This window comes from Orussus abietinus, unplaced genomic scaffold (genome assembly GCF_000612105.2).
Source record: "Orussus abietinus isolate OABI.00-Male unplaced genomic scaffold, Oabi_2.0 scaffold216, whole genome shotgun sequence".
Classification (NCBI taxonomy): Eukaryota; Metazoa; Arthropoda; class Insecta; order Hymenoptera; family Orussidae; genus Orussus; species Orussus abietinus.
Window position 1 is genome coordinate 1 of NW_019394378.1, and position 71,929 is coordinate 71,929.

A 71,929-nucleotide genomic window follows, 5' to 3' on the forward strand; every position below is an offset into this window, starting at 1 on the left:
ACGGTGAAAGCTAACGTACGAAATCAGAGGGCAGCACACGGTGCGATCGCGCGACTCTGCCCGTGAGCAATCTCCCAACTCATCTCTGATATTCCCTGCTTGCGTTGAACTGGTGTATACTATAATGGACGTAACAGTTACCGGTAACATAGCGATTCAGCGTGCCGACTTTGCGAACCTGCCTCAAATATGAACTTGGAGGAAAAATCTTTTGAGGAAACAGGAGAGAAGGAGGAGCGAAGAAGTAGCAAGCGTCAGTCCTAGATACCGAAAAATGGTATCATTGATTGCTTCTTTACTGACCGAACAGATTGCTTTGCTTGGTAGTTCAAGCTGATCAGTGACGCCATCTCCACGAAGTTTGAGCAACCACACCGAGGCAGTTCTCCAGAAAACTGAAAGATAGCGCCACCGATCTCTTCTAAAACCACTTAACCCTTTGCGGTCGCATTTTCACAAGATCAAGAGAATTTTGGTGGCTGAGAGTAGACATACGACCGCAAAGGGTTAATCCTATCTTTCCCTAATCGATGAACTACTAAGAAAACTTGCCCGAACGGCGAAGCCGACCAGAATTTAGCGAAACTTCAAAACCAATTCAACAGAATAGTACAATATATCTAACAATATTCTGTATTCGTGTCCTTAGGTCGGTCAGAAATATTCCAAATCTATCTGAGAGTAGAAAAAGCATAATTTCTCCTTAAAAGATGAATTCCCTCATCAGGAATTCTCCAATTCCTTCTTCTTCTGGACCATTTTCTTGTGTTTCGCGCCTCCCAGGTGTGCGTTCCACTGTAATTCGCCAATGAACGTCCTCTCGCAGATCTGCAGAAGGATAAGCAGAAAGTCTACCGCACCCATCGAGATGATTAATTAACATTTAATGGATATCACCATTACCTCGCAGGTGTGCTTCTCCTCGTTGCTGCTGTCGTTCGCTTTAACGTTCTTCACGTTTTCATTAACGGGTGACTGGCTGGGAGTCTCGTTACGAAGTCTTGCAGAAACGATCGCTATGGCAGGCTCGAGCACTTTGCCGTTCCACTGATCCACATCTGTACAGTCCAACGTGTACACCGGAGGTACCTGAGAACGTGAAAACAATTTACGTTTACCTCCTATATCGTCTACCATTTAACTCTGTACATCTGCAGGTAGAGGAAATGGAAGTACACCTACGAATTATGAGTACCCTCACCTGTCTATCTTGCCGACGAATAAGCCGGTTGGTCACCCACTTTTTCTGTTTCCTGGCGTACCTCCTCGTCACAATTTTCAGATCCTCGATTCCTTGCTGGAGCAGACGTTTACCCTGAAATTAAGACAAACTTTAGGAACCATGCCCCAACGGAAGGAGCACCAAACGACCAGACATACAACGGATGGAGTGATTGCGTAACGCAACAAGCCACATAGACCGACCTTACGACAAACATAAAAGCGTTTTTCCTACATCCTCCCGACTTTGCTTACGGACACCCATTAAGGTGAAGTGAAACTTAATCGACGTCAATAAAGAAGATTTTTTTAAATGCCTACGTTGCCGACGTTCGTTTTTATATTGACAGCTGGGTCGAATTACATTGAATATTGTACCAAATGGCATACTCCACCTGTCGTTTTCGAACAATAAATATCAAGAAATCGAAGTAAAACTCCAGAAATCCTCTGGATTCGTGCTTTCTGGGCCCTAATTGTCTGCAGAGGGCCCCCCTGCGCCATCTGTGATTTCCATGTCAACTAAATTTTCACTCCAAGACTTCGTGTTACCATCGTTTTAGCATAAAAGTGCATAAGACACTTTTTTTGCATTTATTCCGTTAAAATGCGAGTTTATCGATTACTAGAAGGTTCTAAATTGTCGTACAATTGTCCTCGCAATTTCATTTCTCATATTAGAGCCTTAAATAATTGTATATTCACCGAAATATCAGAGCTCGACGCCATTTTGGTTCTGGCCTAGACTTACTTGAAGAATGTTTTGGAAAAATCCAAATTTTGAATGGGTCAGGACAATTTTTGGGTGTTCACGAGTCATGTGTTAAAGTTTCGAACAGTTTGATCCAATACCCTTAAAAAAACAGTGTCTTATTCGAGTCGACTGATTTGAGGGGGGTTTCACTTCACCTTAAAGGTACTGGAATAGCTGGGAGAAAAATTCCCCAAGGCATCGCAAAAAAGAAACCACGGCCGAGAATACCTTTTCGCCGTTCCTCTCGTCTTCGGGGAGCACCAGGTAATCGTGGAACTCCTTGAAGCCGATGCTTTGAAAGATACCCTTCGTGTAGTCCGGAGCTCTGGAAAAGAAAAAAAAAAGCCATAGCTCGTCACGGGGTTCAAAATGAAACCGTGTTAATGTTAAAACGAACCAGGGCATCTCGTTTTCGTAAAATACCGCAGACGTCCTCCAGGGCGATCGATAAAATGGCCGTTTCATTTATTTATTGCCCCTTTTCTTTATCAAAGATTGAAGATAAACGATCCTTTAAGGTGAAGTGAAACACGTCGAGAAACGTGATCGACGTCAATAAAATAGGTTTTTCTAAATGCCTACGCTGCCGACGTTCATTTTTATAGTGACAGCTGTGTCGAATTATATTTAGTATTGTACTAAATGGCATACTCCACCCGTTGTTTTCATACAATAGTTATAAAGAAATCAAAGTAAAACTTCAGAAATCCTCTGGATTCACGCTTTCTGAGGTCCTAATCGACTGAAGGGACTCCCTGCGCCATCTGTGATTTCCATGTCAACTAATTTTTCACTCCGAGACCTCGTATTACCGTCGTATTATCATAACTGCTCATAAGACACTTTTGTTGTCATTATTCCGTTCAAATACGAGTTTATCGATTACCAGAGTGTTCTAAATTGTCGTACAATTGTTCTGACACTTTCGTATCTCATATCGGGGCCTTCAATAATTGGACATCGACTGAAATATCAGAGCTCGACGTCGTTTTAGTTCTGGTCTGGACTAACTTGAAAACTGTTTTGGAAAAATTCAATTTTTAATGTGTCAGGACAATTCTTTGATGATCACGAGTCAATCGGACAGTTTGGTCCAATGCTCTTAAAAAAAAAGTGTTTTATTCGAATTGACTGATTTCAGGGGGGTTTCACTTCGCCTTAACGATTAAAATCTTTTCTTTAATTCTTTTAAAATCTAAATTTTGAATGTGTCAGGACAATTCTTTGATGATTACGAGTCATGTGTCGAAGTTTCGGACAGTTTGGTCCAATACACTTAAAAAAAAGTGTTTTATTCGAAATGACTGATTTGAGGGGGGTTTTACTTCGCTTTAACGATTAAAATCGTTTATCTAATTCTTTTAAAATCTAAATTTTGAATGTGTCAGGACAATTCTTTGATGATTACGAGTCACGTATCAAAGTTTCGGACAGTTTGGTCCAATACCCTTAAAAAAAATTGTTTTATTCGAATCGACTGATTTGAAGGGGGTTTCACTTCGCCTTAGCGATTAAAATCTTTTCTCTAATTCTTTTAAAATCCAAATTATGAATGTGTCAGGACAATTCTTTGATGATCCCGAGTCAATCGGACAGTTTGGTCCAATACCCTTAAAAAAAAAAGGGGTTAATTCGAATCGACTGATTTGAGGGGGGCTTCACTTCGCCTCAGCGATTAAAACATCTCGACATAGCTTCGAGGTGCGAGTCGAGCGATCGAGCCTGCTAATCGGCACCTCCGCTCGGACGGAAACTCCTTATGCGGCGAAATGTGCTTCGGATGGCCGCCACGTGTTATCAGGCCGCGATAACCGAGTCTGAGGCCGGCGAGCGGCTTACGTGGCGGGAAAGGTTGCGCGTCTCGGCCGGAACGGAATCGCCCGACACTTGTTTCAAGAAACACAATCGCCGGCTCCGGTTTCCCCGCTTCCTCTTCCGCCGCGATCGACGTCGATTTTGCGATTTATCGACGCCGATTTTGCGATTTATCGACGCCGATTTTGCGATTTATCGACGCCGATTTTGCGATTTATCGCCGCTAATTTTGCGATTTATTGACGCCGATTTTGTGATTCAACGACGCCGATTTTGCTATTCATCGACGCCGATTTTGCGATTTATCGTCGACGATAATTCGCCGCCAAGTACGGCGACCGATGGGCGCGATTTGTAACGATGATATGTAAAAGAAAAGAAAAAGGAAAACGTCAAGATATGCGATGTCAAAGTATGGCGGGTGTCAATTAACGCACCACGATATCGTTGTCATAGATTACGCACAACGGCCTACCATACGTCAGACCGACGGGAGAATAGTCGGGTAAACGGCGCCGTTATCACTGATAATCTCGGAAAAAAAAGAACATTACGCAGCGCGACGCGTCAAGTCAAACACCCGTCGACACTGCAACCTCGCATCCTACTTTTTCCCCAGGTCGCCCTTGACGAGTTGTTTCTCAGCTAAACTCCCCGCATGGAGCTTGGCGATTAAGGTGATGTGAAACACGTCGAGGAACTTGAACGACGTCGGTAAAACAGGTTTTTCTAAATACCTACGTGGCCGTCGTTTGTTTTTATACTGACAGCTGTGTCGAATTATATTGGGTATTGTACTAATTGATATACTCCATTATGTCGTTTTCGTGCAATAATTGTGGGAGTGCGTATTTTTGGGAGGAAACGATTCAACATTATTTAATGCGTACGTAACATGTCAATTAATCAACATGCCAAATTTCAGATTGATCCGTGGTATTGTTTCTCCACCTGAAAATTATAAAGAAGCGGTTAACTCGGCGAAGAGAAAAGAAAATCCCCCCTTAAGGTGAAGTGAAACCCCCTTCGAATCAGTCGATTCTAATACAACACTTTTTTTTAAGGGTATTGGACAAAACTGTCCGAAACTTTGACACATCCTGATCATCTAAGAATTGTCCTGACACGTTCAAAATTTGGATTTTTGGATAAAATTTGTAAACTCAGCCCAGACCAGAAACAAAATGGCGTCGAGCTCTCATATTTCGATCAATATACAACTATCGAAGGCTCTGATATGAGAAACGAAAGGGTCAGGACAATTTTACGACAATTTGGAACACTCTGATAATCGATAAACTCGCATTTGAACGGGATAAAGGCAAAAAAAGTGTTGTATGCGCTTCTATGCCAAAACGATGGGAATACGAGGTCTCGGAGTGAAAATTTAATTGACCTGGAAACCACAGATGGCGCAGGGTGTCCCTCTGCAGTCAATTAGGGCCCCAGAAAGCAAGAATGCCATTTGGTACAATATCCAATATAATTCGACAGGGCTGTCAATATAAAAACGAACGTCGGCAACGTAGGCATTTATAAAAATCTTCTTTATCGACGTCGATGAAGTTCCTCGACTCGTATCACTTCACTTTAACGATCGTCGTTCCCCTGGGGATTCGCGACCGGCGATCTCCACGTGTCCGAGATATCGGGGCTCGACCTCGAGGAGTCGCCTTATCACTCGCGAGTCGATATATTTTCAATATAAATCCCTAAGAAAGTTCTAAATCGATCGTAAATAGATCCCGAGGCTCGAGCGCAAAGATTCGCTAGCGTATAATTTTTAAAGGAAATTACCCGGATGGGGGGGACCAAAAGAAAAGACAAAAAGAGTTCCCTAAAAATGTATCTTGGAAAATCCCCCACGTGTAACCGCGAGCAGGATGGATATATTTAAACGCGACCGGATAAGCTCGAATATTCCGAGGTGAACGGGTGGTGATGGACATTTTTTCAGGCGGATTCTCATGGACGCCATGGGATCCGAGAGAAAAAATCCGTGGTTGGCAAAATTCCCGGCACGCGATTTCGGGGATCGGCGAGGCCGCGTTTCCGGTTTCCGGTGGCGAATCGGCGAGAGGCGTGCGGAGGAGTCAAGGTACCGGAAGTACGTGCTCTCCGTCGCGGAGGCTGAAGGAAAAGGGGTCTACCTCCACCTCTCATCGACACGTCGATTCCCTCCTCTCCGATTAACTTTTACGATCGAAAAGAATCCTCGGGAATGTTTAAGATTGATTTAGAGGACCCCTCTGATGCGTTAAAAAAATAAGAAAAAAAAAATAGAGAGAAAAAATCCCGCGTCGGCCAAGCTCGAAGGCCGGCCACCTGATTCCCGCGGAATTCGATGACTCGGTACGTCCGACTGTCCTCGCGAGAGAAGATACAAGAGGGAAAAAAAATAAAATTAAAATAAATTAAATAAAATGAAATAAAATGAAATAAAATGAAATAAATTGAAATAAAATGAAACGAAACAAAACAAAATAAAAAATAAAACAAAACAAAATAAAAAACATTATACCAAAAAACTTGGAGGAAAAAAAATATTCCAGAGCCCGCCGCCTCCAGGACGCACCCTCGAACTTACGCGTTGCTCTCCATCCTCTCGCGGTTGTACCTCTCGTGGAAGTCGAGAAGCTCCTTCAGCAGGCCGGCCTTCACCATAGAGTCCACCCTGCGGTCCAGCCTGTCGTCCAGGACCTCCTGGAAGAAGGGAAACTCGTTAATAGATTGTTAACGGACCGGTGAGGATAATTTATGCCGACCTCGCGGGTCCTTCCTCGAGGAACCAACCCGGTATCTCGGGCCGGGTCTCTCTCTCGGAATGTCGAAACCAGAAACTAGAAAGCACCACTCGGGCCCCGGAATCGGGTCAAGGCTTCCTCGACGAGGGGAGGCCCCAGAGAGCACGCGTGTGCGTTCGACTTTTCGCGAGCTCTCTCGCCGATCTCGTTTCCGGCCCTTTCGCCATCTCTTTTATCCCCTTTTGGAGTCCTTTTCCTGGAGTTCCGCCCTCGCGACGATAAGGAGTGGTCATTGGATATACTCCAGGTGAAGAGATCGGTCGTTCTCCTCGAGCACCAGGAGCACGTGGACTCGGGGATTCGCGACTCTTTTGCCGTCTCTTTTATCTCCTTTTAAAGCCCCTTTTCCGGAGATCCGCCCTCGCGACGATGAGTGGTCATTGGATATACTCCAGGAGAAGAGGTCGGTCGTTCTCCTCGAGCACCAGGAGCACGTGGACTCGGGGATTCGCGTCTCTTTCGCCGTCTCCTTTATCCCCTTTTAAATCCCCTTTTCCGGAGTTCCGCCCTCGCGACGATAAGGAGTGGTCATTGGATATACTCCAGGAGAAGAGGCCGGTCGTTCTCCTCGAGCACCAGGAGCACGTGGACTCCGGGATTCGCGTCTCTTTTATCCCCTTTTAAAGCCATTTTTCCGGAGTTCCGCCCTCGCGACGATAAGGAGTGGTCATTGGATATACTCCAGGAGAAGAGATCGGTCGTTCTCCTCGAGCGCTAGGAGCACGTGGACTCGGGGATTCGCGGGCCTCTCTTGGGATTTCCCTCGGGCCATCGTTTACGGGATGGAAATAGAAGGCTCGGGCCAACGACTCGGCCGCGACGCGGAAACTAGACGGAAGGACGCGCGGGTGTAGCCCTCGGGAACGGGGAGTCCACCGGCTCCCACGGAGGGCCTCCTCGCGGCGTCTCACGACTCGCCGGAGGAACAGGAAGTGACGACATCTCGGCGCGGCCGCTGATACGACGACAGCTGCCGGCCAAGTGGCGGCCGCCGTTGATTAGCCTCAAGGCGAGGCGATTCCCGCGCGAATGGAAGAGCGAGAGCGAGAAGACCGAGGAGAGCGAAAAGTGCGATAAAAGCCAAAGGAGCGAAAACAGCGAAAAGAGCGAGAGCGAGAAGACCGAGAAGAGCGAAAAGAGCGATAAAAGTCGGAGGAGCGAAAAAAGTGACAACAGGCAAGAGAGAAAGAGAATATGCGAAGAGAGAAAAACTCGAGAAAAGCGAAAAGAGCTAGAGTGTGAAGACCGAGGAGAGGAAGAAGTGCGATAAAAGCTGAAGGGGGGAAAAAAACGAAAAGAGGCAAGAGAGAAAGAAAATATGCGCAAGGAAGAGAAAACCCGAGAAAAGCGAAAAAAGCGAAAAGGAGCCAAAAGAGCGAGACAGGGGACCCCTTCGCGCCAAAAAACTCGGCTCGGCTCGCCAAGCCGCGGGATCGAGAGGAAACGGTCGAGATGTCCCTTTTTCTCTTCCCTCCCTTCGAAAGGAAAGGGTTCGCCCGCCGAGCCGGCGCGACGCTCTTCACGCGGTTTACGAGAGAGGGAGAGAGACGGGTTCATTCATAAAAATGTACGCGTGTACGCACCGCGCTCGGCGCGCATGCGCGAGCCCGCCATTCACTCCCCCGGCGCGGCCCTCGCGTTCCGCGAATTAGGCCGCACTCTCTCTCTCTCTTTCTCTCTCGTTCCTCCTCGTATCGACCAGCTTCGTCCAGTTTGCTCCGGTTCTCCGTCTGTCCGCCGTCTCGGCCCCTCTCCTCCCCTTTCCGGGATCGCGACGGTCCTAGGACTCGAATTCCGCTCCAATTCCGCTTCCAGGAAGCGCTCGCGGTTCCGCGCCCCCGGGAGCGGTTCCTCGGCGTCCCGAGAAGCGATCGACCCTTCCACTCGCGATGATTGCCCGAATTAAGGCCCTTTGTCGGCAATCCCGAGGGAAGATTGCCCGAGAAGAGGATCGATCGGGACTCGGGCCACGTGGGAACCGGCTCGCGCGAGATTCCGCGCGGCCGCGTGGGCGGCGCGGAACCACCGCCGGTTATTTTCGCTCCTCGTCCCGTTCTCGGCATTCCGCTCCCGGAGACTCGCGTCCTACATCCTGGTCGCCGCGTCCCGTTTCTTGCCTCTCGTTCCCGACCTCCGCCTCTCCTCCGCGGTCGATGTTCCCCCGGCGTCTCGCTCCGGCCTTTCCTCCGCGGAACGACCGCCCGCTGGAAGCGGGAAAAGCGGATCTCTCGCCGCTCTCCGGGCGAAACTCGACCGCGCCTTTAGGAAAGATCCGAATTCCGCGCGGTGCTCGCGACCAACGAGCCGTGCTCGGCGTTACCCAACGCCGCCGCGAGGGAAAGTCGCGGCCGCGCCGGTTTCGCGGCGGAATCGTCCCCCGGGACCCGGGGACCCACCTGCTCGCAGCGCAGCCAGAGGAGGATGGAGTCCCGGAAACGCAGCGGCCCTCCCAGGCCGCAGCCACCGGCCTGGCGTTGCTCCTTCAGGATCTCCGAGTGTCTCCTTCCGTGCTGCTCGAACACCTCCAGAGATCTGCAATAAAAAATCATTCAAATCCATTTTCCTCTGACTTTAACCCTTGCTCTAGAACCCCATACATATAGGTCCAACTTTTGGGCCACAATCGCTTGCACGGTATCGGGAATTTGGCCCATACGTTAAAATGGCTTGAAAAATCCATTATCCTCCGACTTTAACCCTTGCCCTACAACATCATATATATACGTCCAATGTTTGGTCCACAATCGCTTGTACGGTATCGCGAATTTCGCCCATGCGTTAAAATGGCTTGAAAAATCCATTATCCTCCGACTTTACCCCTTGCCCTACAACATCATACATATACTTCCAACTTTTGGGCTACAATCGCTTGCACGGTATCGCGAATTTCGCCCATGCGTTAAAATGGCTTGAAAAATCCATTATCCTCCGACTTTACCCCTTGCCCTACAACACCATACATATACGTCCAACGTTTGGTCCACAATCGCTTGTACGGTGTTGCGACTTCACCCGTGCGTCAAAATGGATTTGCATTGAAATGGTTAATCGATTCCCTCTACTTTTAATCGCGCTTTCACATCATACATATAGGTCCAGCGTTTGGTCCACAATCTCTTGCACGGTATCGCGAATTTCGCCCATACGCCAAAATGACTTGTTAAAATCCATTTTTCTCCAACATTAATCCTTGCCCTATAACACCATACATATACGTCCAACTTTTGGTCCACAATCGCTTGCACGGTATCGCGAATTTTGCCCATATGTCAAAATGGCTTTGCATTGAAGTGGTTGATCGATTCCCTCTACTTTTAATCGCGCTTTCACATCATACATATACGTCCAACGTTTGGTCCACAATCTCTTGCACGGTGTCACGAATTTCGCCCATACGTCAAAATGGCATGTTAAAATCCATTTTCCTCCAACATTAACCTTTACCTTACAACACCAAACATATACGTCTAACTTTTGGTCCACAATCGCTTGCACGGTATCGTGAATTTCGCCCATACGTTAAAATGGCTTTGCATTGAAATGGTTAATCGATTCCCTCTACTTTTAATCGCGCTTTCACATCATACATATAGGTCCAGCATTTGGTCCACAATCGCTTGCACGGTATCGCGAATTTCGCCCATACGTCAAAACGGCTTTGCCTTCAAATGGTTAATCGATTCTACTTTTAATAGCGCTTTCCTTCGATTCCCCGTTCGATCTCCCTAGCTCTCCCCGACGTTCCGAATTTCTCGTTCTAGACGAAGAAGAGAGAGAGAGAAAGAGCACGCGTCGCGACGCCCCCGGCCGAGGAGAGACGCTCCCTTCTATTTTCGATCGACGCGCCGGGAAACCGGGAAAAGACCCGGCCTCTCCGGGAAGGGAGCAAGGACCGAGGACCGCCGGTAATTCCGGCGCGTTTTGGCCGCCCCACCCGGTGACGCTTTTACGGGATCCTCGCCTTGGTTCGCCTCCCCCGCGATTACGCAAACCAGACACTTCTGCGCGCGCCCACTGAGCTCGAAAGTAGAGATATGTGCAAAAATTAATACAAAATATTATATGGATTACGACGTTCATTTGTCGCTTCCAGGGTGTTGGAACTGAGGCCACTATAGTGGTGGTTCATAAAAAACCATCCATCGGATCGAAGCCACCATAGCGTCGCTTCATAAAGAAGCGCCAGTCAGGTAGAAGCTACTATAGTGAAAATATATATATATATATTTCCGCATTCATTTATCGCTTTCAGTGTATTGGAATGAAGGCCACTATAGTGGCCGTTCATAAAAAACCATCGATCGGATGGAAACCACCATAGCATCGCTTCATAAAGAAGCGCCAGTCAGGTAGAAGCTATTATAGTGGAAATATATATACATATTTCCGCGTTCATCTATCGCTTTCAATGTATTGGAATGAAGGCCACTATAGTGGCGGTTCATAAAAAAAACCATCGATCGGATCGGAGCCACCATAGCGTCGCTTCAAAAAGAAGCGCCAGTTAGGTAGAAGCTATTATAGTGAAAATATATATATATATTTCCGAATTCATTTATCGCTTTCAATGTATTGGAATGAAAGAGGCCACTATAGTAGCGGTTCATAAAAAAACCATCGATCGGATCGGAGCCACCATAGCGTCGCTTCATAAAGAAGCGCCAGTCAGGTAGAAGCCACTATAATGGAAATTTATTTATATATATATATAAATTTCCGCGTGAGATTTTATAAGTTTAAGTATATACCTTGCAATAAACGGTCTATATAAATTTACGATAAAAAGATGACCCTATGTGCAATCACGTTTTGAAACGGAGAACTCAGTTTTTCTTCTTTTTTTCGATCGCTTATACCTTTGTTATTTATGTAATTTTCAATGAATATAGAAAAATTAGCGTCACCGTTTTATTCTCTATTTTGTCCTTCATACCCTGACTTTTTGAATTATGTAAATATTGCTTTTCGTTTGGTTTTTACGAGCCTTTTTCCAAATCCTAGTAAAATCGTAAAATTCGGCCGGTTATCTTCGCATAAGCACCTCTTTTTCGCCCGGCGATAAAAGGGATATATACGTATATTATGCATATATATGGCGACGATGTGGTGGCTTCTATTTGGCTGAGTTTATATATATATACTATACATATATATACATATATATAAATATATATAATATACATATATATATAAACCTCCAGCCAGATGGAAGCCGCGATATCGTCGCCTCTCAAAGGATCAATCTCAAGACCCACTATAAAACTCGCGGGCTAATCTCGTGGCAAAGTTCGCAAATGACGAGAAGAAACGTCGATAACGATGGGGAGAGAGAGAAAGAGAGATAGAGGGGGCAACAACAATTCGGGCAATTTATTGGACACTCGAGATCGCCGTGCGCAGATTTCGGAGCGACGCGTACGATCCGCTATCTCCCAAATTCTGACCCATATCGATAATCGCACCGCGGTGCCGGCAGTCGTTGCGTAATTCCGCGCCGATAACGCGGAAGGACCGAGCGAGAGGGAGATAGAAGGAGGGGGAAGAGAGCAGATCGGGGAAGCAAGGCGGATGGAAAAGTGACTTTCTCCCAGATTGGCCGACTCGGAGCCCATCGACGCGGTCCATTATCATTCCTCGGTAACCGTTATCTCGGGGGGCGCCGCGATGCCGCTAAGGAACTGGTCCACTTCGCGAGTGGACCTGACATTGGCACGAGGAAGTGGCCGTATGCGCGAGGTGGCATTCTCACAAGGAAACATTGACAAGTGTCCGTCGCCGATGTCATTGATTTTCATATATGTCGAAGAACGTAAAAATCTAAGAGACACGTGTTTTTTTATTACCTGTAATGGTTCGCATCTAAGGGGGGAAAGAACCCCCCAAAGTTTGGCGAAAATTCGATTTTTATATTAATTTTCGTTGAAGCGGGGGGGGATCTCGATGGAACTTGGCGTAAACGTATTCTGTATGAGGACAGTGGATACACATTGTCCAGGAATGGTACAACTCCTCAAGGGGGTGAACTACCCTTCGGGCGAAATTTTTTTCTAATATCTAGTAAACGAGCACTCCTACTTAAATTCCACTTATGCCGTGTGATCGCTCACGAAAAATGAGGAAATACGTGTTTTTTGCTTTTTGCGAATGAACATTTATACGTCGGTTGAAAAGAATGAATGTAGGTGGTATATGGGTATATTCCGACTATCTTTATTGGGATATATCGTGACCAATTCATTGTACATAAATCATGTAAACGTGCCAATACCTCAAAATGTCGTTGGTTTTCATAGCATGCAATTATTTATAAACCAATTAAAAAAATAACAGTTTAAGAGACTGAAATTGTTTCGCAATAGATTCGATGTCGATATAACCCAATAAAGATAGTCGGGATATATCCATGTACCACCTACATCCATTCTTTTCAACCGACGTATAAATGTTCATTCGCAAAAAGCAAAAAACACGTATTTCTTCATTTTTCGTGAGCAATCACACGGCATAAGTAGAACTTAAGTAGCAATGCTTGTTTAATAGATATTAGAAATAATTTTAATTTATAAACAAATTTAAAGAAATAACAGTTTAAGAGACTGAAATTGTTTCGCAATAGATTCGATGCCGATATAACCCAATAAAGGTAGTCGGGATATACCCATATACCACCTACATCCATTCTTTTCAACCGACGTATAAATGTTCATTCGCAAAAAGCAAAAAACACGTATTTCCGCATTTTTCGTGATCAATCACACGGCATAAGTGGAACTTAAGTAGGAGTGTTTGTTTAATAGATATTAGAAAAAAATTTTACCCGAAGGGTAGTTCACCCCCTTGAGGAGTTGTACCATTCCAGGACAATATTGCGTTTTCACCGTCCTCATACAGAATACGTTTATGCCAAGTTTCGTCGAAATCCCTCCCCTGCTTCTACGAAAATTAATATAAAAATCGATTTTTCGCCAAACTTTGGGGGGTTGTTTCGCCCCTTAAATGCGAACCATTGCAAATAAAAACATAAAAAATAAATAAAAAAACGTGTCTTAGATTTTTGCGTTTTTCAACATATATATGAAAATCAGTGAGATCGGCGGCGGACACTTGGGAATGTTTCCTTCTCAGGGGAGAGGGGCTTTCTTCCTTTTCTTTTAGCCGCGCACCGGCGCTCGCGGCTACCTGATAACACCGATAAGCCGGCGACTAATTCGGGCGCCCAGTGTCCGCGCCCTAGGGACGTCGATCGATCCTATCGGGATAATTGGCCCGTTGACGGAGAGGATCGATCGCCTCCCTTGGGATGCGTCGTTGGAAGCGTCGGATGCATCGATGCACCCGTCGTCCCATCACTCCCCGCAGGGAAGAAAGGACGAAAAAGAAAAAAAAATTAAAAAAAGATTTACATATCGGCCGCAATTCGTTAATTTCAGAAAACCGTTCCGGTCGAGTCATCTCGTCGGCTCTGGAAAATACCTCATTCGTCTCTATATTGAGAAAGAAAAAAACCGCATTTTGTTAATTTCAGAAAACCGTTCCGGTTGTCGTCTCGTCGGTTATGGAAAATACCTCATTCGTCTCTATGTTCAGTAAAACAAAACAAAACAAAACAAAAAAAATAACAAAAACCGCATTACGTTAATTTCAGAAAACCATTCCGGTCGAGTAGTCTCGTCGGCTCTGGAAAATACCCCATTCGTCTCTATATTGAGAAAAAAAAACAAAAAAAAACAAAAACCGCATTTCGTTAATTTCAGAAAACCATTCCGGTCGAGTAGTCTCGTCGGCTCTGGAAAATACCTCATTCGTCTCCATGCTCAGAAAAACAAAACAAAACAAAAAAAAACAAGAAAAAATCACTGAAAGGAAAAAATATTTTTTTGCCAATGCATGCATTTCCTCCCTAGTAGCAGGAAATATTTCTCTCGTATTTCCTATTCATTTAATGAATATCGTACATTTTGTAAATATTTAGCTAACATTTGGAATATTTCCGAAGCATTTACTTTGGATTATTAGTTTTATATTTCTATAGCGTTAGCTATACTATATATGTAGGTATACAAAACACTTCGTTGCATTTTAATATAAGTATTTCTTAAACATTACCCGCCGAATACATAGTAAACGTATTAAAAATAATTATCACCAAAATCACGTCTTTTGCTACCATCATGAAAAAGTGGAGCGAAAATATTGCAAACATCTTTTATGTTCTCCAATACCAAATGAAGTGTCCGGTAATAATTTTAAAGTGCAGAGTGTATTTTTATTATATGTTCATAAATAAAAAAAATATAAGTTCGACATACGTTTATGAATTATTAAAACTAACTATGGTACTGAGATTTTCAACAAATATGTTAGATATCTTCAAGTGAAATCTACATCTTATAAAATTCTGTCGCTCGAGATATTTAATAAAAATTATTAACAAATATTTGGAAATTATTCTGTGCTACCAGGGCTGATACGCATCGCACATCGCTAGATGCGTATCAGGAGGTGCATGCACCGGATGATACGTGCACTTTGCGAGTGATGCGTCACCGATGCACCAGATGCGTCGCCGCGTCGCAGTTGCTGCTACGACGCCCTGGGATCGATTTGGAGGGTACTGCGTACTTACCGAGCATTAAGGTGATATGAAACTGTAATATATACATACACAACAAAAAGTGAAAATATTAATAAAAGCTTTTTTCTCCAAACTGGGTGCATCGAATTATGTGAAACATTAACACGTGGCATCTATCATCAGGCTCTAAGAAATAACGCGCTGCCCGTGAGATGTCATTTTATCGAAAGGAAAAAAGCGTCTTGTCCGAAATAAATGCAACATTTTTTTTTTCCTCGAAAAATGACATTTCATGATTTTCCTTAGGGCCTCCATGATCACGTGTTAAGGTTTCAGATAATTCGGTGCACCCAGTGTGGAGAAAAGTTTTATAAATATTTTCACTTTTTCGTACGTATATATCGCACTTTCATATTAACTTGAGATGATATCAAAGGGTCATTATATATATATATATTTTTTTTTTCAATGCGATCGAGCTACCGGCTATAAAGGGTCATTTGACAAAGCATAATATACCTAGATTTTTTTCTTTCCGATCAGTCAAACGGGAGTAATTGTGGGTACAGATGAAATGCAGTCTCTTGCGGTCCAGCGCGCCGTACAGTACGACGCAATGAAATGTTCTTGAAAAATATGTACAAGCGGAGAAAATATTAATAAGTATGTATGAAAAAGGATTTTTCAATAGGTCTTACGATTTCGGTAGAAAGAATTCATGAAAATTCATTGAAAAAAAATTCCGGTAAAATGTATCTCCCTCCTTAAAGGGATGTGAAAGTGGCACCCGCAAGCTCAATCGATCATAAAACGTTTCATAGAACTGGATGACTCAAATCGTTTCATAGTTTAAAACGTTAATATGGAGACCCTAAGATAGGTCCTGAAACTCGCGAAATTTCATTTTTTATAAACTATTTTTAAAATACCTATAAAAAAATTTGAAAAGAATTGAAATTTCAAGAGCTTCAGGACCTTCCTTATAATCCCCCTCTTCACGTTGTAAATTTTTAAACTATTCGGGAGAAAAGTTTTATAAACAAAACCCTCTTCGACGCCACTTTCACATCACCTTAAGCATTCGCAAAGCCGAGCCCGAAAGGGAGTCCCGATTTACCCCGCCTATGACCGGTCCTCCAGGTCCCTCGGGATGACTAACGCGACTCCTGGCCGAGTGCCAGGGCGTCTCGGGAGACAACCTCCCGGAGGTTTTTCTCCGTTGGCAACCTTCACCCGCGGTTACGCCAGGGCGTTCCCGCTCGCGGTTACCGCACGGCGGGGCCGCAAGCGGTTACGCCGCGGCGGGCCGGTGCCGCGAGCGGTTGCCGCATGCCGACGGCGGCGACGTAAAGGCCCTCGCACCTTACGAGACAAGATCGGATTTCAGAAAACCCAACGAGGCTTCCTATGGGGCAATTTCATGGATTAGTGGGTCGTCGTAGAGGCGATAGGAAAGTCTTACCCGAGGGATCAATCGCACGTTAAGGTGAGGGGAAACACGTCGAGGAACTTGATCGACGTTGGTAAAGAAGATTTATTTAAATACCTACGTTGCAATTCACTTACACATACCTACGTGGTAATTTCATGAATTCGTGGGTCGTCATAGAGGCGACAGGAAAGTCTTACCCGAGGGATCAGGTGAATCCGAAAGGAGTCCTCTAAGGAAGGTCTTGCTACCCATGAAACTCCGATTTTTATAAAAGTTTAACCTGTTAACCGTGTTTGACGAGTATACTCGTCATGAAAACACACGTTTCAAATAGGTCGACACGGTTAATAGGTTAAGAGGTGTCGAATGAAATTGTTAACAAAATTAGATATTTCATGGATCTTCCCCGGATACTCTATTCTGGCACGGGAAGATTCCAAACGACTCGGGGACATATTTCATAGACACGTTAAGGTGAGGTGAAACACGTCGAGGAACTTGATCGACGTTGGTAAAGATTTATCTAAATACCTACGTTGCAATTCACCTACACATACCTACGTGGCAATTTCATGGATTCGTCGGTCGTCGTACATGCGACAGGAAAGTCTTACCCGAGGGATCAATCGCACCTGACACTTCATCGGGTGAATCCGAAAAGGAGTCCTCTAAGGAAGGCCCTGCTACCTCTGAAACTCCGATTTTTATAAAAGATTACTATAACTTAATCTTGTAGGACTTAATTTGTCAGGACAATTGCTTTGACGAGTGATGTATCAAAGTTTCGGACAGTTTGGTCCAATACCCTTAAAAAAAAGTGTTTTATCCGAATCGACTGATTTGAGGGGGGTTTCTTTCCGCCTTAAATTAAAAAAGAGACCTGGGATGCAGAGTTTACCTGGCGGGAGAGGTTAGGAATGATTAATCCCAAAGTAAAATTAAAAAAACTTTTGAACGTGTCAGGACAATTCTTTGACGATCACGAGTCATGTGCCAACGTTCCGGACAGTTTGGTCCAATACCTTTAAAAAAACAGTGTTTTATTCGAATCGACTGATTTGAGGGGGGGTTTCACTTCGCCTTAAATGTGTCGCTTTCGAATCACCACGACGGGTCCGGGCGTTTCCTTCGCGATCTGCGAAAATGGAACTTCTCGCACATATTCGGGTTAGTCGGCCAATAAGTTAAGAGCCCGGCGGACTCTTAACGAGCGGGTTCTCATGTCGGTGATAAGGCTTATCACGAGGGGGCGCGGGCAGGGAGACCGTGACGAGCAACCCGGATGCGCCGATCCCGGAGAGACTTCGACATCGAGTTCCCTTGCCGGGTGATAAGACATCCATGGGAAACCATGAAATACGTTCATGGTTTCCCATGGATGTCTTATCACGTCCTGGGTCTGGAAAAAGAGGGAGCCAAACCCCCCTCTTCGGCCCGGATGCCCCCGGAACGCCTTGGGTTCGGATTTTCAGGGTCCTCGGGACCGCTGCGGCGGACCTTAAATATATATATTTTAACAGTGTAATATATATTACACTGTTAAAATAATTCATACACTTGTAGTACATAAGGTTGAAGTAAAAAGATTTTTTTTCGCCGTCTAAGGTAGGGTTGTCTCGAAAATCGTCCTCGTACATATGACAAATTTGCTTGTTTGCAGAAAAAACGTTTAATAGCAAGTCCTGATCAACACAAATTTATAACGTATGTTATAAATTTATAATCTATGTTATACATTTTATTTGGAAAAATATTATAGACTTAATATACCATGTTTGAATTAACTTCCAACAAAAAGTGTGCACTGTTAAAAAAAAAATATTATAATTTTATAACATTTTTGTTGGATGTTTGATATGGACATGGTATACTAATTTTATAACGTATTTTCAAATAAAATGTGTAACATACATTAGAAATTTAGTACATGCCTGTAATAAATGTATAACATGTGTTATAAATTGGTGTCGATCGGTACTTGATATTAAACGGTTATTCTGCAGATAAACAAATTTGACATATGTTTCGTGCACGTTCGAGGACGATTTTAGAGACAGTCCTGCCCTGAATGCTGAAACAAATCTTTTTGAAAATTATCAGAGTACCGAACCCGGGAACTCATGGAAAAGTAATAGGTATACTGGGAGACATCAATGCCCTCCCGTCCTGCACAGGCGATGCCGTATCTGCAGGGGAGGCATTCATGTCCGCCATTGTACACTGAGAGACATCGATGCCCTCTCATCCTGCACAGGCGATGCCGTATCTGCAGGGGAGGCATTCATGTCCGCCATTGTACATTGTGCAAGATGCTTCCGGAGTCTTCTATTGACTGTAAGAATTTGTTTAAATATCATTTAAATATTCCTCGGACTCTAGAATGTCGCTACAATGCTTCTCCGCCAGTACCACCGATATTTGTCATCTTTCGATTAAACTTCTTGAAAAATAAACTCACATCAACAATCTTAAAATTGGAAACTCATCTAAAAAAATTTGCAAACAACGCCTACCAAATGATTTTCCAATATCAGATTTATAATTTTTCTCCGCAATCGCATGAAATTGCAATGTGATGATGTGAAATTATATATCTGCTTAGAATTTAATAATAAATGTATATTGATTCACTGTTAAGACATCGGATTTACGCTTATCAAATGACTTTCCAATATCAGATTTATAATTTTTCTCCGCAATCGCACGAAATTGCAACCGATGATGTGAAATTATAAATTTCCTTAGAATTTCATAATATATATATATTGATTCACTGTTAAGACATCAGATTTACGCTTATCAAATGACTTTTTAATATCAGATTTATAATTTTTCTCCGGGATCGCACGAAATTGTAACATGATGATGTGAAATTATATATCTGCTTAGAATTTCATAATAAATGTATATTGATTCACAGTTAAGACATCAGATTTACGCTTATCAAATGACTTTAAAATATCAGATATATAATATTTCTCCGCAATTACACGTAATTGCAACGCGATGATGTGAAATTATAAATTTCCTTCGAATTTCATAATAAATGTGTATCGATTCATTGTTAAGACATCAGATTTATAATTTTACCGCAACCTTATGTACTAAAGGTGTATGAATTTTATGAATATCTTTTAAGAGGGTGTTTTCCACCTTTTCTGACCGATCCGAGAGCCTAACCTCGCCCCTCGCCCTTAAGGCGCGGATCTCGGCCGACTCGCCAGGAAAAAGACCGCCGCGAGAAAGGAGAGAGAGAGAGAAAGGAGAGAGAGAAAGGAGAGCGCGAAAGGAGGGAGAAAGGAGAGCGTGAAAGGAACACTGGGCGTAACCGCCGACACGCGAGTCCGGCTGGAGAACTCGCTCCTTTAGGGGACCTCAGGAACCCGATCGAGAGTAATTCCATCCCTTTCCATCCCCCTTTATCCCTTTTCATCCCCTCCCATCCCTCTCGATCCCTCCACGCCTCATCAAAGAGGAGCAAGTGACTGTCGCACGTCGCCCTGGGACCCGATTCTCGACTGTATACGATCAACATTCGCATACGAAATTGATAGTTTCATACACGACTTCTCAACAATTGGCATTCTTGAGTAATACCATGCGAATTACATCCATGGGTCATAGCGTGCGAAAGAGATAATTCGCGTACGAGAATAACATAGAGCTATCGGTCTTTATGAAGAGGTTGAAGATCAATGTAACTATATAGGGAAAGACAGAGGGAAAAATAAACAATTGCTAAAGCGAACATTTCATTGGTTCGGATATTTCACAGACAAGCTGTAATGTTGCTTCGTAGTCGCGTATGATTACCTACGAGTAATTCGCACGAATGCAATTCAAAGAGTCCTCAAGAGTTGGTCTCACTACTCGTATGCGAAATTTCTCACGCGAATCTATTTCTATGCAAAAAACATCGATTACCTACGAGTAATTCGCGCGAACCCAATTCAAAGGGTCCTCAAGAGTTGGTCTCACTACTCGTATGCAAAATTTCTCATGCGAATCTATTCGTATGCGAAAAAAATCGATTACCTACGAGTAATTCGCACGAATCCAATTCTAATAGTCCTAAAGAGTTGGTCTTACTACGCATATGCGAAATTTCTCATTCGAAAAAATCGATTACCTACAAGTAATTCGCACGAACCCAATTCGAAGAGTCCTAAAGAGTTGGTCTCAGTACGCATATGCAAAATTTCTCATGCAAAAAAAATCGATTACCTACAAGTAATTCGCACGAACCCAATTCGAAAAGCCCTCAAGAGTTGGTCTTACTACGCATATGCGACATTTCTCATGCGAAAAAATTCGATTACCTACAAGTAATTCGCACGAACCCAATTCGAAAAGTCCTCAAGAGTTGATCTTACTACTCATATGCGAAATTTCTCATGCGAATCTATTCGTATGCGAAAGAAATTCGTATGAACTCGAGAATCGGGGGCCTCTGCTCCGAAACTCGCGACTTCCTGCGTAGAACAAGGACGGACTCACTGATGCCCCGCGAGTCGAAGAGGGAGAGACTTATCACCGGGCGATAACGCGATCGCTCCGCAAAATTGTGCAGCGATGATAAAGAAAAAGAAAAAGAAAAAGAAAATGAAAAAAGATCCTCGCGGCAATCATCCCGTCGTATAAACTGGATGTAAAAATCAAGCGGCGCGTTTTTGCCCGGTGATTGCCGTTTCGGACGTGCACTTTTTTCCTTCTTCCCTCCACGCCGGTTCTGGTTCGATGCCCTGCCAGTGATAACGCAGGCTGAAATTTGACATCTGTCATTCGAGCGAGTCCCCCGGCGACTAATGGCGCAGGCGCGTTAAGGTGATATTTAACTTTGATATACATATACGTACCAAAAGTGAAAATATATATAAACCTTTTCTCCAAACTGGGTGCACCCAATCACTTGAAACTTCATCACGAGATTACGGAGGCCCTAAGAAAGAACGCGATGGTCGTGAAATTTCATTTTTCGAACAAAAATTCTGTATTTATCTCGGACAGGAATAAGAAAAAAAAAGCATCTTTTGTCGAAAAATGAAATTTCACAAGCATCGCATTTTTCCTTAGGGCCTCCACAATCACGTGTTAATGTTTCAGATAATTCGGTGCACCCAGTTTGGAGAAAAGTTTCATGAACATTTTCACGTTCTGATATATATAATAACCCTTTCATATCATCTCAAGGTGATATGAAACTGTGATATATACTTATGAAAATATCAACATATTTAAAAAGCTTTTCTTCACACCGGGTGCACCAAATTATCTGAAACTTTGACACGTGATTATAGAGGCCCTAAGAAATTTCGAAGGAAAAAAAAATTGTTGCATTTATCGCAGACAAGAACGAAAGAAAGATATTTTTTTCTTTCGAAAAAATGAAATCTCATAGGAAGCGCGTTCTTCCTTGGAGCCTCCGTAACCACGTGTTAATGTTTCAGATAATTCGGTGCACCCAGTTTGGAGAAAAGTTTTATAAATATTTTCACTTATTGGTACGTATATATCACACTTTCATATCACCTTAAAAGTGCGCAGTTGGTAAAGGAAACTCGCGTCCTCGCGGGAATACTTAAAGCCTCCTCTTTCCCTCTCTCTCTCCCTGTCTCGCTCCCTCTGCCTCGCCTCCTTGGAGAAAAGGAAAGACTCGCAGCAGCTGCCCAGGAAGCGGCATTGTCGGCCGAAAAGGAAAAGAGAGAAAGAGAGAGAGAGAAAAAAAAGGCAACAAATGTAACGGGTGTTGCACCCGAATTCGACGTTGAGAAAATCTCAATTGCTCGGTCAGAAGAAATTCAGGAGTTACGATTAGAGCGCCATAATTAAGAAAAAAGGACACAAGATAAATGGTCTTAAGGTGATATGAAAGGGTCATTCTATTTACATAAGACGTCAAAATATTTATGAAATATCAAGAAAAATGGTTTTAAGGCGATATGTAACGCTCATTCTATATACATAAGAGGTTAAAATATTTATGAAATATCAAGAAAAATGGTTTTAAGGCGATATGAAACGGTCATTCTATATACATTAAACGTCAAAATATTTGACACTCTTCTCCAAACTATATGCACCGAATTATCTGAAATTTCAACACGTGATCACGGAGGCCCTAACGAAGAACGCGATGCTCGTGAAATTTCATATTTCGAAAAAGGCAAAAAAAATGTTTTTTTCTGCCTCTCGTCCGAGGTAATTACAAATTTTTCGTCGAGTAATGAAATTTCACGAGCATCGCGTTCTTCCTTAGAGCCTTTATAATTACACGTTGAAGTTTCAAATGATTCGGCGCACCCAGTTTGGAGGAAAGTTTTTTAAATATCTTTTTTCTGACCTTTTGATATATTGAGATTTCACATCACCTCAACGTTTTATACATCTTTCTTCTTTCCTCTTTTCCCTTTTAATAATTATCTCATCGCGGGCTCGTTCGGCGATTCCGGGAATGCAGGCAGATCGTTAAGGTAACGAGTCGGCTTGCTTGAAAAAGGGCGAAAGAAAGGAAGAAAGAAAGAAAAAAAAAAGGGGGAGACGAAATTGAGAAAGGGCCAGGTGGCGCCGACCATCGGATGGTCCTTCGACCCTCCCCTCTCATCCGATGACCAATTTCGGGGACCTCTTTATCGCTCGTAAACTCTCGCGATGATGACCCCCGATAGGTGGGGTGCACTTATATTTAGAGGAGCCCGAAGGCCGATCGCATTATCACGGTATCCCGTGCGCTGATAATGTGGGGTGCGCCTGGAGACGAAAAAAAAAAGAAGTAGAAATTAAGGGGGGGAAAAAATTAAAAAAAAAAATCAAATGAAATAATCGCCAAAAGTTCAAGTCAAGCCGCGTTTCATATAATTTCCCGGGCATTGTTTCCCGGTTCGATTCCGCGGAATCAAGAGAGATCCGTCCAATTGTGTCGGGAATCGCCGATTACGTAAACAGGCTTAAAGAGACCGCACTCGGTCGGCAGAGATCTTTAAAAAGTGAAATCACCCCGAAGGGGCTGCCGGCATTCAGCGTGATCGAGATCGATCGATTTCATTTAATCATCGGCCTGATTGATCGCATTCCTGCGGGTGAAGAGTTCTTCCCCTCGTGCCTTCCGTCGTCGATATCTCGAATACGGGAGACGGCACGGGGAAAACTTTCGGACAAAAAGTCCGCCCGGTTTCCTGATCTAGATTTTTCGTAGAGAGCGTTTCCCTCTGCGGAGTCGAGTTTCCACTGTGGATCGAGATAGATCGACCGGCAGCGCCTCCGCCCCGGGAGAGACACGCCGTCTCTCGGCGCCGATCAGCTGATTACCCGGAACAATTATTCCCCGGCCGAGGACAGTCGCCGAGATCGATCTCGATCGATCGCAACGACCTCCAATACGAGTTCACTGGCCAATCGGTCTCCGATCCCGCACACGCGCGTGTCCGATAACGCGAATGACACCTCCCCCCCTCTCGGATTTATCTAAATGACGCTTCTTTTTGCACGAGATATCATATCGCACTCGTTGCCGAATGTTAATCGAGGAACCGGGAGCGGTGACATGGTAGGCTATTCCTCCGTCTCGACCCGCTGATATTCCCTTCCCTTCCATTGGCCCTAAAAAAGCGGGAATTAATAATTAACCCCTACGCGACGATAACGCCCAGGCCACGAGTAATCAGTAATTAACACATTCGCGACCGGCAAATTTTTTTCCGTTTCAAATACTGAGTACTGACGAAAATAATGAAATTCTGAAACTGGTTGCCGCAAACTTGTATCGTGTATCGTCGTGGACGTGAATTCACGTCAGCGGCAACCAGGAAATAGAACTTGAAAAAGACGTGAATTCACGTCAGCGGCAACGAGGAATAGAATTTAAATGACGTGAATTTACGTCAGCGGCAACGAGGAATAGAATTTAAAAAGACGTGAATTCACGTCAGCGGCAACCAGGAAATAGAACTTGAAAAAGACGTGAATTCACGTCAGCGGCAACCAGGAATAGAATTTAAAATTACGTGAATTCACGTCAGCGGCAACCAGGAATAGAATTTAAAAAGACGTGAATTCACGTCAGCGGCAACCAGGAAATAGAACTTGAAAAAGACGTGAATTCACGTCAGCGGCAACCAGGGATAGAAACATGAAAAGACGTGAATTCACGTCAGCGGTCGCGAATGTGTTAAGAAAGGACTCGTCAAGTCGTTTCACGACTCTCGTAATTTTTCTTTTTTTTTTTCTTTTTCATAAAGGGGGAAAGCTTGAAAAGAAAAGAAAAATTCTCGAAGGATCCACCGCAATCCCTTGGACGTCGCCAATTATATATCGGCGCCTGGGAATCGCCTTATCACCGGGACTCTTATCGAGTCAATCAATGGATTATTCAAATCTCTTCCGAACAATGGGCAGGCGAAAATCGGTCGTTCGCAGAGGCTTCGCCTGTCTATCGACGTCGACATCCGGTGGACTCGTCGTTAACACTCTACCGTCTCGGTTGGCATATCATATGCCGATTGCCGAAACTGGGTCAGAATCGTCTCGCCAAGAGAGGGTCAACCTCGTATCAGTAGGTGCGACAACTGCCTGGTTATCAGTCGATGACGAGTATCGATAGGGCGGCCGAAAATTATTCTTAGCGGCTTAAGGGGATGTGAAAGTGGCATCCGAAAGCTCAATTGTTCATAAAACTTTTCATAGAACAGGGTGTCTCAAATCGTTTCATACTTTAAAACGTGAATATGTAGACCTTAAGGTAGGTCCTGAAACTCGCGAAATTTCACTTTTTATCAACTATTTTTAAAATACCTATAAACAAATTTGAAAAGAATTTCAATTTCATGAGTTTCAGGACCTTCCTCATAGTCTTCCTATTCACGTTGTAAAGTTTCAAACTATTTGGTAAATCGAGTTGGGGGAAAAGTTGGATAAACAAAACCTCTTATATGCCACTTTCACATCCCCTTAACGTGATCCAAAAGCTAAATTGTTCATAAAACGTTTCATAGAAATGGGTGTCTCAAATCGTTTCATACTTTAAAACGGGAATATGGAGACCCTAAGGTAGGTCCTGAAACTCGCGAAATTTCACTTTTTATAGACTATTTTTAAAATACCTATAAACAAATTTGAAAAGAATTGAAATTTCATGAGTTTCGGGACTTTACTTATAGTCTTCCTATTCACGTTGTAAAGTTTCAAACTATTCGGTAAATCGAGTTGGGAGAAAAGTTTTATAAACAAAACCTCTTAGATGCCACTTTCATATCACCTCAAGAGGATGACAATGCCTACGTTGACGACGTTCGTTCTTATATTGAAAGCTGTGTCGAATTATATTGGATATTGCACCAAATGGCATACTCCACCTGTCGTTTTCGTACAATAATTATAAAGAAATCGAGGTAAAACTCCAGAAATCCTCTGGATTTATACTTCCTCGGGCCCTAATTGACTGCAGAGGGACTCCCTGCGCCATCTGTGATTTCCAGGTCAATTAAATTTTCACCCCGAGACCTCGTATTACCATCCTTTTGGCATAGAAGCTTATACAACACTTTGTTTGCCTTTATCCCGTTCAAATTCGAGTTTATCGATTACCAGAGTCTTCTAAATTGTCGTAAAATTCTCCTGACCCTTTCGATTCCCATATCAGAGCCTTTGATAATTGTATATCGATCGAAATATGAGAGCTCGACGCCATTTTGGTCCTGGCCTAGGCTAAATTAAAAATTTTTTTTTAAAAGATCCAAATTTTGAATATGTCAGGACAATTCTTAGATGATAAGGAGTGATGTGTCAAAGTTTCGACAGTTTGGTCTTATACCCATAAAAAAAAGTGTATTCGAATCGACTGATTTGAAGGGGGTTTCGCATCACCTTAAGTAACTCGCAGAATGGGAGCCCCCCATCCTTACCCCTGGAACCTGGACCTTTCCCTGATAACCCGGTGACCCGATAAGCGTGATATCGAATCGACTTACCGGATGACCTTGCGTCTGTTGTTAGGGTGCAGCCTCCCCGCCATCTCCGGGTCGACTTCCTCGAGTTTCTCGAGCAATTCCTGATTCGACAAGGACTCGTCGACGAGTTTGAGCCTTTTCGCGTTTCCGTTTCCGCACACGAGGTCCCCGACCTCGTACCCCGAGGGGTCCTGGACGAGTATCTCCCACAGGAGCGACTCTATATAGTAGTTGGTGCCCCCGACGACGACCGGCAACTTCGTCCTGGAGAGCAGATCGTTTATCTGGAGCGGATAAGGAGTCAATTAAAAGGAAAGAAAAGCCCAATCGATCCAGAAATACCCAAAGTGACGACCCGAGGGAACATCCCGAATATCATTCCACGTTCGACTCCAACAATTCTAATAATTTTCTCCAACGCGGAGAAAAATAAGAGCTTAAGGTGAAGTGAAACACGTCGAGGAACTTGATCGACGTCGATAAAGAAGATTTTTCTAAATGCCTACATTGCGGACGTTCGTTTTTATATTGACAGCTATGTCGAATTATATTGGGTATTGTACCAAATGGCATACTCCATCTGCCGTTTTCGTACAATAATTATAAAGAAATCGAAGTAAAACGCCAGAGATCCTCTGGATTCGTGGTTTCTGAGGCCCTAATTGACTGCAGAGAGACCCCCTGCGCCATCTGTGATTTCCAGGTCGTAACAGAAACTTGACGGTAACGCAAACAGAAATAATCAGCTGTCCCTATTCCAACATATAAAATCGGTACACTTGACAGATTTTCCTATAAATTTAACTTTTTTTTTCTCTCCGTGAAAAAGGATACGACAGCGAGCGCCGAATTCCGGAAGTCGATCACGCTGTAATTCTTAAGGGGGTCGACAACGTCCAGCATATGATGGGGAGCCATGGCCCTCTCCTCCTCGGTCACTTTCGCTGTAATTATGTCCAGACCCCTGTAAACCTAGAAAGGAAGGGGCTCGTGGATTCGCAGGAAAAATAAAATAAAATATATATGAGGAATAAAAATCGGATTAAAAAGAAAAAGATGTAAAAAGGAACAATCGAAGCCTCTAATCGCAGCATCTCTCGAGAGAGAGAGCTCTCGGTACGTGCCATGGACACGAATTACGTACCGAGAGGGTTGCGCAACCGGCGGAGAAATGAAAAAGTCAAAGTAACGCCAGTCTAAGAGGCCGGCTTTATCAATCGCGGATATTTCGAAATCAAGGGTCCCACGTAGCCGCGAAACCGATCCTCCGGGTAGCAAATCGTAATCGGCCCTCCTCGACGAAGGTCCTCGACAAGGCCGGATCATCTCGAAAGTCATGCGAGTTTCCGATTCGTGACCCCTTCGTTCCAGTATCCTACACTGTTAAAAAAAATATATATATCATTTTATATAATTCTTCTTGGAAGTTTCACTCAGACATGGTATACTAATTTTATAACGTATTTTCAAATAAAATGTATAATATATATTTTAAATTTAGTACACTGGGAGACATCAATGCCCTCCCATCCTGCACAGGCGATGCCGTATCTGCAGGGGAGGCACTCATGTCCGCCATTGTACATATGTGTAATTAATTTATAATATATGTCATAAATTTGTGTTAATTAGGAGTTGATATTAAACGTTCAAATTTTATAACGTATTTTCAAATCAAATGTATAACATATATTTCAAATTTAATACACTGGGAGACATCAATGCCCTCCCATCCTGCGCAGGCGATGCCGTATCTGCAGGGGAGGCATTCATGTCCGCCATTGTGCATATGTGTAATTAATTTATAATATATGTCATAAATTTGTGTTAATTAGGAGTTGATATTAAACGTTTAAATTTTATAACGATAATATAAAATTCGTAATTTTTCTCCGCAATTTCACGGAGTTGCCATACGGTATATAAGATCATAAATTTACTTAGAATTTTAGAATAAATTTATGCTAATTCACTGTTAAGATATCAAATTTATAATTTAACTGCAACCTTCTGTACTAAAAGTGTATGAATTTTATGGATTTTTTTTTTTAACAGTGTACATTCCCGCCGATAGAACGGGTTCCCGATCGAAAGTTTCGCGAGAAAGGTCCCCGGGGCCCATTTTTCTGGGCCCCTCGTTCACCAGCTGATTACGGGCCCGGTCGAGTCCTTGGGAGATCGATAATCGAATAACTCCGATCGAATCTACTCGAATAGAGCCACGAGTCGCTCGCGATAATAATATAGTCGGATAACCACACTGTTAAAAAAAATGATAATTTTATAACATTTTTCTTGGAAGTTTTATTCAGCCGTGGTATACTAATTTTATTTTCAAATAAAATATGTAACATATATTAGAAATTTAGTACACGCGTGTAATAAAGTTATAATATATGTTATAAATTTCTGTTCATTAGGACTTGATATTAAACATTTCTTCTGTAGACAAACAAATTTGTTATATGTTCGAGGACGATTCCAGAGATAGTCCTGCCCTAAATGTTAAAAAAAAATCATTTTGCAAATTATTGGAGTACCGAACCCGGAATTCATAAAAAAATAGCAAGTACATTGTCCACGATGCTACCGCTTCTATTGATTGTAAACATTTTTTTAAATATTATTTAAATATTTCCCTGACTGCAGAATGTCGCTAGAATGCTTCTCCGCCAGTACCACCGACACTTGTCATCTTTCGATTAAATTTCTTGAAAAATAAACTCACATCAACAATCGTAAAATTAAAACCTCATCTAAAAAATTTGCAAACAATACATACCAAGTGACTTTCGAATATCAAATTCATAATTTTTCTTCGCAATTTCGCGAAATTACAACTTGGTGTTATAAAATTATAAATTCACTTAGAATTTTATAATAAATGAATATTAATTCACTATTAAGACATCAAATCTATATATTTACTGCAATCTTATGTACTAAAAGTGTATGAATTTTATGAATTCTTTTAACAGTCCAGTTCCCTATCAGTCACGGGTCTCGATTTCAGAGTCCCTGATAATCGCAAGTCGGACCTACCGATGTCCGTCAAAGTGCGTTCTACCGCTCGAGAAATTACTATGATTGATACTACAAATCTGGACCGGTTTCCTGATAACACCCTGAGAAAAAACCAGACCCCTAATAATCGCAAATGGGACCTATCGATGTCCGTAAAAGTGCGTTGGGCCGCTCGAGAAATTACTACGATTGATACTACAAATCTGGACCGGTTTCCTCATATCACCCTGAGGGAGAGAGAGAGAAAAAAAAAGACATTTGCCCGTTCAGCAAAGCATTGCCGATAAATTCTCGCTCTTCCTCTAATAATTCCCCCGGGGGTAAAAGTGCAGTTCCAACGAACGCAGGGGAGTTTTCTACAGAAAAAAAAAAATTCATATTAAATTAGTAGAAATAAAGTGAATTTTCCAAGTGCTCCATAACATTCAAAAGTACACCGTTGTCTCTATCGAGGAAGGGACATACGTCGTCGTCGAAATATATCCCAAATGTGAGAAAAATTTTCTTCGCCCCGTGATACATTTTTTTTTTTTCGTCATCCATCCGACAAAATCGTTTCCGCAATTAATCGTTCAATTTCCGGGCATCCCATCCCACATAAGGAAAAAAAAAAGATTCATACTAAATTAGTAGAAATAAGGTGAATTTTCAAAACACTCCATAACATCCAAAAGTACACCATTATCCCTATCGATGTCGTCGCCGAAATATATTCCATATGTGAGAAAAATTTCCGTTGCCCCGTGATACATTCTTTTCGTTTCTTTTTTCGTCTTCCATCCTACAAAATCGTTTCCCGCAATTAACATCATCCAATTTTCGGGCAATCCCATCCCATAGAAAAAAAAAAGAAAAAATTCATACTAAATTAATGGAAATAAGGTGAATTTTCAAAGTACTCCATAACATCCAAAAATACACCATTGTCCCTATCGAGGTGGTCGCCGAAATATATCCCAAACGTGAGACAAATATCCGTTACCCCGTTATACATTTTTTTCGTTTTTTTTTTCATAGTTCATCCGACAAAATCATTAACCGTAATTAACATCGTCCAATTTTCGGGCAATCCCATTCCATAGAAGAAAAAAAATTCATATTAAATTAGTAGAAGGAAAGTGAATATTCAAAGTACTCCATAACATCAAAAAATACACCATTGTCCCTATCGAGGTGGTCGCCGAAACGTATCCCAAGCGTAAGAAAAATGTCCGTTGTCCCATGATACATTTTTTTCGTAGTCCATCCGACAAAATCATTTCCCGCAATTAACAGCGTCGAATATTCGGCCAATTAGCGCCAGGAGAAGCAAGTGAAATTTCTCGCTCCGAGTGAACGTGTCTTGCCGCATTACATAGACTCCAGTCCATGGTATCGTGTAAGGGGCCATTAAGGAGAGTCCGATATCGGCGCGTTGGTATCTCCTTAGACACCGGCCAGATCGTTCGCCAGGTATAATAAGTGCCCTCGTAGAGGCAGGTACTCGCAAGTACTCGCAGGTACTCGCAGGTATACCGGTATCTTAGCCAGGTTATATATCGTTAAATCGTTCCAAGTGGCGGGGCGCGTACCGGGAGAGAAATCCCGTTGGAGCGGACCGGTGCGGACGGTCCGGGACGGTTTCCGCGTGTATAGATATCGATTGGAAATCGGCGGGGAGAAATAAAAAAGGATACGGAGGCCCACCCAGGGCCCGATTCGCAATACCTCGAAGGCTTCCGCCGTCGAGATGAAAACTGGTCCGGAGAATGGACCGCGCGTTGCCCTCGGCTCCTCCTCTCTCTCTCCCACTCGTATAGCCCGCATACGTCGGTCTCTCTCCCTCGGCGCGGTCGCCGGTGCCCTCCTCTCTCCATTCGCCTGGCACCGCCGGTCGAAATCCTCTCTCTCTCTCTCTCTCTCCGCAGGTCCTCCGTCCCTTTCCCCCCCTCTCCCGCCCTTGGTCCATCCTCCGGGGAACCGTATCCCAGTTTCTCACGTCATCCTCTTATCTCCTGCGAACCGGTTCCCCGGTATCTCTCTTTCTTTCTCTCTTTCTCTCCGTCCTCCACGCCGGACCAGGACCCGCTGGATCCCCCGATCGTTCGATCTATCGGCGATCGATTATTTATCCAGGACCAGTTCGCGGGTCCTCGCCTACCTAATGGACCTGCCTCGCGTTAGTTAACGCGCCGGCTTGATACCGATACCGATTTTTACATTCAATGGTATAAACTCAACCTGGTAAGGGAAATTCTCATCGGCGCGATCATCGACAATTTAAGGGGAAGTGAAACCTCCCCTCCAATCAAGCGATTCGAATAAAACACTTTTTTTTTTCAAGGGTATTGGACCAAACTGTCCGATTGACTCGTGATCATAAAAGAATTGTCCTGACACATTCATAATTTGGATTTTAAGGGAATTAAAGAAAAGATTTTAATTCTTAAGGCGAAGTGAAGCCCCCCTCAAATCAGTCGATTCGAATAAAACACTTTTTTTAAGGGTATTGGACCAAACTGTTCGATTGTCTCCTGATCATCAAAGAATTGTCCTGACAGATTCAAAATTTGGATTTTAAAGGAATTATAGAAAAGATTTTAGTCATTAAGGTGAAGTGAAACCCCTTCTCAACTCAGTCGATACGAATACAACACTTTTTTTTTAAAAGGTATTGGACCAAACTGTCCGAAACTTTGACACTTGACTCGTGATCATCTAAGAATTGTCCTGACACACTCAAAATTTGGATTTTAAAGGAATTATAGAAAAGATTTTAGTCATTAAGGTGAAGTGAAACCCCTCATCAAATCAGTCGATACGAATTAAACACTTTTTTTTTTAAAGGTATTGGACGAAACTGTCCGAAACTTTGAAACACGACTCGTGATCATCTAAGAATTGTCCTGGCACATTCAAAATTTGGATTTTTAGGGAATTAGAGAAAAGATTTTAATTCTTAAGGCGTAGTGAAACCTTCCTCAAAATCAGGCGATTCGAATAAAACACTTTTTTTTTTAAAGGTATTGGACCAAACTGTCCGAAACTTTGACACGTGACTCGTGATCATCGAAGAATTGTCCTGACACACTGAAAATTTGGATTTTGAAAACAATTTTTTTTAACCTAGCCCAGATCAGGATCAAAAAGGCATTGAGATCTCATATTTCGATCGATATCCAATTATTTAAGGCACCGATATGAGAAACGAAAGTGTCAGGACACTTGTACGACAATTTAGAACACTCTGGTAATTGATAAACTCGGATTTGAACAGGATAAAGGCAAAAAAAAGTGTCTTATCCGCGTCTATGCCAAAACGATGGTAATACTCTCAGTCTAGGAGTGAAAATTTAGTTGACATGGAAATCACAGATGGCGCAGGGGGTTCCTCTGCAGTCAATTAGGACCTCAGAAACTATGAAGCCAGAGAACTTCTGGAGATTTCTTAAGATTTAGATTTCTTAATAATTATTGTACGAAAACGACACATGGAGTATGCCATTTGGTACAAAACCCAACATAATTCGACACAGCTGTCGATATAAAATCGAACGTCTGCAACGTAGGTATTTACGAAAACCTTTTTCATTAACTTCTTCGACGTGTTTCACTTCACCTTAAGGTCTCAAATCAACGTAGGTATTTAATTAAATCTTCTTTACCAACGTCGATCAAGTTCCTCGACGTGTTTCACATCACCTTAACTCGCGACGTGGAGTACACTGGTCGCGGGATCCCGGGGAAAATTGCGGCGCCTCCTTTTTCTCGATGCGGAGCCTCGCTCGGTGACGCAAGTCCATCCTCGTAGAAAGCGGGAAAAATTCGCCATCCGCGTAGCCGATCGATCGACGTCCAAGAAATCGCGGCTCGCGATGACTCACGGGGAAATCGAGCGATCGGCACTCGACGAGGGGCTCGTCTCTATGTGATCCCTGGAACGCGAGTTGGCAGCGCCTCGAGAGCGCACCTTCCTCGCACTTAGCATTTATACGATCGTGGACTGCGTCGCCGATCGGCTCTTTAAGGTGATATGAAAGTGTTATACATAATAAAAAGTCAAAATATTAATGAAACTTTTCTCCCAATTGCGTTCGCCGATCGGCTCTTTAAGGCGATATGAAAGTGTGATATATACATAATTAAAAGTCAAAATATTAATGAAACTTTTCTCGTAATTGCGTTCGCCGATCGGCTCTTTAAGGCGATATGAAAGTGTGATATATACATAATAAAAAGTCAAAATATTAATGAAACTTTTCTCCTAATTGCGTTCGCCGATCGGCTCTTTAAGGCGATATGAAAGTGTGACATATATATAATAAAGTCAAAATATTTATGAAACTTTTTTCCAATTGCGTTCGCCAGTCGGCTCTTTAAGGTAATATGAAAGTGTGACATATACATAATAAAAAGTCAAAATATTTATGAAACATTTCTCCCAATTGCGTTCGCCGGTCGGCTCTTTAAGGCGATATGAAAGTGCGACATATACATAATAAAAAGTCAAAATATTAATGAAACTTTACTCCCAATTGCGTTCGCTGATCGGCTCTTTAAGGCGATATGAAAGTGTGATTCCCAAAGCTGTGTCGAATTATATCGGGTATCGTACTAAATGGCATACACCACTTATCGTTTTCGTACAATAATTATAAAGAAATCCAAGTAAACTCCAAAAATCCTCTGGATTCATAGTTTCTGAGGCCCTAATCGACTGCAGAGGAACCCCATGCGCCATCTGTGATTCCCGTGTCAAATAAATGTTCACTCCGAGACGTCGTATTACCATCGTTTCAGCATATAAGCGCATAAGACATTTTTTCTTTTCTCGGTGCGGTACCAATAAAATTACGCGCCGCGACGACCTCGGCTCGACGTTACTCGAATTCCCGGAGATTATTTTATTTAAATGGAAATACGTAGACAGTCGCGGGGTCGAAATTCGTTGTTTCGATAGCGATCCGTTCTCCGAGAGGTTCAAAGCCCTCGGAAACGACTCCAACCTTGGCGAACCGGCGCCTCGACCTTGTCGGTTCTCGGATAGGCCTGCCGATTGCGCAAGACGTCGTCGAGGGCATCGATCGCGTTTTCTTGGGCGTGATCGGTAGATCCCGCGTAAGGAAAGGCGGAAACCAAGTAAGGAGATTTCTAGGAGCTCATCCGCCGCGGAGGGGACGGAGAAGACGCTCCCTCTTATCGGGAAGTCGATTGTCCAGGGTCAAGGTCGGACGAGGTGCGGCCTCGAGCCGATATGGGACGTCACATCCGCTTCCGCGATAAGGAAGGGCGAAGGGAGGATCTTCCCCGTCCCGGGATGAGGTAACGTCCCCTGATAATGGCGCGACCACGTGCAAAGCTGCAGAGAAGCTAGAGATAACTAGAGATAACTAGCATGTCTTTTCTCGGTGCGGGTTTCGGAACGTATATAAAGCTGGAATTTTTTACTTCAGCACAATCCGATAAAATTTCTTGCAATATTTATTCCTATTTTATTGGACAAGGAAAAAAGAATTGTTTGCTCTTGTACTTTTCCGAAAAATGGCGGCGATGTATTGCCACGAGAGAAAACAATTGTCAAGCAAATGTTCATCGATAAATTATATACCAGGATTTATTGCTAATTAATTGCTCGCAGAAAAACCAAAGTTCAATTTTTTTGCTCCCCCCTATAGGGGCGAATCGCCACCCCCTTAAGGGGAGCAATATCTTTGTAAAAATACAATTTTCAAACCCAGATTATTTGGCAATTAATTCCCACGTGAAGAAATAGTTCGATTCTGCCATTTTTTACGTGGCCATGCTGGGGCGATATAGGCGGGGCTGGCCTACCACCTTAGGGGTTGTGCAAAAAACTCGAAATTAGGTTCTTCTCGGAGCAATTAATTAGAAATTAATTCCCACGTGAAGAAATAGTTCGATTCTCCCATGTTTTTCATGTTTCCGTCCTGCGATTCACCCCTTCAACGGTGAGCAAAAAAATTGAAATTTGGTTCTTCCGCGAGCAATTAATTAGCAATAAATTCTGGTATATAATTAATCGATGAACATTTACTTAATAATTATTTTTTATTGCGGCAGTGCTAGCTTTATATAAAGCTGACATCGCCAAGATTTTTCGGAAAAGTATAAGAGACACTTTGCAAGAAATTTTATTAAATTGTGCTAAGTGGCAATTCCAGCTTTATATACATAGTTTCGGACTGCTCGTCAGGCCGGAGCGGGTTAACAGCCGCGTCCAGGAACATGTACATCCGATGAACATTTACTTAATAATTATTTTTTATTGCGGCAGTGCTAGCTTTATATAAAGCTGACATCGCCACGATTTTTCGGAAAAGTATAAGAGACACTTTGGAAGAAATTTTATTTAATTGTGCTAAAGTGGCAATTCCAACTTTATATGCATAGTTTCCGACCGCTCGTCAGGCCGGAGCGGGTTAACAGCCGCGTCCAGGAACAATATCCAACGTCGGCTCGTATCCTTGGCAAGGCACATCGACGCTTCTCCAAATAATCTCTCTCTCTCTCCCACTCTCCTCGAAGACACGTGTTTCCCTCCACGTGGCGGTCCGTCCGTCGGAAGGCACCGAAAGGGAAATCTGCGACCGGAATTCCTCCCAGATTGCGGACACTTTATCGCGGCCTGTACACAAAATCCAGAATTAGGACTCGACTCCCGAGGGCGCGGATATTAAAAAGACAAATCCGGGAGGAGGTACCTTCTGTGTTTTAAAAATACCCGCTGGACTGGACGTCGCATCTCCGTCTTCGATCGGGCCGAAGGACGACGCACGCACAAGTTCGTAATGGTCGCTGTCCTTGCGTCACGAGCGAGCGATAAGTTGACATTTGTACGCACAGTGCCGACAATTAAGTCTCCAAATTTATGGATCCTCTCCCTCTCCGTGCCCACCACGTGGGAACCTCCACGTGCCTCTCAAGGACTCCGGGGCAATATCACTTCCCGGTTCAGAATGCCGGTCATGTACTCTCGCTTGGAATCCAGTTTCGCTCTGGAATCTCTTTTCCCGAGGGAAGTTAGCTCGACTCATCCCATCGGCACGTCGGGGACCATCGATTGGGAGAAAAATATTAACTATAATTCTTGGAGGTCACGCAGAAGAATTAAAACTACTGCATTGGGTCTCGAAACAGCATATGACGTTTAAACTTCCTTGCCGACGCAGTGAAACTAACACCGCAGGGAAATAACTTTGTTTAAAAACGTTGGCACGCTCGATATCGACTCTTACAAGAATACTAAATTAACAGTAGTATTTCAATAATGTGACTAGATCGCAGGAAAGTGTAATTACAATACAAGATGAATCGGGGCATCTCCGAAGCCCTTCCGCCTCCTCGTTATGCACCGACCGAACCTGTCGCAGCCTTCCTTGTATAGAAATAAATCTACGCAATGCTTAATCCTCTATTTTCTACTTCTACTCTCCACGCCATGCTTACTTCTACAACAATTTACCTTAAACTTAACAATGATGTTACAATCCTATCCGCAGACCCATAATTCCTCCTCGGAACCTGACAACCGAGGACCCAAGAGTCACCTTTCCGCATATATTAATAAGCGCTCAGTTACCAATGCCTTTCCAAGTCGAGAATGAACCTGGACACGGGTCCAACGCAATGACTTCCATCCGCATATCAAATAATAAACACAGCGTGGCCATCGAGAGGGTCAACTTGGACTAGGTTATGTGGACCTCGCGTCGCAACCGGTCGACCGAGAACGCATTATTTCCGTCTCTCACCTGCATGCTATCCGCGGAAATGATTTCCCCGGAAAACCGCTGAGCCAATTCGATGCCCAGTCGAGATTTCCCGGTCCCGGTGGCTCCCAGGATCACGAGAAGCGGCAGTCGCGACATCTCCTCTTCCCCGGCGTCCGCCATTTTGGAATTGCCCCGCGCATGCGCGCCCCCTGGGCGCCGCGCTCAGCGCCGGCTCGCCTCTTCCCTTTACTTTTCCTTTTTCCACGCGCGAGCCATAAAATAATAACGGTGAACCGGTGAAATGCAAATAAACCCCGGGGAAATTATCATAAATGACCCGCTTTCTGTCGCGGCCGCGAAATCCGGGAATCCGTGTCCTCGAGATCGAAGCAGCCTCAACGAGACCCCGACAATTTCCCCCTTCATATAATTATTAATTAACATGCGAAAGCCGATTACGGCGGGCGCGAAAGTTCACAGAAAATTACCTGCGAAAGTGATTCCGCGAACGGCTTGTCCCATTTTCACGTCGCGGATATATATACATATATATAAAGTGCAACGTCACTACAATAAATAAATAAATAAATATACACACATATATACATGTATTTATTTATTTTTTTGTAGTGACGTTGCACTTTATATATATATATATATATATATCCGCGACGTGAAAACCTGTGTATATATATTTATTTATTTACTTATTCATTTATTGTAGTGACGTTGCACTTTCGAGGATGTACCGCAAGGAGTTAGGAATGCCGCTTCGCGGAAATATCGCAACGATGCCGATGATGTTCCCCTCGATAACCGCGCAATTGCATGCCCATGACACACTGGTTGATCGCAGATCGCAATCGTTTCCACGATTCATCCGCGCGATTGCGTAAATTCACCTATTCTGCCCTGCAATATTCCATTTGCCTTACCGCACTTAAGGTGAACTGAAACCCCCCTCTGATCAGCTGACTCGAATAAGACACTTTTTTTTTTAAGGGTATCGGATATCTAACTCTGAATCTTTGAGATATAACTCGTGAGCACCTAGGAATTACCCTGCACTGTTAAAAAAGATATTATGACTTTATAACGTTGTTGGAAGTTTTATTCAGACACGGTACACTGATTTTATAACGGATTTTTAAATAAAATGTATGACCATGTATTAGAAATTTAGTACATGTGCGTAATACTTTGAAGAGTGTGACACTATGAAAATTTGGATTTTCATATTTTCAAATAAAATGTATAACCATGTATTAGAATTTTAGTACATGTGAGTAATACTTTGAAGAGTGTGACACTATGAAAATTTGGATTTTGAAGAAACATTTTTTTAAATAAATCTTCTTTACCAAAGTCGATCAAGTTCCTCGACGTGTTTCACTTCACCTTAATTCGATAAATCATATCTAGCGCGCGAAGTGTTTTAACACTTGGCGCGCTATCAAAGCCCGTTATCGAAAAACCGCGATAGAAACGCAGGAAAGCAAGAGCTTTCGTCATTTCCAGACTCCTGACCGCGGAAATACTGTTAATGGACCCTTGTTTTGCTTTATCCGGACGAGTCACGGCGATCGGCTATTCTCACGACTGACTCAGCTCGGTAATTGGCGATGTCAATTCCCGGAAAGTCTGCTTAGAGTTTGAAGGAGCGAAATCGTCGCGAGAGCTGTGAAAAATGTACGGGGAAAAGGAAAAAAAATTTTAAAAAATTAAAAATGGAGAATATGTACACCGAAATGCTGCTTAGCGTTTGAAGGAGAGAAATCGTCGCGAGCTGCAAAAAATGTACGGGGAAAAGAAAAAAAATAAAAAAAAAATAAAAAATGGGAGAATTTGTACACTGAAATGCTGCTTAGCGTTTGAAGGAGCGAAATCGTCGCGAGCTGCAAAAAATGTACGGGGAAAGAAAAAAAATTAAAAGAAAAAATAATAAAAAATAGAGGAACATGTACGCCAAATTTTTTACTTTTCCCGACACATGTGCCCGTTGCGGAAAGATGGCTCTCCCTCATCGCAAGGGGACACATGCCAGCGTCGAGACTGTTTTCCATAATTCCCTCGTTTAACAGCCTAATCGCCTCGAGCAACCCGACAACTTCTGGTCGACAAAGTATCACCTATTCCCTGACGCAACTGGTTAAGAAGAAAAAGAAAGAGTGAGAGAAAAAAAAAGAAAACAAAGAAGAAGAAAATTCCCAAGCGTAAGGAGCGCAAGGAAGTCCGCAAAGGAGATTACGAATTCTTGACACTGTTTGCGGAATCTTCATTATCCGAATTATTCCCGATCGCAAGCCGGGTTGCATAAGGAGATCACGAGCTGAAGTCCGGGAAGAAGATTACGGGCCTTTTTTTACGCGATTTGCAACAATTCCCCGTCCTCGTTCTTTCCGCACGAGTGGCGTGAAAAAAAAAAAAAAAAGAAAAAACGGGGAGGAGAGAAAAGGGAAAGAAAAATAGAGGCGGGAATTCCCGCAGGATCTCCTCCCGATTGCCCGATGGATCGCAGTCTCGCACCGTTCCCACGGGCGGGAATTTCGAAATTCGAAGTGGACCTGCAATTAAAAAGACTGGACGGGACGAGAGGAACGAAATGGAGGATCCGCGAGAGGGAAGAAAGGCGAAAGAATTCGGGAACTCTCTCACGGACCAGGAAGAGGGGGAGCGTGGAAGAACACATAAGCCCTCGTTAAATGATATATCGTTTTATTTAATATGTCGATAAGATACTTTGAAAACATAAATGTCAAGGAACTGTCTGACCCCTTTTCCTAGTAGAAAAAGAAAAAAGAAGAAAAGAAAAGATAAACAAAAGGACATTCGATTCTCTCAAACAAAACATTAGCATAGCGGCGAGCAACAGTAATCGCCTCGCGCAATTAAGGCTCTCGTACCAGGAGAAGAGTCACCAATGGCTCGTCGAAACGTCCCGAGACCTGCCGTCAAAATCCCCCTTCCACGAGATGATTCCCAAAGGACGTGATAAAAACCCTCCGACATCTCTTCGAGAGCGAAAAAAAAGAAAGAAACAATCCAAAACCGTTCCCGGATCGTTTCGTCGAGCCAGCGACATCCGCGAGTCACTAGAACCGTTTCTTCCTTCCCTCTTTTCTATTTCTATCTTTTTCTTATTTCCTCTCATCCGTTTAAGTACACAACATAACTAATTCCTTCCCGCCTCGCTCGAAAACCGCGTTAACCGTACAAAGTATAGCACTGTACAAAAGTTCGCCCGAGGGATTCGTAGAAAACGGCGCCCGCGTTATATAAGACGGTAAATAGAGGTATATAAATACTACGCCTAAGGGTGTACGTGTACGTGTGTGTGAGTGCCAGTGTCTGGGTGTCGCCGCGAATCGTCGTGTATAAATATTACAGGATTGCATTTTTCGTTTCCGGGCCGGGAAGTAGGAAAAAAAAAACAACATATACGAAGAGAAAGAATAAAAAAAGAATTTCCGCCCGGCTAGGTACATGTCCTAGGTCGAATTTCCGAAACACCTCGCATGATCGTCTCCCGACCCATGTACACGTCGATTCGTATGTACGCACCTACGCACGTGCTCGTGCCACGTGGTCTACGGGCGATCAGCTGATCGCGCATTCGGTGCACGCGCACCGAGCCGGCGACCGTAGGACCGACATATATATATATAAATCTGTACGTATGTGCCCACATATATACACCCATACCCTCGTGTATATATTCATGCGTGTATCTATGCATACGCCTGCACTCCTATTGGTGTACTAATTATTCGCTATTTACCATTAACATAGTCATCGAGAGATGTAGGTACGTTTAATGAACAGGGAGCTCGCGACCGAGCCCGGCGCCGCTTTTCGATCACCTCGCAAACGGCGTCAAATCGGAGTTAAAAAATGGAATTCTCGAGAAAAAAAAAAATAGGTAATAATAATAACAACAATCTGCCAATTCCTCAAGATAGGACCCGAAAGCCTGGCGCCGCAATCACGACGAGGTGCGGTTCGGTATTGAGGAAAAAGAATGGAACAAAAAGAAAAGAAAAGAAAAAGAAACGTTTCGCCGAAATCGCGTCATCGAGAGGCGATTTTTTCCCTGAACTCCGACCCACTTTGTTCGGCCCTGTCACGCGATTCCCAGGGTAAACCTGGGTGGACCTCTTCCAGCTGGAATCGCGTGAAGTCTTGGTATCCTAATGCTAATCCTCGAAATATCGAAATATCTCGGACTCGGGAAAAGTGGCGTGAAATTAAAACAAAAAGGAAAAACGGGAAAAACCAAAAAAAGCTTGTGGCCCGCGGTCCCCTTAAAGCGGCTAAGTCTCTGCGGTATTTTCTTTCGTCGACGAGGAGCGTCGCGACGCCGACGTCGAAATCCCATGTCGTGTCTCGACCTCCCGGCTGACTTCTACTCGAGGCATTTTCTTCTCTTCCGAAATTCCGCCTCTACAAGGCAAGAAAGAGAAATAGAAAAATAATAACGATCGACGCCGCGCGCTCCTTTGCGCGAACGTCAGGTTGCTCTTGTATCAGTATTCATTGTTTTTTTTTATCTCCTTGATTTTTTCTCCACGGGTTTTCTTGCAAAAATAAGAAGAGATTCTCTATTATTATTATAATATATATGTATGTATATCGGTACATATTGCGGTGCATCGACCGTGTCGGGTTCCCGTATTTTTCGCCTCCTTTCCTCTCTCCGTTCCCGCGACATTTCTCTCTTTCTTTCTCTCTCTCTCTCTCCTTCCTCCTACGCGTCCCTGAAGCGACAAGAAATCATCTATTGGTTCTTTCTTTCTTTTTTTCCTTCTCTTTTTAACAGCCGCGCATAAATGAGACGGTCGTCCATTTTCGGTGTCTCTCTTTCTCTCTTTATTTCTCTTTAATCGACGTGAACGTCCTTCATTTTTTTTTATTCTTTCTTTCTTTCCTTCCATATTTCTTCATCGTCATATCGACAGTTTCTCGCGGCAACGGGCTAGCTCGGCCTACAACGTATAAAAATAAACGGATAAATAAAAATAGTGTTCTGCTCTATCGATTTAAAAAAGAAATCCTAACGTCGTATAAGCCGATTCCCCGGACCTCTCGTTCGGTCATTTCTCCCTCCTCTTCTTCTCTAGCTCAGTAACTACCGTCGTATGTTACAATTGAAAATAGAAGAAAACAAAGAAATAAAAAAAAAAAAAGAGAATTAAATCCCCAGATCTTCGTCCACGTGGGGCGAGGAACCGACCTGGGTCAACGTCGACTCTGTTGCGCTCACTGAACGTCAAACGAAGACCACGTGGGGGTCCGGTACTCTCACTTTCTCTACTTTCCATTAACAAAAAAGAAACGAAGATATCAATAATCTAGGCAACCGGAAAACTCAACGGCGATTGGTAGGTTCGGAAGGGCATCTATGTACATATAATAAAAAAAAAAGAGACACTTCGCGATTCGCCCCGACTTAAAAAGCGCTTATAAGGGAAAAAAAAAAAAGAAGAGTAAAAAGAGCCAAAATAAAAATTGAAGGAGTGAAAATAAGTACAGGTTTCCTCGATAGGGGTGAGATGGCAATTGGATCATTTCGGAAGGACCAAGGATTAAAATCGAAGGAAGTCCTTCCAAAGAGCAAAGGGTTCCTTTCCAACGGAAGAGAAAGTACAAGAGAGAAGATAAAAGGGGAAGAAAAAAAAAATAAATAAAAAATGCGAAAAGAAAACTCGGGAGCACCGCCGGAGCGAATCTTGACGAGTGGTCGAAAAACCCGAGGCTCTCTCTCAACTGTCCTAATCTATTATCATTAACACATTGTTACTCACTATCGTCTCTGTTATCATCATTTACAGTAACTACAAGTTTAATAATTCTTTAATATGTCTATGTGGCTAACAGGTACTTTTGCACTCATTCGAGGTGACGGCGAGCCGCGGATTCCAATCGCGGTTCGGCTTCTTATCAATTGTCCTTATCGATTAGGTTAAAAATGTATCAAATGTGTGAAATGCAACGAGAAGGGAAGTACCAGCGAGAGGGCCCCCTGCAGGGGACCCGCGTGTGCACAGCGTGATTGAAGCAATTTTCTTTCTCTCTCTCTATTTTTTTTTCCTTCATATAAAATTCCACATTTTTGGGATCCTTATCACGTGCTATCAGAGGATCTTCCGATTGTTCTTTTTTTACTTCCAGGTCGAGGAAGGAACCCCGGAATAATCCGCGAGCTGCCCACCGCTCTCGACTCGCTTCCTCGTCCAGCAATCCCGGAAAGGAAGTCTTTTGCGGTTTGCAGGAAAACAAGAAAAGAAAAGAAAAGAAAAGGAAAGAAAATAATTGTCCAGGGGTCGCCCTCCGCCAGAGGGAAACAGAGAATCTGGACCAACTGATTTGAGATCAATGGATGGCGGACATCCATTTTACTATTGTATTTTCCTCTTTCCCATTTATATCATTATTTCGATTTTCCCTGAGGACCGATTATTACCGAAAATGAGATTGGAGAAGGATATCGATATCTTCTTCACTCGCATCTTCGTCTGAATTTCTTCGGATGACTTTCGTCTCCTCCTTAATTTTTTTTTCTTCCTCTTTCGTTCTCATCTCGAGGAAAACAGAGAATCTGGACCAACTAATTTGATATCCATTTTACTATTGTATTTTCCTCTTTCCCATTTATCATTATCTCGATTTTCCCTAAGGACCGATTATTACCGAAAATGAGATTGGAGAAGGATATCGATATCTTCTTCACTCGCATCTTCGTCTGAATTTCTTCGGATGACTTTCGTCCCCTTCTTAATTTTTTTTTCCTCTTTCGTTCTCATCTTGAGGGAAACAGAAAATCTGGACCAACTGATTTGAGATCAATGGATGGCGGATATCTATTTTACTATTGTATTTTCCTCTTTCCCATTTATCATTATCTCGATTTTCCCTAAGGACCGATTATTACCGAAAATGAGACTGGAGAAGTATATCGATATCTCCTTCACTCGCATCTTCATCTGAATTTCTTCGGATGACTTTCGTCCCCTTCTTAATTTTTTTTCTTCCTCTTTCAAACAGAAAATCTGCACCAACTGATTTGAGATCAATGGATGGCGGATATCAATTTTACTACTGTATTTTCCTCTTTCCCATTTATCATTATCTCGATTTTCCCTAAGGACCGATTATTACCGAAAATGAGACTGGAGAAGTATATCGATATCTCCTTCCCTCGCATCTTCGTCTGAATTTCTTCGGAAGACTTTCGTCCCCTTTTTCACTTTTCTTTTTCTTCCCCTTCCGTTCTCATCCCGAGAGAACTCCCGAGATCCTCTTGATCTTCCTTTCTCCCGTGTTCGCATCTCCGAGCGATCGTTTGGCACACTTCAGAGGGAGAGTGGCCCTAAATTTCCACATCCCGATTTCCCCAAAAAAGTCATTAGGCCCTCCCGAGGGAGTTGGGCTCATCCGCCCAAGAGTCACTGCGAATCTCCTACGCAAGGCACAAATGCGAGCTCTCGGGATTTCCATTCCGCGTCCCCTGGATTCCCGTAAACTCGGTTAAATCGGACTTTTCGATGCACTTTCGATGCACCTACCAAGAAATCCAGGAGACGCGTTGAAAATCCCAATTATTACGAGGCGAGGCGACCTGCGGAACCGCCGGCGTGATATCGTCGAGGTCGACCCCGCTTTCTGGGCTTTTCCCCTTTCCTTCGTTCCTCCCAATATTTATGCAGCCGAGCCGAAGACACGGAGACAAAGAAACCTCCCTCGAGAAACCACGGGGGATTTTCCTATATATATATACATACATATATAGGAAAAAATATATATATATATATCCATACAGAGGGAGCGATCCCCGTTACGAAATTCGTGCGGTGCCGCCTGTAAAGCTACTAGTATCAAAAACTCGTAAAAATCCTCGAAAAACCGGGGACCCTCTCTACTCGAAATCCCGAAAAAAATCCAGATATCTCGGGATCGACCTCTCGATTAAATCGAAAGAAAGGAAAGAAACCAAGACATTTCCCTCTTTTTTTTCTCTTTTTTAAATCAAGAAGAAGGCTTTCAAAGTGCACTTTCAGCGATTTCTATCTACCTCGACGGACCCTCCCGGTTTTTTTTTGTATTGTTTTTTCTTTTTCTTCTATTCTGGAATTACCTTACGAGTGTGAAAAAACTTGAGCCTGCGTGTCGTCACATATTATCCTTTTTTATCTTTTTTTTTTCCCCACCTCTCTCTCCTCACCTTCGATCGACTTGCACCAAGCGCATTTTAATTAGCGATCAAAGTTTCTCTCATATAATATGTATGTATGTATATATCCTTTAACATCTTCCTACTCCCTTCCTCTTGTACGCGGCCGCATGCCTTCGTCTCTCTCGCACTCATTGCATCCGCCTATGACCGGCGCCCCTCGCTTACGCGCATCCTCCTCTTCTCGTCCCTTTTTTTTCTCCCCTCTCACCTCCTTCCACGCATCTTCCCCGATCCTTTCGCGCCCTAGAAAAGTATTCCTCGGTCCCTGGTTTCATTTGCTAGGCCTATTACTTTTTTTTATCATGCTATGCGGAATTTCCTGGTCGTCCAGTTCTTTTGAGCTTTCTCTTTCCATCTCCCGTGACTTCCTCTAAAAAAAGCCTCGCGTCAGTTGAAAGCGGTCGTCTGTTGAAAAAGTACTTACAAACAAATACTGGTACCTACTAATCGTAATGAACACATCGTTTCTTCGTTAAAGGAGACGCAAGCTCGCACTCATACCCTCTCTCTCTCTCTACCCTCTTTAACCGTTTTCAGGTGTCCAAGAACGATTGAAAAAAGTTATTAATTTACACACAATTTCGCTCCACTTTCCAGGTGGGCCTGAAAGGGTTAAAAAGTAGATCGCACTCATTCTCTCTTTCTCTCCCTCGCACTTGAGCACAGGTGCACCCTCCTATCGTTGCATTTAATAGAGAACCATTTTTCGCGCCCTGTCTCTCTCCCGCGCAAGCGCCACTCCATGCTTCCCTCTCTCTCACTCTCACGCTAGCGCGAGACGTGGACCTAACACCTCTCCTCGAATTAAATCCCTAAAAAGTAGGAGACCTCGGCGAGCCTTTACCGCCCGATGTTATCATAAAAAGGGGGTGGGGGGAGGAGGACTATTATCAATGATATAAGGATAGTGTGTACCTAATCTTTATACGCCCTATTTAACACGTCAATAATTAATATGTTTCCTTGTGGCGAGGCCGCGCCTCCTTGTAAAGCGTGTATATAATCCGTAGCGCGGGAGCGCGCGCGTTGAAAAGAAAAAAAAATATATATATATATATATAAAAAAATGAATCCTAAAAAAACGCACGCTCCCCGTTTCGGGACTAAAATCAGCGAGTCCTTTATAAAAGAAACTCGGCTTTTCACCCCGTACGAAGATTCTCGCCCCGTTAAGAGTCAGAAACAGAGGAAATTCCCTCCACCCCGAAGTGCCGAAAAATCCATTTTTCCGTATAATTGCAAATAAGAAAAAAAATTGAAAAAAAAAACAGGGAAACTGAACTTTTCGAAACAGTCGGGTGTGTCCGTTAAAATCGCTCAAGGGCCGTCTAAAAAATAATCCTGGACGGGAATTCGGACCAGCTGATCCGAGCGCAAGATCACGGCGACTCCTCCTGTGATAAGCCGCCCGGAAGAGAGAAAGAGAAAATAAAAAATGAAAGAGGGGGGGAGAAGAAGAATAATCGGCACTCCGTCCGTGACTCCGGGTCGAGAACCTTTGCCCGGAAGGAAACGTTTTCTTTCATTAAAATACGTCGAACGAGGGGAAAGCGTCTTAAAAGCGAATGTAGAAAATGTGCCGAAAAGACGTCTCGGAGGAACCCCTCGAATTAGGGCCCCCGCATCCCTACCGCTATAATTAAATATATATCTATATTTATATGTATCTTTCTCTCACTCTCTTCAATATATATATATAATATATATATATAATATATCTGTATGTGCATATATATGCTATATAAACTGTCTATATATATATATATATCATATTCAGCTATAATATCGCCCGCAACTCGATCCCGGACGCGGAATCGAGGCTCCCCTCGCCGGCACCGCGAAGAGCACCCCGAAGAGGAGGGCGAGAAAAGGGCCAGGAGGCCGAGGAGCATCCCGCGGCACCAGGATGTCCGTCGGGAGCGTCGATTCCGCCCTTCCGGGGCCCCTTTCGCCTCCTCTCGGGGGACCGGGGCCTCCTAGGGGGGATTTTACGCCCGCGCAACCCTTTCGAAGGAGGGTCCCCGTGCCCCGGCTAGCCGGGAGGGTCGGAGGTTCCCGAGGGACCAGGGCGCGTCGCAGGGGATCCCGAGAAGACGCCGCACCGGGAGCGATATCCCGAGGGGTGGACCCCCCGAGTTCTCGCCGAGGAGCAAGAAGAGCGCGAAGAAGCTCTAGGCGTACCCACCACAGGCGTTCCCCGTCGTCGCGGTCCTCCTCGGAGCTGGTAAGTGCTCTCACCCAGGTAGGTCGTTCCCGTCCTCTGCTCCCGGGATGGGCCACCCTCCGCCGCCACCCCCACGGGTCAAATCCCTAGGATTACCTCCCGCCGGAAGCATTCCTCTTCCCCGTGCAGTCCCCTCCAAGGAGGACTCCGTCCAGGGTGCATCGGAGCTCGAGGGTCGACGTGTCCCTCCTCCTCAGCGGGTCAGCGCCAGGTTCCGCCTGAGCTGCGAGAGCCTCGCCCTGAGCCTGGCCTGGTGCCTCTTGAGCTCGGCGACCTTGGCCTCGGTGATCTCGGCGGTCTCCGAGAGGATATCACAGTAGACCGCGGCCTGCCTGAGGATGGCGACCTTGGGGGCCTTGTCCTTGGCCTCGAGGGCCGGGACCAGGACCCTGAGCTCCTCGAACGCGTTCCTGAGCTCGATCCTCCGCTGGCGTTCCATGTTGTTGTGGAGGCTCCGCTTACCGGAGTCCTGCTCGTCGTCGGAGCTGCACCTCGAGGAGTGGGCCTTCTGGGGGGTCGGCTGGTGCACCGTCCTGGGGGGCGTCGGGGGGGTCGGCGGGCTCGGCGGCAGGACGGGGGTCGCGGGGGGCCTGCCCCTCTTCTGGTAGCTCCTGGGTCGCGGCCGCTTGGCCGGCTTTGGCTCGCCCTGGGCCGTCCTCTTCCTCTGGGTCCCCGAGGAGGGGGGTCGCCCCCGGGGCCGGCCGGTCGGCACCCGCTCCTTCAGGGCAGTCTTCACTGTTGCCTGGAACCGCTGCTGCTCCTCCGGGCTCGGATACGTCGGGAAACCCGCGGGCCTCGTCGGCTTCTCGAACGTCACCACGTCGATCTCCTCCTCCTCCTCGTCCTCCTCCTCCTCCTCGGCGCCTTCCTCCTCTGAAACATAGAGAGTGGACGCTCAGGGCGACACTCGGAGATGCTCCGAAGAACGACTCGCCGGGCAAGTGGGGGGTAGATGACCCGCGAATAAAAATTAAAAAATNAATAAATTCATAAATAAAGCAGGTGCCGCAAGAGTCAGGGACCACGCGGGGAAATGAACCCTTCCGTTACAACAGTCCTCTCCGCTGGAGTGACGCCACTGAACGGGGGCACCGCGCCCCGTAGTCGCGCGAACGCCGACTATAGTCGGCGCCCGTAACGAAAGGGTTAATACGATTGAAGTAACGAAGGTGCCCGCCGGTGCCGATGACCGGTCGGCACGGCCGAGTATTACCCGACCGCGACTTAAATCCCCCCACCGCGGCGGCGTCGGATAACCAGAATTCCCGGCTCACGGGGCGGAAGCCGTCCCTCTCGACGGAGGATTCCTCGTAAAGAGCGACCCGGCCGTGGTCGGAAGCGCGACCTAAGCCGTCGAGGCGCGACCGTAGGTTTACGTCCCGCCCACGCGCCCGGACTCTCAATGAATGGCCGTAGAGAGCGGGCGCATGCGCGGCGGGGCGCGCTTAGGGGGAGGTTACGTCACTGCGCGGGCACTCGCGGCTCGGCGGCGGTGCGACGCCTCTCGGCCCGGAGGAAAGGACGCGCGGCTCCAGGGAACAGGGAGAGGAGGGGTGAACCGGGCGCTCCCGAATTCGGTCCGCGTGCGCGACGCATTCCCGCGTCCCGGGCGACGGTTTTCCAGGAACGGACGGGATCTGCATGGGGGAACGGAACTCCCCCCCGGGGCGCGAATTCCACCGGGTACCGCGGAGCGGATTAATACGATTCGATTCGGCCGAGCTCGGCAATCTCCGGCCGGTTTCGCGGAACGCGAAGGGGGCCCCTCATTCCTCTCGATCCTCCGAAATCCGCGGCAAATCGCCTCCGCCCGTTGCGCGCGCAGCATCGGGGGCGAAGCGGGGGACTCGATCGATCTGGGGAGGGGGGCATTCCGGGCGCCGCGGCGGTTCGAACCGGCGGGGGACTCGGGGGGCTACGTTCCGCGCGTGGTCCGTGACCTTGGGAGGGATGCGCGCGCAGGGCTCCGGCCCCGGATCGATCCCCCGGACCTTTCCGAGGGCCGCGGCGGGCGTGACCTTGGGCCGCCAGGGGGACCCGCAGCGGTAGGGTCGCGGTGGGGTCGCGGCCGCGCCGCGGCGACGCCCGCGAGCGACTGCGGGCTCCCGAGGCGAGGGCTCGCGCGCGCCGCCGGCGCGCGCACCCCACGTGACCGGCCGGCCCGGTGATTCACCGTTAGGAGGCCGGCGCGCGCGGGCGCGCCACTCCGCGGCGAGCCTTCCGCGGGGGCGGCACGGCGTACTTACCCGAGTCCGAGGGCGTCTGCACGCCGAGATGGTCGAGTCGCTTCCCGTCGAACTCGTTCAGGTGGTAGCAGTGGTCGCTGAGGGTGTTCCTGACCTCGGTAGGCTCGGCGGCCTCCTCCATGCGCCTCCTCTCGTGGAAGCTGCGCACCAGCTGGCCAGTGACCTCGCTCACGGGGGCGGCCTCGGTCGTGCTCAGGCACTCGGACAGCTTCTCCTGGGTGCGCGTCCTCCCCCTCCCCGTCCGCTCCTCCTGGTCCTCCTCTTCCTCCTCCTCGTCGTCGGTCTCGGTGTCCTCGTCCGAGCTCTGGGGGGTCTGGGGTCTCGTCGAGTCCCCGTCGCTTTCCAGGTTCTTCGGGGGCCGACACCGCCGGGGGGGCGGGGCCGCCCTCGAGATCAGCAGACTGTGACCGGCGGGCACGCTCTTCGGGGCCTGGGCGCTCCTCCTGGTCGAGAGGATCCGGTTGTGCTCCTTGCTGATGCACAGGCCCGCCCACATGCAGTCGTGGTGCCGGATCTCCCGGGAGCCCAGGCACGAGAAGGAGAGCTCGTCGCAGACGTCCGAGAGGGCCTCCTCCTCGTAACCGAGGAGCGGATGGGGACCCTCCAGCCCGTCCATGTCGAACTTCTTCCAGATGTCCTCGGAGACGACCGTCGCCGTGTCGGCGGGCCCGTAGAGGAGGCCGAGCTCGGGGCTCTCCCAGGCCGCCACCGGCACCGGCATCCTGGATCCCCAGGGGCCCGGGGACCGGGCCCGCTCCCCTGCCTCCGAGGCTGGCCCCAAGACGTCCGTCCTCGCGGTCCTGCGGAGAAGAAACGCGGCCCCATTAGCGACACCGGGAACGATCCACGGGACTCGCGCCGACGAGTTACCCAGGGCCCGCCTCCCTCCCCCCGAAATCGACCCCGCAGGGACGCGGAACCGGTCGGACCGCCACCGATTCCCACGTGGGAAGACCCGGCGGGTCTCTCTATCGGCCCCAAACGAGGCGGCGAATCGAAAAGGTCCCGGAAAACCGCCGACCGTGAGAATCCTCCCGTTTCCTCGTCGCTCCATACGGGCTCGTTACCACGCCGGGGAACCGAGAGAGAGGGACCCATGCGCGCGCGCGCCGGAGTAAGAGAGAGGTCCGACTCATCGATCGCAGGGAAGGGCCAACGACACCGGGCGCGACCGGTACCGGAATCGCGGAGGGTTCCACGTATCCATTCCCTCGCTCTTTCCCCCCGGCACATCGATTACAAAAAAGTAACCAAAAGAAAAGAAAAGAAGAAAAAACACCCGAAATCGAAAAAAGTCCCACATTCTTCCGGGGTCTCGAAAGATCCTATATCGACGTTTCTCCTGCCAGTCGCAATCGAAGTCACGATCCACGCGCGCTCCGGGGTCAGGGTGCGCGCGCACGCGCGAGCTCCGCGACCGCGGGAAAAACCGCGGCGGCGCGCCTCGCCGGCACCAAAGATAGAGACAGAGATACATATGCGTATATGTATATACATATATACGTATGTATATAAAGAGAAGCGCGCGGGGGGCCGCCGGCTCGCCGGGCCGTGAAAAAGCCGTGATTTCTCTTTTCCCTGCCCCCCGGGGGGAGGGGGGGTGGGGCGCGACTAACCTCACGCTCTCCTCCTTTTTCCCCGGTCTCACGGGTTCCGCGGGTTTCACCGGTCGGCAGGGGGGAGTCGGGGGGACGCGCGGACCGGTTTCGGGAGGGCCCGGGTAAACCCGAGGCGAGGGTCTCTCTTACTTACTTCGTCGCCCCTCGCGCCTCGGCGAGAGCACGCGGAGGTGTCCCAAAGGTGTCCGCGGCGCCGCCTCCCGGGCTCCCTCGGGCGGCCTCGGCTAGTTCCGGCTAGTTCCGGCTAGTTCCGGCGGCGCGGCGCTAGGTGGCGCCCGCGGGACCGCTGCGCGAGGAATGCCGCCGGCGCGCTCCTCCCTCCGTTGGGGCTCGCTCTCTCTCACTCTCTCTCTCTCTCTCTCTCTCGCTCTCTCTCTCTCTCCCTCCGCCTCTCGCGGCTCACTTCGCGCCTCCCGACGTCGACTAGGGGGCCGCCCGGCCGACGTGGCGTCGCCGGCGCCGTTAACCGCTGTCCCGGGTCTGCGATAACTCCCGATGGTCGACGCGGCACTCGGGCATCCTCCAACGGCGGCTGGCTCGCGGGTGGGTCGCACTCGCGCGCGCGCAAGGCCGATCTCTGCGCGCCCGGTGTCGGGAGACGGAACGCGAAACACCCCTGCCGCGTCGCCCGGTCAGAGCCGACTGAACGCTCTCCGGCCGGCGGCGCGAGCCGCGCGCCGACCGGCCGACGCCCGCCGGGGGAACCGGCCCAGGGCCGCACCCACGGACGCCGGCCCCCCACTCCGCGCCGCGGTCGCACGTGGACCGGCTCGCGCCAAAGAATTCGGAAGTCCCATAGAAGCCCGGATCCTATGTTACCGCTCGATGCTCTAAAAGTTGACTAACAAACCAGAAGTGGGGGTAAAAGAGAGAACGCATGTGTTATCCAACAATATCTCACATACGGGAGGAAGAGAGACGCATATAGAAAGCCGAGTATCGCGGGTAAGATAAAGAAAGAATCCAACTCGCTATATATCCCCATATGATTAAGAGAGATGGAGAGACGATTACAGCGCCGCCATCCGGTGGCTGACGTACTATTTATCCAGGATAGAACGTCCGTATCCTTCCGGGACTCTGTAGAGACTTCTGAATTCTTTTCTCCCGCCGAAATCCCGCGACCCACCTCTCACTTGATACGGTCTATCGTAACGGAGAAAGGGATAAATAGATGAAAAGGGAAACGAGAATTATCTCGCGTAATATGGATGGATTGAGGGTAGGCTCCGCAGTAGGGATTTCCTACAATTTTAGCGATTACGGCGGGAGAGACGGAGAAAATTCCAGGTGGCGGCTTTAAGCGCGGGGCGAAGGAATCTAGGTCCGGCCCTGAGCCGGCCGCGTGGGGATCCGCGGGCGCCGCCGCGCCCGGATGACCCGCGGCCGGCCGACGCCGATTTCCGCGGATCTACGTCCTCCCGGTGTCCTGGCCGAGTATCCACGTCCTCCGGAGGGCTGACCCTCCCCCCGTGGACCACGGGCTCGCTTGTCCCGCCGTACTTCTCGAGATTTCCTCCGGAATGGCGGAAATCCGCGGGACTGTCTGCGCGCGGCGTAGCTGCGTGGCGCGGTCGCTAGGCGCGGCGCGCCGGGGGGGTTGCGCGCGCTCAGGGGTGGGGGCGGGGTCGCGTGGAGGGGGAAAACTCGGTCCCGCGCTCCGCGAGTTTAATTTCGCTTACGGCGAGGCTGGGGCCACTTAGCGCGAGCCCCGCGCCCCGGGAACTCCGCCTCCGGCGTTCCTTCCAGGAACACCGGAGGCGTCCCCGGGGTGCCTGGCTTTTCCCTGGGGACTCTCTCCGGGCCGATCGAGCCCGCCGATCTCCCGAGGGACCGGTTCCCCTCCTGCGGGAACTCGACCGCTCCGAAAATCGAGCCGACTTTCGGCCCGTACGAAAAAGGAGAGAGCGCGGCTCTCTCTCTCCTAGCTCCTCTACGTAGCCGCAAAAAGCGACCGCTCCGAAATCCCCGGCAATATTTACAATCCTCGAAGAGGTCGGACGCGAACGTCGCGCTCGAGCCTCTCGACGACCTCTCCCGAGGAAGTTTGCGACCCCGCGACCGTTTCCGCCGCGCCGACCATAGGCAGGACGAAGACCCTCGTCGTTTTGTTTCCCCTTTTTTCTTTTTTCTTTCGAAACTCGTCCGCGTCCCATCTTCTCGAGGCGATCTCGAATCCCCAGGTCCCGCTCGTTTGACGGATCGATCCATCGTGGATCCCGCGGTCCCGGAACGACATTCCGGGACGCGCGCCCACTTATGGCCCGACCTATCGATATCTCCTCGATCTCCTTTCGGATCCTTTTCGCCGGTTTGGACCATATCCCCCTCCCCCCACCTTTTCAACTCCACGATCCCCCTCCGAAATGGGTGATTCGGGCGGGACCGACTTATCTACGGGCACGTGTCTCTTATCGCGCCGCGAATTCGCGGATTCCCTATCGGCGCGACCACTCGAGCCGACCTTGGGCGAAAAGAATGGAAAAATGAGAAAATTCGAGAACGGATGCGGGGAAATGGAATTCATTGATGGCGTAGGTCGGGGGCCGCGTTTTAGGAGGTTCGGGACCGTGGGAAAAATTAAAAAAAAAAATAAAAGATATAGGTAAAAAGAGGATTAACGTTTCACGCGGAATTCAGCGGTAGGGAGCGGCTGCACCGCATGCGGCGCGCAACGCAACGCATCGCGATGCGGTCTCTGCCCAAGGTTACCCGCCGTCTGGGTGCATTCTCGGTGACGTCACTTCCTAGACGCTTCCCACAGGTGGATGCCCCCGGAGGATGGTCCGACCTCGTCTGGAAGTCGCGATTCCTGTTTTTCGAAGTTTCTCTCTTTTTTTTTTTTTTTCTCTCTCTCCCTCTCTTCCCAATAATCAGAACGCGATAAATCGATAATCGCGTTTGTAAGTAAGGAGAGTAATTCCCTCCTAGGGGATTGCGGTTAAATTTTGGGAAAATTTCCTTTTTCTTCCTGCGAGAGAAATTAACGGATCATTCCTGGACAGGGACTCCCCAGGGACTCCCAGGTCGCGATTCTTGTTTTTCGAAGTTTCTCTCTTTTTTTTTCTCTTTCTCCCTCTCTTCCCGATAATCAAGAAGCGATAAATCGATAATCGCGTTCGTAAGTAAGGAGAGTAATTCCCTCCTAGGGGATTGCTGTTAAATTTTGGGAAAATTTCCTTTTTCTTCCTGCGAGAGAAATTAACGGATCATTCCTGGACAGGGACTCCCGAGGGACTCCCAGGTCGAGCGGGGGCATTTTCGCAGAAATGCGGTTCCCGAGGGACTACCAGCCCGCAGGACCTCGGGTAGCTTCCGCAAGGACTAAGGGACCGGGAAACGGTGGCAGTAAATCTTTTTTCCCGGATTATCCTTCGCATCCCCGACCTGGGTCAAGAGCGTCCCGAAGTGACACTTTCCTCCCCCACTCTGCCCCACCTCCTTCAAGATTATTTCCGTCCTTGTTAACTAAATGAAAAAAAAAAAGAAAAATATCCATTCCTCCACCTGTCTCCCTTTCGATCGTTGCGTTCTCCAGAGGACGCATTGTTTGTCGAATCACGCGGTGCAATTCCATGACTCGACTCCTATCTTTTCTTTCCTTTTTACGCAAAAAGTCCAATCGGACGTCGATCACCTGCAAGGATCCTTTTTGTTCCGCATTTCCTCGTTACATAGGGAAAAAAAAAACAATAAACAAGAACCCCTCCTTTTGCATTGTCCTTTTTTCTCGTAACGTTGCGTTCTCGGCGATTCCGCTTGTGACTCACTTTCGGCCAAAGGATTCAGCCTCGATCGTTGATGTCGGTAAGGATCAAGGCACCGTCAAGGGTACCCAGGATTTCAGGGAAAGGATTCCGCTTTTCCTCGTCACGTTAAAAAATAAAACAATAAACAAGAACGCCCCCCTGCATTGTCCTTTTTTCTCGTAACGTTGCCTTCTCGGCGATTCCGCTTGTGATTCACTTTCGGCCAAAGGACTCAGCTTCGATCGTTGACGTCGGCAAGGATCAAGGCTACCCAGGACTTCAGGGAAAGGATTCCGCTTTTCCTCGTTACATTAAAAAAAAAAAAAAAAAACAAGAACGCCTTCTCCTGCATTGTCCTTTATTCTCGTAACGTTGCCTTCTCGGCGATTCCGCTTGTGACTCGCTTTCGGCCAAAGGACTCAGCCTCGATCGTCGACGTCGGCAAGGATCAAGGCACCGTCAAGGCTTCCCAGGACTTCAAGGAAAGGATTCCGATTTTCCTCGTTACGTTTAAAAAAAAAAACCATAAACAAGAACGTCCCCTCTTGCATTGTCCTTTTTTTCTCGTAACGTTGCGTTCTCGGCGATTCCGCTTGTGACTCACTTTCGGCCAAAGGACTCGGCTTCGATCGTCGACGTCGGCAAGGATCAAGGCACCTTCAAGGCTACCCAGGATTTCAGGGAAAGGATTCAAGGCCGCCTCCGTCTCTCCTCGTCTCCATCTGCGGATCCTCGGGAGGATCCTTCGTCCTCCTCGAGTCCTTTCTTTCCTCGACGTCGCGTCTCAAGGACCTCCTCGCCGCCGACTTCCGAGTCTCCTCCTCGGAGTCCCTACGGCCGATAACCCGAACTCGTCGCGACGATAACAGGCGCAAGCGGAATCTCGCCCGATACCGACTCCTTCGGTTCCCTCGTAATCTAATCTCCCGATAAATTCCACGAGGTTGACAATTCGAGGCAAACTCTCGAGGGTAATCATTTCTTCTTTATTTCCCCCCCCCCCGCCCTCCCGAAGAAATTCCCTCCTGTTGATTTTTTAAAGGGAAAGTGACAGCCGGGTAAGAAGATGTGGGAGAAACAGGACCACCAGGAGTCCGAGGTCAGGAGACATGGGGGGAAAACCCGACTCGCGGGAAAATATTTTCAAAGGGACAGGAAAACGGGGGAAAGTGTCCACTTTTCTACCCTTAACATGTGGTAACGCTCTCCAGGATACTCGACACTCCTCCTGTTGGGCCATAAATTATCCTAGAATTTCGGGATTCCAAGTCGCAGGCATTACGGCCCAAAGAAGAAGAAGAAGAAGAAAATGGACACTTGACGCTTTTCCCCCCCGAAGAGCGAGAAGAAAAAAAAAAGGGCGACGAGGGTGGCTTAATTGCCCCTCTTCAGTGCGGTATTTAAATATGGATATTGGGACCCGAGGAAAATAATAAATTCCTTTTAACGTTTAAAATCGCCTCCTGGAAATATCCTCGGCCAAGAGGGCGGCCTGCGCGTGAAAGGGACACATTTTCAAAAGGGAGCAGAAATTTCGACTGCTCGCGGCATAAATATTTATGACGTGGCCTGTCAAAGGAGACGCACCCTCTCCTAGGAGTTCGGAGGCCTACCTGGGACTCGACAATAAAGAAATTGGAGGATTTATTGGCCCGGGTCCCTCATTAACTCCGTTAACAATGCGAGGCGGCGGCATTTAAGGTGATATGAAAGTGTCATACATTTACATACCAAAAAGTCAAAATATATATAAAACTTCATCGCGAAATTATAGGAGGTCTTAAGGAAGAACGCGATGCTCGTGAAATTTCATTTTTTGAAAAACAAAAATTGTGTTTATCTCAGGCAAAAACCAAAAAAAGACTTTTTTTGTCGAAAAATTAAATTTCACGAGCATCGCGTTCTTCTTTAGGGACTCCATAATCACGTGTTAAAGTTTCAGATAATTCGGTGTATCCAGTTTGGGGAAAAGATTTATAAACATTTTCACGTTTTGATATATGTGCCCATAATTATGAAAGTGGTCTAAGTCAAAATTAAAAAAAAATATGAGTTTATCAGTTATTTCACGCCATATTATTTCAAACGAAATTAATTCAATGTAATTTCGAAACAAAAAATATATGACTTAGACCACTTTCATAATTATGGGCACATACATAGAATGACCCTTGTGTCATATATACATACCAGAAAGTCAAAATATATATATATATAACTTTTCTCCAAACTGAGTGCACGGAGTCATTTGAAACTTCATCGCGAAATTATGGAAAGAACGCAATGCTCGTGAATTATCATTTTTCGGAAAAAAAAAAAAAAAATTGTACTTATCTCGGATAAGAAACAAAAAAAGACATTTTTTGTCGAAAAATGAAATTTCACGAGCATCGCGTTCTTCCTTATGGACTCCATAATCACGTTAAACTTGCGGATAATTCCTGACACTTTCGTTTTTCATATCAGAGCCGTCAATAATTAAATATCGACCGAAATATGAGAGCTCGACGCCATTTTGGTTCTTTTGGTTCTGATGTGGGCAAAGTTACGAAATTTCTTTTCAAAATCCAAATTTTCCATTACCAGAAATCATTTTACGTATTGATATATATATTTTTTTTAACGATCTTTAACGATGACGAGTCACGTGTCAAAGTTTCGGACAGTTTGCTCCAATTTCCTTAAAAAAAAAAGTGTTTTATTCGAATCGACTGATTTGAGGGGGGTTCCGCTTCACCTTAAGGACGACGTCGGCTCGCCGACTAATTAAAAAAAACCCCGAGAAATTTTAGGCAGGACACATCCGCAGGATATTTTATCGCCGGACGAGGCCCGATACGCGATCTCAGATCCTGTGACCCCGACCAGAGAAATTATCATAATTAACGAGGCGACGTTTACCAATTACCTTGGTTCTGAGACCTCCCGATCCTGAGAAATTTCCCGACTTGTCGAGTCGAGGACGAATCATGTCCCCCGATTTTTCCGAATTTCCCGAAGGATCCACCGCGTACTCCACGAGCCAGAAACGCGAGTCAGACAGAGAAGCGCCCGTTAATTACGACCTATATTAACAAGTTAATTAAAGTCGGCCTCGATCTTCATGCCGACCGCATATCCTGCCACGGTTCGTTAAAGGACAGACCTGGAGGGGATCCTCGAAATTAACGCGTCTCGGACATACGACCGGCAAGATCCACCTAGGATAGAAGTAATCGCAAGACTTCCTGCGTGCGTTCCCGGGAATAAATCCCGAAGGACCCCCGAAGGCAAGGTCCTACCGAAGTCGAGGAGACGGTAACCAACAAGAGAGAAAAAAAAAAGAGTGGTAAAAACCGTCCAGGATGGAGGAATCACCCCAGGACCTCCACCCACCCTATCGGGACCTCGATAAGAGCAAGGCGCACAGGTGTCGGTGGGTCCTTCCGTTTCCTCCCCCAGGATCCTCGGCAGGACTTCGCAGGGGAGGGATTCCCGGCTCGTCGGGGTAAAGAAGAGGAAGGAAAAGAAAGATAAAAAGGAGAGAAGGAGACGGCCGAACCAGTTCGGGACGCGTTCGAGCCCTTGGGCATTATGCCCGGCCTGGGACCGAGGCCAAGGATCGGGAACCAGGGATAAAGGATAAAGGAAGGAGGATAAAAGGCCCGGCGACCGGGAGTCCCCGGGATAAAGGAGACGGGGTTTTTGCGGCGCAGACGAGGTCGCCGCATCCTGCAAAAATACGTTGGGACCGCCCTCCACCTTCTCCCCCCAAAAAGCGGTGCACCCGAGATGCATCTCCCCCCGTTGGTACACTTTTCCCAGAGGTTCAGCCCTTTCGTCGTCTGGGCCCAGACTTGTAATCCCGAGGGAGAGACCCACGGTTCCCCTGGATTCGTTCGATAAATTATTAACCGATGTAAGAAATCAAAAATAAATAAAATAAATAAAATAAGCGTCGAACGGAGGTCCCTATGGGTGTCGGGATCGATTCTTATCGAGCGACTCCCGAATACTTTTCCCAGAGGTTCAGCCCTTTCGTCGTCTGGGCCCAGATTTGTAATCCCGAGGGAGAGACCCACGGTTCCCCTGGATTCGTTCGATAAATTATTAACCGATGTAAGAAATCAAAAATAAAAATAAAAAATAAAATAAGCGTCGAACGGAGGTCCCTATGGGTGTCAGGATCGATTCTTATCGAGAGACTCCCGAATACTTTTCCCAGAGGTTCAGCCCTTTCGTCGTCTTGGCCCAGATTTGTAATCCCGAGGGAGAGACCCACGGTTCCCCTGGATTCGTTCGATAAATTATTAACCGATGTAAGAGATCAAAAATAAATAAAATAAGCATCGAACAGAGGTCCCTATGGGTGTCGGGATCGATTCTTATCGAGAGACTCCCGAACACTTTTCCCAGAGGTTCAGCCCTTTCGTCGTCTGGGCCCAGATTTGTAATCCCGAGGGAGAGACCCACGGTTCGATAAATTATTAACCGATGTAAGAAATCAAAAAAAAAAATAAAAAATAAAATAGGCGTCGAACAGAGGTCCCTATGGGTGTCGGGATCGACTCTTATCGAGCGACTCCCGAATTCGCGTTCCCGAACGAGTTCAAGGATTCCGCCGCTTCTTTCTCCTTCTTTTTACCGGCTTTCGACGAATCCCCCCCAGTGACTCTCGCATAGGTGTTTGCGTATCCCACAAAGCCCACCTCTATTCGTAGAACAAATACCGAGGCTCTCTGCGAGCGGGCCCTATCCCGGGGCCGGGTTCCCGCGGGAGCGGTCGAAGGTCGGGCCCAAAGAAGTCCTTCTTAATGAGCCGACACTTACCGGGAATCTCCATTTTTTTTTCCTTTCTTTACGTCGCGAGCCCCGACCCGGAGGAATCATTCATAAAACAGCCTCGAAGCGGCCGAGGCGTCCCCCCGAAGAGGCGAAGCGCCGCCATTTTATTTTCTCTTCTTGGAGAATATCCTTTGGGAGTGATTCTTTGGACCAGGAAATATTATCCAAAAATTCTCTCTTTCAAAGAAAAAAAAAAGAGTTCTTAAACCCCGGTGGAGATCTCAAAGGGCGGTCCGCATGTCTGGGTCTTATTAGGGACCTTTACGTGATAACGATCGCCTTATCACCCATCGAGGTCCCGAAAACGGCAGAAGGCAAGCCGGAAAGGACGACCGCGTCTCCAGGGGCGGAAAAGGGAAGCGGCATAACGAATCTTTCGGTTTTTTCATCCTCGGCCAAAGGCTGTTAAAAATTCGAGAGGGCCTTCGGGAGGTCCTACGTTATCCTGGGTTTTATTGGGGCCATTTCGGTGATAAGGATCGCTTTGCCACCGACCGTGTCGTAATTCGAGGATCTAAGAAAGCCCGAGAGGCGCCGAAAGGGAACCGGATGAGGGGGGGGAGGGCACTTTTCGAAAAGCGAGAGGAAAGGTGCAGAACGAATTTTCCCCGGCCTGCCAGGGAAGAGGGAAGCTCGGGGAAATTTGTGAAAATAGGAAAATCGACGTCCCGCTGGGCGAGCCGGAGAAAGGGAACATCCTGACACTTTGTCACCTTTTCCCAAGGACTCGTCGAGTCATCTCGGGACGGATGGTCCGAATTTTCGGAGTCCGCCCGATCTCCTCGATTTTGACATTTTCTCCCATTCCAACGAGACGTTAAGGGGATCTGAAAGCGGCATCCGAAAGCTCAATTGTTCATAAAACTTTTCTCCAAACTGGGTGTCTCAAACTGTTTCATACTTTAAAACGTGAATATGGAGACCCTAAGTCCTGAACTCGGGAAATTTCATTTTTTATAAACTATTTTTAAAATACCTATAAACAAATTTTAAAAGAATTGAAATTTCATGAGTTTCAGGACCTTCCTTATAGCCTCCCTAGTTACGTTGTAAAGTTGCAAATTATTCGGTAAACCGAATTGAAAAGTCTTATAAACAAAACCTCTTCGACGCCACTTTCACATCACCTTAAGGTGAAGTGAAACACGTCGAGGAACTTGATCGACGTCGGTAAAAATGGTTTTTTTATATACCTACGTTGCCAACGTTTGTTTTTACACTGACAGCTGTGTCGAATTATATTGAGTATCGTACTAATTAACATACTCCAGTCTGTCGGTCTCGTACAATAATTATAAAGAAATCGAAGTAAAACTCCAGAAATCCCCTGGACTCATGGTTCCTGACGCCCTAATTGACTGCAGAGCGCCATCTGTGATTTCCATGTCAACTAAATTCTCACTCCGAGACTTCGTATTGCCATCGTTTCAAAATAAAAGTGCACAAAACACTTTTTTTGCCTTTATCCCATCCAAATGCGAGTTTCTCGATTACCAGAGTGTTCTAAATTGTCATAAAATTGTCCTGACACTTTCGTTTCTCACATCAGAGCCTTCAATAATTGGTACATTCCTCGAAATATCAGAGCTCGACGTCATTTTGGTTCTGGCCGGGACTAATTTGAAAAATGTTTTGCAGGAATCCAAACTTTGAACGCGTCAGGACAATTTTTGGGTGTTTACGAGCCATGTGTCAAAGTTTCGGACAGTTTGGCCCAATCCCCTTAAGAAAAGAGTGTTTTATTCGAATCGACTGATTCGCTTAACCTTAAAGAATGCACGCGATAAGGATAGGTATCTGTTTCCACATTCGAAGAGTGCCGAGATCCACCAGAGCGTGTATTTCCGATTCTCGGCGGGCCTGGCCCCCGGCAAAGGGCCCGGTGCACGAAAGGAGGGTCCCCCCCTTTTTTTATTTCGTACAGAAAATTCGGTGGAAGCTTCTTCCGCAGTATAAGGCCTCCTGCAATTACGCTGGAAATTGCTCGAGCGAAGCCACTTACGGGGGCCAGCTGGAAAACGAACAGTTCGAGTCGAAACTGGGACCAGAATCTGCCATAGGGAGGGACAACCGCAGACGTTCTAACGGGCCCATTTCGATGATTTCAGTCCAACTAATCGTTAATTCCCGATAAGAGATCGCCAACGCCCCAGAGGATGATCCAGAATCTGGGTCTATTTGAAAGCGACCACTTCGAGGTCGATCTATTGGGTTGCCAACTAAATGCCAACTAAATGCGGATTTTGCCGATAGATGGCTTCACCACATTTTTCCGTTTCATCAACAACCTCAAAGCACCTAACCTATATTGTTTTCTCGTCGTTTCGACTTTCCACCTTTGATTCACACATCTTTGCTCACTCGCCAAAGATTATTGGAGCTAAGTTGGGACGTGTCACATCCACCATATAGCCCTGACCTTGCGCCCTCCGATTTCCATTTATTTCGTTCCATGTGGAACTCCTTAAATGGGAAAATTTCTCATGACGCTGATGTAAAATCACATTTAATTCTGTTTTTTGCCGGCAAAAAGCAGAAGTTTTATGAACACGGAATTACGACACTGCCTGAAAGATGGCAAAAGGTCCTCGACAAAAATCGACAATACCTAATTTAACCCTTTGCGGATGAGACTTTTCCATTATAAAGGCTTTTGGGCGGCTATTTGGCGACATTCGCCCGCAAAGTGTTAATAAAGTTATATTTTCAAGTAAATTTTTTCTACGAAGTCCTCGACAAAAACGGCCAATTCCTAATTTAACCCTATGTGGACGAGACTTTTCCATTATAAAGGCTATTTGGCGACATTCGCCGCAAAGTGTTAATAAAGTTATATTTTCAAGTAAATTTTTTCCATTTTTCTTCTTATTTACGAAGTCCTCGACAAAAACGGCCAATACCTAATTTAACCCTTTGCGGACGAGACTTTTCCATTATAAAGGCTATTTGGCGACATTCGCCGCAAAGTGTTAATAAAGTTATATTTTCAAGTAAATTTTTTCAATTTTTCTTCTTATTTACGAAGTCCTCGACAAAAACAGCCAATATCTAATTTAACCCTTTGCGGACGAGACCTTTCATTATAAAGGCTTTTGGGCGGCTATTTGGCGACATTCGCCGCAAAGTGTTAGTAAAGTTATATTTTCAAGTAGAAGTTTGGAATTTTTCTTCTCATTTAAAATCCGCAATCGCTTGGTTGCCAACCCAATATATCTCGGCCAACGAAAGTAGCAATCGGAGCGGATTCTATCATTTTTTTCTCGGGTGGACTAACGAATGACAAAATAAGGACCAACGCGATGACGTCCCTCGAGTAATCGGTAAGGCGCCACAGGACGACTCAAAGGATCGAACCGATCCTTTGACCGATCGGTCCATTTCGGAGATACCGATCGGCTTCCCCGGGGACCCCGACATACCCAGGGGATACTTCCTGAAGGAATTTGATTATGCATATATAATAATCGGAGCCCCCACGTCCGGGTGCCATCGCATCGGTACATGGGTACATAGGGGGGATACATGCCTCCGAACGTACGTGTGTATATACAAGTCGAACCCACGTGCGTCAAGACTCTCGATCTAGATCTAGACAAATATGTCGGGTCAACATCCTTCGAAAAAGAAAAAGAAAAAAAAAATAATAAAGAAAAAAAACCGCCTCAGGACGAATCCGGCCATCCCGTTTCGAACCAGTTGCGGTTCACGGAGAAAGGGTGAAAGAGAGAGAGGGAACCAGGATCGAGGAACGCTTTCCGGGCGTTGTCTCGTAAGCATACACATCTTTTTTATTTCCCTCTCCGTTTTTAGTTCCTCCACCATACTCCCGAGGAGCCTATCTATCTCCAAGGAGTCCCTGCATCTCCGCTGCATCCGCGAAAGGACCCTCGAGGAATTCCCCGAAACCCAGGCCTCCCCTAAAATCAAGCGAAATAATCGTGCCGAGCAAATACGCCGGATTTACGGAGGCCCCTTATCGCCGTTATCAAATCCAGCCCGATAGCTGCATCCGGCCTTATCCCTGTACAAACGAGAAAAGGGCTCCCAGGTAGACGAGAGCCTGGATATCAATAAGGGAGATCACCCATCCCCATGGAACGATTTCGATTGATTTCGGTCCAGAGGTTCGATTATAATAAAGAAAGAGAGAAAAGAGGAAATGGAAGAAAAAAAAAAATAAATAAAAGATTAAAATAGAAAAGGAAGTTCAAGGTAGCCCCGAGGGCCAGGTAAGGGGGCCTTCCTTGCGATATTTCTCTATTTTTCGCAGACGGGTCAGTCGGTAAGGTAAGGTGTCGTAATTTTCGGCAGAGCCTTTCCTAAGGCCCCCTCTTGGGGCCTTAGGGCCCCCCTGGTCCCCTCGGGTTTCTCCTGGCTTTCCTTTCATTTCTAAGCCCCGGCCTTCCTCTCCGCCCCCCTCAACGGGGCCCCCTTTTGTTTCTCAGCCCCCTAGAGGAGGTCCCCCGGGATAAATCCGGGAAAAAGGTCCGCCCTGACCCCTTTTATCCCGGAATCTCCCGGAGGGTTTACCCCCGACCTAATGGGGTCGATCCAGGACTCAGGGACTGACCGACTCCGTTATCACGCGTTATCAATGGAGGCGCCTCTCGCGTGATGTCTTCGTCACCCGTGCCGGCACGTGCTCATTATTCCATCCCCGGTGAAATTTGCATACCGGTGATATCGAATTAGTGAATCGGTCGATGGCTCGACAAGGTGATCCTCTTATCAGCGGCGAGCTTTTCTGCGCTCGTCAATTCTTTTTTTTCCTCTCTTTTTCGAGCTTTCCCGCGCTTTTCCCAGACAAGATAGACCGCTCGGTGGAGTCGCCACGAAGACACCCACCCCCGTACCCCCGGGTCCTCTCATAGAAACTTGGCCACCCTGGCCGTCTAGGTCAAACCTCGCATTGAGCTAGGTCGCAGCCTAGAGCAAGTCCCCACCGTCTCCCTTGATAAGCGCCCCGATAAAGATGCACTCCCCTAATCACAGGTGCACCTGTCACCTAGGCCCAGCCCTCGTCCATTCCAACAAAAACCCATCAAACGATCTCCCTCCCTCCCTCGTCACATTTTATCATCACTAACAACCCATTTGACTGAAAAGAAAAAAAAAAACGAAAGAAAAAAGGAAAACAGATGAAAAGAAAATGTCAAAAAAGGCAGACCCCCCGGGGGGTCTGTACGTACACGTGTCTCGTAGGATCCCCCCGTCAAGAGACACTTTTCATCAATTCCCCCCCCCGAATTTCGGAGGAGCCAGACCTCGCTCGTCTCCCTATCCCCTCTTTTCCTTATTTTTCTTTCCTTCCCCCACGTCGAGAACTTCTGGAGACCCGAAATGCGCGACCTCGGAGCCGCCGGGCCCCCTAATGAATTCTCGATCGGGAATTCTATTCCGCTCTTCCGCCATTAAAATTTCGACGAAGGGGCACGCTCTTTCTCTTTCTCTCCCTCCCTCCCTCCCCCTCCCGGTCGGCCTGAGTTGACATTGTCATGTTAATAAGCGAGGAATTTTTCCTCGGGCCCGATTTACGCAAGTTTCGGAGCCACCTGTACAAACCATCTCCGATCGAGGGGTAAATGGTGTCAGATCTGTTCTCTCTCTCTCTCTTTATCACATTTTTATAATTAAAAACTATATACCGTCCCCTGCAACTCCAGGCACGACCGTGCATCGTTAACCACCATTGTGCGCATAGAAATCCAGGATTTACACACCGCGACCGGGTATACTTTTCGCCATTTCCTTCTTTCCCATTCTCCCGCAAAATCGGGAACACTCGAACCGAAAGCGGGAGTGACGAAACAGAGAAAAAAAAATGGAAGAAAAAAAGGAAATTCATTTCGAAAGCGCTTGTGAATTAAAATCGGAACGCGTAACCTCACGTATCGGTCGTTGAGGCCCCCTCCCCCCCTCCTCCTCCTGCCCCCCTTCCCATGTATTAGACACGTGTCAAATGCGATCAAGGCTTGCCACGTACATTCGCTCGTCCCTGGGACGAAGAGGAGGCGAGAGGCAGGGAAAGGAGGAGGGTAAAGATGGCCCGGGTGCCGAAACCGGTGATAACACGCGGCAAAGAAAATCCAGTCTCTCTCTCCCTCTCTCTCTCTCTTGATCGGTAATTGAAAATCGGAGGAAAGGATAAGAAACAAATAAATGAATAAAAAGTACGGAAACATGGGGGGAGGGGGAGGGGGAGAGAGAAAAAAAAAGGAATTTCCCGCGACACGGCTAGGGGGATCGGATTTCCGCGCACGGTCGCGCGCTTGTCATTCCGCGCATCATTTCCGGGAGCGACGGAAATACGTGACGGAAATTACGGCCGGCAAGTGTCGCGTTAAAATACGCGACGCGTTAAAAGTGATCCTCCGTGCCCCCCCCCCCCCGCGGGGGGGAGGGGGGGTCCCGGGGGGTAATTAGGAGCGATTTAAGGGGGGCCGCCACGTGCGCCAATTTCTGGGTCTCTCCGCAGTTCGTATGCGATTTATGGGGAGGGAGGGCCTGCAGAGGGGTGGGGCGAGAAGTGCGAACGAGTTATGGGGTTTTCGGTTTTCCCTACCGCCGGAAACCCTCCTTGTAATCAGAGGCGGCAATTTTCTGTCCCCTCGCTAAAGGACGGCCCCGATTGGCCGGTTCTATTTATGCCGGCCCATGATTCAGAACCGCGCGAAACACGCGCCGCTTATTTTTAGGGAGCTTCTCGACGAATTCGACCGCGCCGATTTCCGGAAACCTGGCCCCGCCGGTCTAGACGAATCGTTCATACTCTTTCCTTTTTTCTTTTTTTTCCCCTCGGAAAAGCGGGAGGACCCCGAGGAACTCGAGACCGCCGAGACGAGTCGAAGCCCTCGCGGGAGACGTCGGTCGTATTGGCCGAGGTCATTTTTCTTATTCGTATTATTATTAACCGTTTGCGTACCAGATCGTTCTGAAAAAACAGGATCGAGAAGCGCCAAAGAGCGCGATCGCGCTCCTTCGTTTACGTGTCGAAAAAAGCGGTAGAGCGCAATAGCGCTTATCATATTCAAATTTCGGGTGGGCCGTCAGTCGTCTGTTTCGGCCAAATGCCCTGGCTTTTCTCGACACAAAATCTGAAGAGCGCGAAANTTTTAAAAATCCGAATTTCCAAAAGGCGGGAGAGACCGTTGACTTTCGGTCCCGGTCATCCGTTGACGGATGACCGTCCCTCGGCCCGGCCACGAGGCGTTTCCACTCGGCGGCGGTCCCGAGAAGTAAAAGCCAGGACCGGTCGAAACTGGGCCCGGCAGGTGTTCCGGGGCGAGATTTTCATCTCCACCACGTGGAGGAAGGGACCCGACCTCTCCGTACCTTCCTCCACGTCGAGCAGTCCCTCTCTCCCGGTAATCAAGTCGAGAAGAAAAATCGCAATAAGAATCTAAAAAGAATGCGAGGGCCCACATCGAGGCCCACTTGTCGAGCTCGCCTGTTATTAAGAGACGGCCCGCGTGGAAAACATGTAAAAAGATACGGGGGGGCGAAAGAAAAGGATAGAAAGAAGAGAGAAATAAATGAATACAGAGAAAGAAACAGGCGAGTCCGAGGAAACCGGGCGGTGGGCCCCTGCTCAGCTCAGGGCCGCACGCGCGGACGGGCCCCGTCCCTGGGCAGGTCGTGGGCCCGGCAGGTGTTTCGGCATAATAAGACGAAAATCCCGGGCAGAAGGAGGAGTCGGGCCCCGACCGAGGACTCCGCTCGCGAAACGATCCTCCTCGATGATAATGGCGGCCAGGGGAGAGACGCGTGCCAGCTGGTAATGCCGTGGGCCCGTCGTTCCTCTTCTCGTTCCTGGGCACGGCGCACGGGCCCCGCAATCCGGGAAGGCAGATGGGTCCCGAGGGAAAAGCGCCGCCGGCGAGATCGCCGATCTCCAATCGGCACTTCTGGGCCCACCTTTCCTCCCTCTCCGTCGAGCTCACCTCCCTCCCTGGCCCTGGAAGTAAACAAGAAATATACATATGCGAACTAGATTAACCCTTTGCACTCGAGAGGTGACTCTCGCAAGGAAGATGTCCCAGGTCGATATCGCAGATTTCATTTCTTTTACAATATGTTATAGTAGACTAAAAACGTACTTTTACTAATTAATTTTACTAAGTAAACGCGTATGTTTTTTTATCTGCCGTTAAGTTAAATTAACCCTTTGCACTCGAGAGGTGACTCTCACAAGGAAGATGTCCCAGGTCGATATCGCAGATTTCATTTTTTTTATAATATGTTATAGTAGACTAAGAATGTATTTTTACTAATTAATTTTAATAACTAAACACGTATTTTTTTTATCTGCCATTAAACTAAATTAACCCTTTGCACTCAAGAGGTGACTCCCAAGGAAGGTATCCCAGGTTGATTTCACCGATTTCATTTCTTTTATAATATGTTATAGTGGACTAAAAATGTATTTTTACTAATTAATTTTACTAACTAAACACGTATTTTTTTTATCTGCCATTAAACTAAATTAACCCTTTGCACAAGGTGACTCTCACAAGGAAGGTATCTCAGGTCGATCTCGCCGATTTCATTTCTTTTATAATATGTTATAGTGGACTAAAAACGTACTTTTACTAATTAATTTTACTAACTAACACGTATTTTCTTTATCTGCCATTAAACACTTTAAGGGGGTGAAATCACCCTCCAAAGTAAGACAAAGGGGTGGCTCACCCCTTAATCGTTTCTTTTTTTCTTTTTTAATTGAGAAAATTATATTTTTCATTTCTCGTTATGAGAAATCTTGTCCAGGTGGATTGGGTAAAAGATATGTTCTTGGGGGTGAAACTGCCAAATCGCCCCTTGACATGCCTTACTTTGAATGGTGGTTTCACCCCCTTAAAGTGTATAATGGCAGATAAAAAAAAATACGTGTCGCTTAGTTTTTAGTCTATAACATATTATAGCGCTTATAACATATATAACGCTTAGTTTTTAGTCTATAACATATTATAAGAGAAATCAAATCGGAGAGATCGACCTGGAATACCTTCCTTGTCACCATTTCGTTTGATGCGGAAACAAGATGTATATATAATTCCTGTAAATGTCCATGTCGTCCTTGCGAAAAAGGCCTCGAGTGTAAAGGGTTAAAACCACGAGGAACAAAAATCGCAGAATATCTCAAAGAGACATGTAGTTTACGTAGTTGCATAATTGAACTTGGCAAGTACGTGACTAAAGGAGGGAGAGGGAAGATAACGTCGACGGAATATCAACGGCGCTGCCGTTGGACGACTCATCGATTTATATACCCAAGTGCAAGTACCCGCGTTTACAAGTGGGGGTCTAGACCATTATTAATCTATATTTACGAGTATATTTTCGATGGGGTCTCGCGTCTCTTCTCGTTATATGGTTCGATCGGATCGAGACTCCTGCCGAGTGAACGAGGCTTTTCGAGAGAAAAAAAACAAAAAAAAAACAAAAAAGAGTCGGCCTCCAGGGTGCGACATCACGCGTCGTGAGAAAAGTCCCTTTTCGAGGTTTCTGGCCGGTAAAAAAAGGACCCGAGGAGACCCCCTTGAAGGGGAGGTCCCAACCCCGTGGAACTGCCAGCAGTGTCGGATATCTCAAACTCGAGATAATAGGTTCCTTCGTTTTGCCCACACATTCTACACTTTTACGAAAAGTTAACACTTTAGGTTTGCTCGTTTTGCCTACACTTTCTACACTTTTACGAAAAGTGATTTTTTCGACACAGAATAAAAGGAGTGCTATCGCGCCTTTAGATCATTTCGCATCACATTCAGAAAGCGCTATCGGGCTGCTCGGCATTTTTCGACGGTATTTATTATAAAAACCTGTGGTACTTAAACGACTAAAAGAATGAGTTTTCCGAATAGATGAGCGGCTTCTCGGCGACGCTCTTAAGGATGCAGGTTTACTTAGCGCGTGCATTTTTCGACAACAGAATAAAAGGAGCGCTATCGCGCCTTTGGGTCATTTAGCATCCCATTCAGAAAGCGCTATCGAGCTGCTCGGCATTTATTATAAAAACCTCTGGCACTTAAACGGCTAAAAGAATGAGTTTTCCGAATAGGTGAGCGGCTTCTCGGCAACGCTCCTAAGGATGCAGGTCTACTTGGTGCGTGCATATGTGCCCATAATTATGAAAGTGGTCTAAGTCATATATTTTTTGTTTCGAAATTACATTGAATTAATTTCGTTTGAAATAATATGGGAAATAATATGGAAATAACTGATAAACTCATGTTTTTTTTTTTTAATTTTGACTTAGACCACTTTCATAATTATGGGCACATATATCGTTGCGCATGCATTTTTCGACACAGAATAAAAGGAGCGTTATCGTGCCTTTGGATCATTTAGCATCCCATTCAGAAAGCGCTATCGGGCTGCTCGGCATTTTTCGACGGTATTTATTATAAAAACCTCTGATACTTAAACGGCTAAAAGAATGAGTTTTCCGAATAAGTGAGCGGCTTTTCGGCGACGCTCCTAAGGATGCAGGTTTACTTGGCGCGTGCATTTATCGTTGCACTTCGGGCGAGCAGGAGGATTGATCGCAGAGGGCAGGTGCTCGGTCCGACAGCTGCGTATTCGCGATGTTCCTTGTCCTGCGAAGGCAAAGGTACCGATATCCCGGCAGGTCTCCTCTTCTCTTGGTCTGTGTTCAGGGGATCCCCAAATGCACCCGGGAACACCGAAGTCCTCTCTCGAATAAATATTCGGCCCGCCCAGGGCTCAACTTGTCGGCCGACTTTGTTTCCCTAAACGGCGCCCACCTTCCTCAGGGACTTCTTCGTCTTTGTTCTTGATGGCCAAATCGACGCTTAATTCCCGCTGTCAAGAGTCGATGTCAGACTTTTTCAACCGCCATGCGGGCACCACCTGCTCCTCGTCGTACCTCTTACAAGGTCCCTCTGCAGTTTCTCGCCTTTTTCTGAACTCTCCTTTTGGTCAACGACCAAGAGTACGATCTCCTTCGATTAAACGAAGGAAATTATCCTGCTAATGGGGGGAATATTTATGGGGAAAGAACTTTCCAGTTTCTCGCCTTTTTCTAGTCTTCTGCTGGTCGATAACGATGGTGATCTTTCTTGATTAAACGAAGGAAGTAACTTCGATATCGGGGGGAATATTTATCCTGGAAGGTCTCTGCAGTTTCTCGCCCTCTTCTGGAGTCTTCTTTTGGTCAGTCATGATGCCGACTTGTCTTAATTAAGCGATGGAAATTATCTTGATTGCGGAGGGAATTTTTATGCTGGAAGGTCTCCGCAGTTTGTCGCCTCTTTCTAGGACTCAACAAACTGCGTAGACCTGTTCGTTGACCCTATGCTAAGCTGTCTAGGATAGGGTTAGGACAGAGATAGGGAAGCATAGAATAGACCTTACATAGACTAGATCTAGAAACAATGAAAATTATCTTGATAGCGGAGGAAATTTTTATTCCAGAAGGTCTCCGCAGTTTGTCGCCTGTTTCTAGGATTCGACAAACTGCGTAGACCTGTTCGTTGACCCTATGTTAAGCTGTCCAGGATAGAGTCAGGACAGAAATAGGGAAGCATTAGAATAGATCTTAGCCTAGGCATATTAAATTGCACAAAATCCTACCCTGGAGTCAGGACGAGGTTAGGATTCGTGCTCGTACCGGTCGACGCACGTCAAATCTTTATCTCGTTCATTATTACTTTACTGTTTAAACTTACGCGATTCATGGTTGACAACAATCAACCTTTTACAATATATGGTCTGAAACATGAGTATTGTTGTTCCGTGTA

The 71,929-nt window shown here is 46.3% G+C and overlaps 2 protein-coding genes across 4 annotated transcripts; both read right to left on the reverse strand.

Moving 5' to 3' along the window:
- Nucleotides 1-295: 295 nt before the first annotated feature.
- Nucleotides 296-37,443, reverse strand: LOC105701084 (tRNA dimethylallyltransferase). 3 transcript variants are annotated; one of them, XM_012427511.2, is made up of 9 exons: nucleotides 37,318-37,443; nucleotides 27,377-27,514; nucleotides 26,564-26,826; nucleotides 8,991-9,126; nucleotides 6,378-6,493; nucleotides 2,204-2,300; nucleotides 1,202-1,315; nucleotides 904-1,089; nucleotides 296-828 (listed from the first exon to the last, which is right to left on the reverse strand). In XM_012427511.2, the coding sequence occupies exons 1-9, from the start codon at nucleotides 37,432-37,434 to the stop codon at nucleotides 724-726; spliced, it is 1,272 nt and encodes a 423-aa protein (XP_012282934.2). In that variant the 5' UTR covers nucleotides 37,435-37,443; the 3' UTR covers nucleotides 296-723. The 3 variants fall into 3 exon arrangements, with proteins under 3 accessions (XP_012282934.2, XP_012282935.1, XP_012282936.1); XM_012427512.1 differs by lacking the exon at nucleotides 37,318-37,443 and adding an exon at nucleotides 31,274-31,379; XM_012427513.2 differs by lacking the exon at nucleotides 37,318-37,443 and adding an exon at nucleotides 27,687-27,916.
- A 2,533-nt stretch (nucleotides 37,444-39,976) lies between these two features.
- Nucleotides 39,977-52,223, reverse strand: LOC105701081 (transcriptional regulator Myc-B). The gene is made up of 4 exons (XM_012427507.1): nucleotides 51,731-52,223; nucleotides 49,979-50,778; nucleotides 47,694-48,605; nucleotides 39,977-42,260 (listed from the first exon to the last, which is right to left on the reverse strand). Exons 2-3 carry the CDS (start codon nucleotides 50,697-50,699, stop codon nucleotides 47,926-47,928), a joined length of 1,401 nt encoding a protein of 466 aa, XP_012282930.1. The 5' UTR covers nucleotides 50,700-50,778; nucleotides 51,731-52,223; the 3' UTR covers nucleotides 39,977-42,260; nucleotides 47,694-47,925.
- Between the last annotated feature and the right edge of the window lie 19,706 nt (nucleotides 52,224-71,929).

Coding starts and splice junctions, on each gene's coding strand:
- LOC105701081 (XM_012427507.1), bottom strand. CDS start 50,699: ATGCCGGTGCCGGTGGCGGCCTGGGAGAGCCCCGAGCTCGGCCTCCTC. Junction 48,606..49,978: donor GCAGACGCCCTCGGACTCGG/GTAAGTACGCCG, acceptor TCTATGTTTCAG/AGGAGGAAGGCGCCGAGGAG.
- LOC105701084 (XM_012427511.2), bottom strand. CDS start 37,434: ATGTCGCGACTGCCGCTTCTCGTGATCCTGGGAGCCACCGGGACCGGG. Junction 9,127..26,563: donor AACAGACGCAAGGTCATCCG/GTAAGTCGATTC, acceptor TTTTTATTGCAG/ATCTCTGGAGGTGTTCGAGC. Junction 829..903: donor AGGAGAAGCACACCTGCGAG/GTAATGGTGATA, acceptor ATCCTTCTGCAG/ATCTGCGAGAGGACGTTCAT.